The sequence below is a fragment of the Lonchura striata genome, chromosome W (genome assembly GCF_050655825.1).
Source record: "Lonchura striata isolate lonStrDom1 chromosome W, ASM5065582v1, whole genome shotgun sequence".
Taxonomy (NCBI): Eukaryota; Metazoa; Chordata; class Aves; order Passeriformes; family Estrildidae; genus Lonchura; species Lonchura striata.
The window spans coordinates 22,691,602-22,762,144 of NC_140743.1; positions in this window are offsets into that span (position 1 = coordinate 22,691,602).

Sequence of the window (70,543 nt, forward strand, 5' to 3'; positions counted from 1 at the left end):
TGTGTGCACAGCCTTGGGAGTGCTAGAGGACGGTGGCTAAAGCTCCCTGCCTTTTCAATGCACTGTTGGCATGCTTTATTGAAGGTGGTCCGAGACAACTTTTCTGTGTTTTGTCTTCGTCCTGATGCAGCCCCTTTTGGGAAATTCATGTTCGTCCCCTGAGGCTCGAGATGCAGAGTACCCGATGGCACCTGCCAAAATGAAAAACTCCCTTGAGTTGTCGAGAAGGAAGAACATAGACAGCGCCTTGTGATTGGGAGTCAGCCGCTGCTGGACTTTTGCGATTGCTTTCACTGTGCACTGAATGCCAGGACAGCATGTGCACGCTACAACAACGAACTGGGAAGGAGAGGGCAGAAGACAACGGCCGTCAGACTGCAGCTTACATATTACGCAGGAAAGAGCAGTGCTTTTGGAGTGTGCAGCAAATCCGTGTTTCTGGCAAGGGCGGCATAAGTACGCAGCGCTGCTAAGCTTTCTCCCTGCGAGACACACTGGCAAAGCTTTTCGCTATGATGCAGCCTAGTGCAGACGCACACTACGGCTCTCCGCTGCTGTCCGAAGCCAAGCGCCGGTCGCCGGCATCTTTCGGCTGAAGCAGCGCTTCGGAGCTTACGGCTGCCGCTCCGGTGTTGTGTGCGCGAAGCAGCCGCTTCTCCTACTCCCGGAGCCGGACAGAGCGGTAGCTTGTACGTGGGCGAAGAACGAAGCCGCTGGGAGACGAGATTGTGTGCACAGCCTTGGGACTGCTAGAGGACGGTGGCTAAAGCTCCCTGCCTTTTCAATGCACTGCTGGCATACTTTATTGTAGGTGGTCCGAGACAACTTTTCTGGGTTTTGACTTCGTCCTGATGCAGCCCCTTTTGGGAAATTCATGTTCGTCCCCTGAGGCTCGAGATGCAGAGTACCCGATGGCACCTGCCAAAATGAAAAACTCCCTTGAGTTGTCGAGAAGGAAGAACATAGACAGCGCCTTGTGATTGGGAGTCAGCCGCTGCTGGACTTTTGCGATTGCTTTCACTGTGCACTGAATGCCAGGACAGCATGTGCACGCTACAACAACGAACTGGGAAGGAGAGGGCAGAAGACAACGGCCGTCAGACTGCAGCTTACATATTACGCAGGAAAGAGCAGTGCTTTTGGAGTGTGCAGCAAATCCGTGTTTCTGGCAAGGGCGGCATAAGTACGCAGCGCTGCTAAGCTTTCTCCCTGCGAGACACACTGGCAAAGCTTTTTGCTATGATGCAGCCTAGTGCAGACGCACACTACGGCTCTCCGCTGCTGTCCGAAGCCAAGCGCCGGTCGCCGGCATCTTTCGGCTGAAGCAGCGCTTCGGAGCTTACGGCTGCCGCTCCGGTGTTGTGTGCGCGAAGCAGCCGCTTCTCCTGCTCCCGGAGCCGGACAGAGCGGTAGCTTGTACGTGGGCGAAGAACGAAGCCGCTGGGAGACGAGATTGTGTGCACAGCCTTGGGAGTGCTAGAGGACGGTGGCTAAAGCTCCCTGCCTTTTCAATGCACTGTTGGCATGCTTTATTGAAGGTGGTCCGAGACAACTTTTCTGGGTTTTGACTTTGTCCTGATGCAGCCCCTTTTGGGAAATTCATGTTCGTCCCCTGAGGCTCGAGATGCAGAGTACCCAATGCACCTGCCGAAATGAAAAACTCCATTGAGTTGTCGAGAAGCAAGAACATAGACAGCGCCTTGTGATTGGGAGTCAGCCGCTGCTGGACTTTTGCGATTGCTTTCACTGTGCACTGAATGCCAGGACAGCATGTGCACGCTACAACAACGAACTGGGAAGGAGAGGGCAGAAGACAACGGCCATCAGACTGCAGCTTACATATTACGCAGGAAAGAGCAGTGCTTTTGGAGTGTGCAGCAAATCCGTGTTTCTGGCAAGGGCGGCATAAGTACGCAGCGCTGCTAAGCTTTCTCCCTGCGAGACACACTGGCAAAGCTTTTCGCTATGATGCAGCCTACTGCAGACGCACACTACGGCTCTCCGCTGCTGTCCGAAGCCAAGCGCCGGTCGCCGGCATCTTTCGGCTGAAGCAGCGCTTCGGAGCTTACGGCTGCCGCTCCGGTGTTGTGTGCGCGAAGCAGCCGCTTCTCCTGCTCCCGGAGCCGGACAGAGCGGTAGCTTGTACGTGGGCGAAGAACGAAGCCGCTGGGAGACGAGATTGTGTGCACAGCCTTGGGACTGCTAGAGGACGGTGGCTAAAGCTCCCTGCCTTTTCAATGCACTGTTGGCATGCTTTATTGAAGATGTTCCGAGACAACTTTTCTGGGTTTTGACTTTGTCCTGATGCAGCCCCTTTTGGGAAATTCATGTTCGTCCCCTGAGGCTCGAGATGCAGAGTACCCAATGCACCTGCCGAAATGAAAAACTCCATTGAGTTGTCGAGAAGCAAGAACATAGACAGCGCCTTGTGATTGGGAGTCAGCCGCTGCTGGACTTTTGCGATTGCTTTCACTGTGCACTGAATGCCAGGACGGCATGTGCACGCTACAAAAACGAACTGGGAAGGAGAGGGCAGAAAAGAACGGCCGTCAGACAGCAGCTTACATATTACCCAGGAAAGAGCAGTGCTTATGGAGTGTGCAGCAAATCCGTGTTTCTGGCAAGGGCTACATAAGTACGCAGCGCTGCTAAGCTTTCTCCCTGCGAGACACACTGGCAAAGCTTTTCGCTATGATGCAGCCTATTGCAGACGCACACTACGGCTCTCCGCTGCTGTCCGAAGCCAAGCGCCAGTCGCCGGCATCTTTCGGCTGAAGCAGCGCTTCGGGGCTTACGGCTGCCGCTCCGGTGTTGTGTGCGCGAAGCAGCCGCTTCTCCTGCTCCCGGAGCCGGACAGAGCGGTAGCTTGTACGTGGGCGAAGAACGAAGCCGCTGGGAGACGAGATTGTGTGCACAGCCTTGGGACTGCTAGAGGACGGTGGCTAAAGCTCCCTGCCTTTTCAATGCACTGCTGGCATGCTTTATTGAAGGTGGTCCGAGACAACTTTTCTGGGTTTTGACTTCGTCCTGATGCAGCCCCTTTTGGGAAATTCATGTTCGTCCCCTGAGGCTCGAGATGCAGAGTACCCGATGGCACCTGCCGAAATGAAAAACTCCCTTGAGTTGTCGAGAAGGAAGAACATAGACAGCGCCTTGTGATTGGGAGTCAGCCGCTGCTGGACTTTTGCGATTGCTTTCACTGTGCACTGAATGCCAGGACAGCATGTGCACGCTACAACAACGAACTGGGAAGGAGAGGGCAGAAGACAACGGCCGTCAGACTGCAGCTTACATATTACGCAGGAAAGAGCAGTGCTTTTGGAGTGTGCAGCAAATCCGTGTTTCTGGCAAGGGCGGCATAAGTACGCAGCGCTGCTAAGCTTTCTCCCTGCGAGACACACTGGCAAAGCTTTTTGCTATGATGCAGCCTAGTGCAGACGCACACTACGGCTCTCCGCTGCTGTCCGAAGCCAAGCGCCGGTCGCCGGCATCTTTCGGCTGAAGCAGCGCTTCGGAGCTTACGGCTGCCGCTCCGGTGTTGTGTGCGCGAAGCAGCCGCTTCTCCTGCTCCCGGAGCCGGACAGAGCGGTAGCTTGTACGTGGGCGAAGAACGAAGCCGCTGGGAGACGAGATTGTGTGCACAGCCTTGGGACTGCTAGAGGACGGTGGCTAAAGCTCCCTGCCTTTTCAATGCACTGCTGGCATGCTTTATTGAAGGTGTTCCGAGACAACTTTTCTGGGTTTTGACTTTGTCCTGATGCAGCCCCTTTTGGGAAATTCATGTTCGTCCCCTGAGGCTCGAGATGCAGAGTACCCGATGGCACCTGCCGAAATGAAAAACTCCCTTGAGTTGTCGAGAAGGAAGAACATAGACAGCGCCTTGTGATTGGGAGTCAGCCGCTGCTGGACTTTTGCGATTGCTTTCACTGTGCACTGAATGCCAGGACAGCATGTGCACGCTACAACAACGAACTGGGAAGGAGAGGGCAGAAGACAACGGCCGTCAGACTGCAGCTTACATATTACGCAGGAAAGAGCAGTGCTTTTGGAGTGTGCAGCAAATCCGTGTTTCTGGCAAGGGCGGCATAAGTACGCAGCGCTGCTAAGCTTTCTCCCTGCGAGACACACTGGTAAAGCTTTTTGCTATGATGCAGCCTAGTGCAGACGCACACTACGGCTCTCCGCTGCTGTCCGAAGCCAAGCGCCAGTCGCCGGCATCTTTCGGCTGAAGCAGCGCTTAGGGGCTTACGGCTGCCGCTCCGGTGTTGTGTGCGCGAAGCAGCTGCTTCTCCTGCTCCTGGAGCCGGACAGAGCGGTAGCTTGTACGTGGGCGAAGAACGAAGCCGCTGGGAGACGAGATTGTGTGCACAGCCTTGGGACTGCTAGAGGACGGTGGCTAAAGCTCCCTGCCTTTTCAATGCACTGCTGGCATGCTTTATTGAAGGTGTTCCGAGACAACTTTTCTGGGTTTTGACTTCGTCCTGATGCAGCCCCTTTTGGGAAATTCATGTTCGTCCCCTGAGGCTCGAGATGCAGAGTACCCGATGGCACCTGCCGAAATGAAAAACTCCCTTGAGTTGTCGAGAAGGAAGAACATAGACAGCGCCTTGTGATTGGGAGTCAGCCGCTGCTGGACTTTTGCGATTGCTTTCACTGTGCACTGAATGCCAGGACAGCATGTGCACGCTACAACAACGAACTGGGAAGGAGAGGGCAGAAGACAACGGCCGTCAGACTGCAGCTTACATATTACGCAGGAAAGAGCAGTGCTTTTGGAGTGTGCAGCAAATCCGTGTTTCTGGCAAGGGCGGCATAAGTACGCAGCGCTGCTAAGCTTTCTCCCTGCGAGACACACTGGCAAAGCTTTTCGCTATGATGCAGCCTAGTGCAGACGCACACTACGGCTCTCCGCTGCTGTCCGAAGCCAAGCGCCGGTCGCCGGCATCTTTCGGCTGAAGCAGCGCTTCGGAGCTTACGGCTGCCGCTCCGGTGTTGTGTGCGCGAAGCAGCCGCTTCTCCTGCTCCCAGAGCCGGACAGAGCGGTAGCTTGTACGTGGGCGAAGAACGAAGCCGCTGGGAGACGAGATTGTGTGCACAGCCTTGGGACTGCTAGAGGACGGTGGCTAAAGCTCCCTGCCTTTTCAATGCACTGTTGGCATGCTTTATTGTAGACGTTCCGAGACAACTTTTCTGTGTTTTGACTTCGTCCTGATGCAGCCCCTTTTGGGAAATTCATGTTCGTCCCCTGAGGCTCGAGATGCAGAGTACCCGATGGCACCTGCCGAAATGAAAAACTCCATTGAGTTGTCGAGAAGCAAGAACATAGACAGCGCCTTGTGATTGGGAGTCAGCCGCTGCTGGACTTTTGCGATTGCTTTCACTGTGCACTGAATGCCAGGACGGCATGTGCACGCTACAACAACGAACTGGGAAGGAGAGGGCAGAAAAGAACGGCCGTCAGACAGCAGCTTACATATTACCCAGGAAAGAGCAGTGCTTATGGAGTATGCAGCAAATCCGTGTTTCTGGCAAGGGCGGCATAAGTACGCAGCGCTGCTAAGCTTTCTCCCTGCGAGACACACTGGTAAAGCTTTTTGCTATGATGCAGCCTAGTGCAGACGCACACTACGGCTCTCCGCTGCTGTCCGAAGCCAAGCGCCGGTCGCCGGCATCTTTCGGCTGAAGCAGCGCTTCGGAGCTTACGGCTGCCGCTCCGGTGTTGTGTGCGCGAAGCAGCCGCTTCTCCTGCTCCCGGAGCCGGACAGAGCGGTAGCTTGTACGTGGGCGAAGAACGAAGCCGCTGGGAGACGAGATTGTGTGCACAGCCTTGGGACTGCTAGAGGACGGTGGCTAAAGCTCCCTGCCTTTTCAATGCACTGCTGGCATGCTTTATTGAAGGTGTTCCGAGACAACTTTTCTGTGTTTTGTCTTCGTCCTGATGCAGCCCCTTTTGGGAAATTCATGTTCGTCCCCTGAGGCTCGAGATGCAGAGTACCCGATGGCACCTGCCAAAATGAAAAACTCCCTTGAGTTGTCGAGAAGGAAGAACATAGACAGCGCCTTGTGATTGGGAGTCAGCCGCTGCTGGACTTTTGCGATTGCTTTCACTGTGCACTGAATGCCAGGACAGCATGTGCACGCTACAACAACGAACTGGGAAGGAGAGGGCAGAAGAGAACGGCCGTCAGACTGCAGCTTACATATTACGCAGGAAAGAGCAGTGCTTTTGGAGTGTGCAGCAAATCCGTGTTTCTGGCAAGGGCGGCATAAGTACGCAGCGCTGCTAAGCTTTCTCCCTGCGAGATACACTGGCAAAGCTTTTTGCTATGATGCAGCCTAGTGCAGACGCACACTACGGCTCTCCGCTGCTGTCCGAAGCCAAGCGCCGGTCGCCGGCATCTTTCGGCTGAAGCAGCGCTTCGGAGCTTACGGCTGCCGCTCCGGTGTTGTGTGCGCGAAGCAGCCGCTTCTCCTGCTCCCGGAGCCGGACAGAGCGGTAGCTTGTACGTGGGCGAAGAACGAAGCCGCTGGGAGACGAGATTGTGTGCACAGCCTTGGGACTGCTAGAGGACAGTGGCTAAAGCACCCTGCCTTTTCAATGCACTGTTGGCATGCTTTATTGTAGATGTTCCGAGACAACTTTTCTGTGTTTTGACTTCGTCCTGATGCAGCCCCTTTTGGGAAATTCATGTTCGTCCCCTGAGGCTCGAGATGCAGAGTACCCGATGGCACCTGCCGAAATGAAAAACTCCATTGAGTTGTCGAGAAGCAAGAACATAGACAGCGCCTTGTGATTGGGAGTCAGCCGCTGCTGGACTTTTGCGATTGCTTTCACTGTGCACTGAATGCCAGGACGGCATGTGCACGCTACAACAACGAACTGGGAAGGAGAGGGCAGAAAAGAACGGCCGTCAGACAGCAGCTTACATATTACCCAGGAAAGAGCAGTGCTTATGGAGTATGCAGCAAATCCGTGTTTCTGGCAAGGGCGGCATAAGTACGCAGCGCTGCTAAGCTTTCTCCCTGCGAGACACACTGGTAAAGCTTTTTGCTATGATGCAGCCTAGTGCAGACGCACACTACGGCTCTCCACTGCTGTCCGAAGCCAAGCGCCGGTCGCCGGCATCTTTCGGCTGAAGCAGCGCTTCGGAGCTTACGGCTGCCGCTCCGGTGTTGTGTGCGCGAAGCAGCCGCTTCTCCTGCTCCCGGAGCCGGACAGAGCGGTAGCTTGTACGTGGGCGAAGAACGAAGCCGCTGGGAGACGAGATTGTGTGCACAGCCTTGGGACTGCTAGAGGACGGTGGCTAAAGCTCCCTGCCTTTTCAATGCACTGCTGGCATGCTTTATTGAAGGTGTTCCGAGACAACTTTTCTGGGTTTTGACTTCGTCCTGATGCAGCCCCTTTTGGGAAATTCATGTTCGTCCCCTGAGGCTCGAGATGCAGAGTACCCGATGGCACCTGCCGAAATGAAAAACTCCCTTGAGTTGTCGAGAAGGAAGAACATAGACAGCGCCTTGTGATTGGGAGTCAGCCGCTGCTGGACTTTTGCGATTGCTTTCACTGTGCACTGAATGCCAGGACAGCATGTGCACGCTACAACAACGAACTGGGAAGGAGAGGGCAGAAGACAACGGCCATCAGACTGCAGCTTACATATTACGCAGGAAAGAGCAGTGCTCTTGGAGTGTGCAGCAAATCCGTGTTTCTGGCAAGGGCGGCATAAGTACGCAGCGCTGCTAAGCTTTCTCCCTGCGAGACACACTGGCAAAGCTTTTTGCTATGATGCAGCCTAGTGCAGACGCACACTACGGCTCTCCGCTGCTGTCCGAAGCCAAGCGCCGGTCGCCGGCATCTTTCGGCTGAAGCAGCGCTTCGGAGCTTACGGCTGCCGCTCCGGTGTTGTGTGCGCGAAGCAGCCGCTTCTCCTGCTCCCAGAGCCGGACAGAGCGGTAGCTTGTACGTGGGCGAAGAACGAAGCCGCTGGGAGACGAGATTGTGTGCACAGCCTTGGGACTGCTAGAGGACGGTGGCTAAAGCTCCCTGCCTTTTCAATGCACTGTTGGCATGCTTTATTGTAGATGTTCCGAGACAACTTTTCTGTGTTTTGACTTCGTCCTGATGCAGCCCCTTTTGGGAAATTCATGTTCGTCCCCTGAGGCTCGAGATGCAGAGTACCCGATGGCACCTGCCGAAATGAAAAACTCCATTGAGTTGTCAAGAAGCAAGAACATAGACAGCGCCTTGTGATTGGGAGTCAGCCGCTGCTGGACTTTTGCGATTGCTTTCACTGTGCACTGAATGCCAGGACAGCATGTGCACGCTACAACAACGAACTGGGAAGGAGAGGGCAGAAGAGAACGGCCGTCAGACTGCAGCTTACATATTACGCAGGAAAGAGCAGTGCTTTTGGAGTGTGCAGCAAATCCGTGTTTCTGGCAAGGGCGGCATAAGTACGCAGCGCTGCTAAGCTTTCTCCCTGCGAGATACACTGGCAAAGCTTTTTGCTATGATGCAGCCTAGTGCAGACGCACACTACGGCTCTCCGCTGCTGTCCGAAGCCAAGCGCCGGTCGCCGGCATCTTTCGGCTGAAGCAGCGCTTCGGAGCTTACGGCTGCCGCTCCGGTGTTGTGTGCGCGAAGCAGCCGCTTCTCCTGCTCCCGGAGCCGGACAGAGCGGTAGCTTGTACGTGGGCGAAGAACGAAGCCGCTGGGAGACGAGATTGTGTGCACAGCCTTGGGACTGCTAGAGGACAGTGGCTAAAGCACCCTGCCTTTTCAATGCACTGTTGGCATGCTTTATTGTAGATGTTCCGAGACAACTTTTCTGTGTTTTGACTTCGTCCTGATGCAGCCCCTTTTGGGAAATTCATGTTCGTCCCCTGAGGCTCGAGATGCAGAGTACCCGATGGCACCTGCCGAAATGAAAAACTCCATTGAGTTGTCGAGAAGCAAGAACATAGACAGCGCCTTGTGATTGGGAGTCAGCCGCTGCTGGACTTTTGCGATTGCTTTCACTGTGCACTGAATGCCAGGACGGCATGTGCACGCTACAACAACGAACTGGGAAGGAGAGGGCAGAAAAGAACGGCCGTCAGACAGCAGCTTACATATTACCCAGGAAAGAGCAGTGCTTATGGAGTATGCAGCAAATCCGTGTTTCTGGCAAGGGCGGCATAAGTACGCAGCGCTGCTAAGCTTTCTCCCTGCGAGACACACTGGTAAAGCTTTTTGCTATGATGCAGCCTAGTGCAGACGCACACTACGGCTCTCCACTGCTGTCCGAAGCCAAGCGCCGGTCGCCGGCATCTTTCGGCTGAAGCAGCGCTTCGGAGCTTACGGCTGCCGCTCCGGTGTTGTGTGCGCGAAGCAGCCGCTTCTCCTGCTCCCGGAGCCGGACAGAGCGGTAGCTTGTACGTGGGCGAAGAACGAAGCCGCTGGGAGACGAGATTGTGTGCACAGCCTTGGGACTGCTAGAGGACGGTGGCTAAAGCTCCCTGCCTTTTCAATGCACTGCTGGCATGCTTTATTGAAGGTGTTCCGAGACAACTTTTCTGGGTTTTGACTTCGTCCTGATGCAGCCCCTTTTGGGAAATTCATGTTCGTCCCCTGAGGCTCGAGATGCAGAGTACCCGATGGCACCTGCCGAAATGAAAAACTCCCTTGAGTTGTCGAGAAGGAAGAACATAGACAGCGCCTTGTGATTGGGAGTCAGCCGCTGCTGGACTTTTGCGATTGCTTTCACTGTGCACTGAATGCCAGGACAGCATGTGCACGCTACAACAACGAACTGGGAAGGAGAGGGCAGAAGACAACGGCCATCAGACTGCAGCTTACATATTACGCAGGAAAGAGCAGTGCTCTTGGAGTGTGCAGCAAATCCGTGTTTCTGGCAAGGGCGGCATAAGTACGCAGCGCTGCTAAGCTTTCTCCCTGCGAGACACACTGGCAAAGCTTTTTGCTATGATGCAGCCTAGTGCAGACGCACACTACGGCTCTCCGCTGCTGTCCGAAGCCAAGCGCCGGTCGCCGGCATCTTTCGGCTGAAGCAGCGCTTCGGAGCTTACGGCTGCCGCTCCGGTGTTGTGTGCGCGAAGCAGCCGCTTCTCCTGCTCCCAGAGCCGGACAGAGCGGTAGCTTGTACGTGGGCGAAGAACGAAGCCGCTGGGAGACGAGATTGTGTGCACAGCCTTGGGACTGCTAGAGGACGGTGGCTAAAGCTCCCTGCCTTTTCAATGCACTGTTGGCATGCTTTATTGTAGATGTTCCGAGACAACTTTTCTGTGTTTTGACTTCGTCCTGATGCAGCCCCTTTTGGGAAATTCATGTTCGTCCCCTGAGGCTCGAGATGCAGAGTACCCGATGGCACCTGCCGAAATGAAAAACTCCATTGAGTTGTCAAGAAGCAAGAACATAGACAGCGCCTTGTGATTGGGAGTCAGCCGCTGCTGGACTTTTGCGATTGCTTTCACTGTGCACTGAATGCCAGGACGGCATGTGCACGCTACAACAACGAACTGGGAAGGAGAGGGCAGAAAAGAACGGCCGTCAGACAGCAGCTTACATATTACCCAGGAAAGAGCAGTGCTTATGGAGTATGCAGCAAATCCGTGTTTCTGGCAAGGGCGGCATAAGTACGCAGCGCTGCTAAGCTTTCTCCCTGCGAGACACACTGGTAAAGCTTTTTGCTATGATGCAGCCTAGTGCAGACGCACACTACGGCTCTCCGCTGCTGTCCGAAGCCAAGCGCCGGTCGCCGGCATCTTTCGGCTGAAGCAGCGCTTCGGAGCTTACGGCTGCCGCTCCGGTGTTGTGTGCGCGAAGCAGCCGCTTCTCCTGCTCCCGGAGCCGGACAGAGCGGTAGCTTGTACGTGGGCGAAGAACGAAGCCGCTGGGAGACGAGATTGTGTGCACAGCCTTGGGACTGCTAGAGGACGGTGGCTAAAGCTCCCTGCCTTTTCAATGCACTGCTGGCATGCTTTATTGAAGGTGGTCCGAGACAACTTTTCTGTGTTTTGTCTTCGTCCTAATGCAGCCCCTTTTGGGAAATTCATGTTCGTCCCCTGAGGCTCGAGATGCAGAGTACCCGATGGCACCTGCCAAAATGAAAAACTCCCTTGAGTTGTCGAGAAGGAAGAACATAGACAGCGCCTTGTGATTGGGAGTCAGCCGCTGCTGGACTTTTGCGATTGCTTTCACTGTGCACTGAATGCCAGGACAGCATGTGCACGCTACAACAACGAACTGGGAAGGAGAGGGCAGAAGAGAACGGCCGTCAGACTGCAGCTTACATATTACCCAGGAAGGAGCAGTGCTTTTGGAGTGTGCAGCAAATCCGTGTTTCTGGCAAGGGCGGCATAAGTACGCAGTGCTGCTAAGCTTTCTCCCTGCGAGACACACTGGCAAAGCTTTTCGCTATGATGCAGCCTAGTGCAGACGCACACTACGGCTCTCCGCTGCTGTCCGAAGCCAAGCGCCGGTCGCCGGCATCTTTCGGCTGAAGCAGCGCTTCAGAGCTTACGGCTGCCGCTCCGGTGTTGTGTGCGCGAAGCAGCCGCTTCTCCTGCTCCCGGAGCCGGACAGAGCGGTAGCTTGTACGTGGGCGAAGAACGAAGCCGCTGGGAGACGAGATTGTGTGCACAGCCTTGGGACTGCTAGAGGACGGTGGCTAAAGCTCCCTGCCTTTTCAATGCACTGTTGGCATGCTTTATTGAAGATGTTCCGAGACAACTTTTCTGGGTTTTGACTTTGTCCTGATGCAGCCCCTTTTGGGAAATTCATGTTCGTCCCCTGAGGCTCGAGATGCAGAGTACCCAATGCACCTGCCGAAATGAAAAACTCCATTGAGTTGTCGAGAAGCAAGAACATAGACAGCGCCTTGTGATTGGGAGTCAGCCGCTGCTGGACTTTTGCGATTGCTTTCACTGTGCACTGAATGCCAGGACGGCATGTGCACGCTACAACAACGAACTGGGAAGGAGAGGGCAGAAAAGAACGGCCGTCAGACAGCAGCTTACATATTACCCAGGAAAGAGCAGTGCTTATGGAGTGTGCAGCAAATCCGTGTTTCTGGCAAGGGCTACATAAGTACGCAGCGCTGCTAAGCTTTCTCCCTGCGAGACACACTGGCAAAGCTTTTCGCTATGATGCAGCCTATTGCAGACGCACACTACGGCTCTCCGCTGCTGTCCGAAGCCAAGCGCCAGTCGCCGGCATCTTTCGGCTGAAGCAGCGCTTAGGGGCTTACGGCTGCCGCTCCGGTGTTGTGTGCGCGAAGCAGCCGCTTCTCCTGCTCCCGGAGCCGGACAGAGCGGTAGCTTGTACGTGGGCGAAGAACGAAGCCGCTGGGAGACGAGATTGTGTGCACAGCCTTGGGACTGCTAGAGGACGGTGGCTAAAGCTCCCTGCCTTTTCAATGCACTGCTGGCATGCTTTATTGAAGGTGTTCCGAGACAACTTTTCTGTGTTTTGTCTTCGTCCTGATGCAGCCCCTTTTGGGAAATTCATGTTCGTCCCCTGAGGCTCGAGATGCAGAGTACCCGATGGCACCTGCCGAAATGAAAAACTCCCTTGAGTTGTCGAGAAGGAAGAACATAGACAGCGCCTTGTGATTGGGAGTCAGCCGCTGCTGGACTTTTGCGATTGCTTTCACTGTGCACTGAATGCCAGGACGGCATGTGCACGCTACAACAACGAACTGGGAAGGAGAGGGCAGAAAAGAACGGCCGTCAGACAGCAGCTTACATATTACCCAGGAAAGAGCAGTGCTTATGGAGTGTGCAGCAAATCCGTGTTTCTGGCAAGGGCTACATAAGTACGCAGCGCTGCTAAGCTTTCTCCCTGCGAGACACACTGGCAAAGCTTTTCGCTATGATGCAGCCTATTGCAGACGCACACTACGGCTCTCCGCTGCTGTCCGAAGCCAAGCGCCAGTCGCCGGCATCTTTCGGCTGAAGCAGCGCTTAGGGGCTTACGGCTGCCGCTCCGGTGTTGTGTGCGCGAAGCAGCCGCTTCTCCTGCTCCCGGAGCCGGACAGAGCGGTAGCTTGTACGTGGGCGAAGAACGAAGCCGCTGGGAGACGAGATTGTGTGCACAGCCTTGGGACTGCTAGAGGACGGTGGCTAAAGCTCCCTGCCTTTTCAATGCACTGCTGGCATGCTTTATTGAAGGTGTTCCGAGACAACTTTTCTGTGTTTTGTCTTCGTCCTGATGCAGCCCCTTTTGGGAAATTCATGTTCGTCCCCTGAGGCTCGAGATGCAGAGTACCCGATGGCACCTGCCGAAATGAAAAACTCCCTTGAGTTGTCGAGAAGGAAGAACATAGACAGCGCCTTGTGATTGGGAGTCAGCCGCTGCTGGACTTTTGCGATTGCTTTCACTGTGCACTGAATGCCAGGACAGCATGTGCACGCTACAACAACGAATTGGGAAGGAGAGGGCAGAAGAGAACGGCCGTCAGACTGCAGCTTACATATTACCCAGGAAGGAGCAGTGCTTTTGGAGTGTGCAGCAAATCCGTGTTTCTGGCAAGGGCGGCATAAGTACGCAGCGCTGCTAAGCTTTCTCCCTGCGAGACACACTGGCAAAGCTTTTCGCTATGATGCAGCCTAGTGCAGACGCACACTACGGCTCTCCGCTGCTGTCCGAAGCCAAGCGCCGGTCGCCGGCATCTTTCGGCTGAAGCAGCGCTTCGGAGCTTACGGCTGCCGCTCCGGTGTTGTGTGCGCGAAGCAGCCGCTTCTCCTGCTCCCGGAGCCGGACAGAGCGGTAGCTTGTACGTGGGCGAAGAACGAAGCCGCTGGGAGACGAGATTGTGTGCACAGCCTTGGGACTGCTAGAGGACGGTGGCTAAAGCTCCCTGCCTTTTCAATGCACTGTTGGCATGCTTTATTGAAGATGTTCCGAGACAACTTTTCTGGGTTTTGACTTTGTCCTGATGCAGCCCCTTTTGGGAAATTCATGTTCGTCCCCTGAGGCTCGAGATGCAGAGTACCCAATGCACCTGCCGAAATGAAAAACTCCATTGAGTTGTCGAGAAGCAAGAACATAGACAGCGCCTTGTGATTGGGAGTCAGCCGCTGCTGGACTTTTGCGATTGCTTTCACTGTGCACTGAATGCCAGGACGGCATGTGCACGCTACAACAACGAACTGGGAAGGAGAGGGCAGAAAAGAACGGCCGTCAGACAGCAGCTTACATATTACCCAGGAAAGAGCAGTGCTTATGGAGTGTGCAGCAAATCCGTGTTTCTGGCAAGGGCTACATAAGTACGCAGCGCTGCTAAGCTTTCTCCCTGCGAGACACACTGGCAAAGCTTTTCGCTATGATGCAGCCTATTGCAGACGCACACTACGGCTCTCCGCTGCTGTCCGAAGCCAAGCGCCAGTCGCCGGCATCTTTCGGCTGAAGCAGCGCTTAGGGGCTTACGGCTGCCGCTCCGGTGTTGTGTGCGCGAAGCAGCCGCTTCTCCTGCTCCCGGAGCCGGACAGAGCGGTAGCTTGTACGTGGGCGAAGAACGAAGCCGCTGGGAGACGAGATTGTGTGCACAGCCTTGGGACTGCTAGAGGACGGTGGCTAAAGCTCCCTGCCTTTTCAATGCACTGCTGGCATGCTTTATTGAAGGTGTTCCGAGACAACTTTTCTGTGTTTTGTCTTCGTCCTGATGCAGCCCCTTTTGGGAAATTCATGTTCGTCCCCTGAGGCTCGAGATGCAGAGTACCCGATGGCACCTGCCAAAATGAAAAACTCCATTGAGTTGTCGAGAAGCAAGAACATAGACAGCGCCTTGTGATTGGGAGTCAGCCGCTGCTGGACTTTTGCGATTGCTTTCACTGTGCACTGAATGCCAGGACGGCATGTGCACGCTACAACAACGAACTGGGAAGGAGAGGGCAGAAAAGAACGGCCGTCAGACAGCAGCTTACATATTACCCAGGAAAGAGCAGTGCTTATGGAGTATGCAGCAAATCCGTGTTTCTGGCAAGGGCGGCATAAGTACGCAGCGCTGCTAAGCTTTCTCCCTGCGAGACACACTGGTAAAGCTTTTTGCTATGATGCAGCCTAGTGCAGACGCACACTACGGCTCTCCACTGCTGTCCGAAGCCAAGCGCCGGTCGCCGGCATCTTTCGGCTGAAGCAGCGCTTCGGAGCTTACGGCTGCCGCTCCGGTGTTGTGTGCGCGAAGCAGCCGCTTCTCCTGCTCCCGGAGCCGGACAGAGCGGTAGCTTGTACGTGGGCGAAGAACGAAGCCGCTGGGAGACGAGATTGTGTGCACAGCCTTGGGACTGCTAGAGGACGGTGGCTAAAGCTCCCTGCCTTTTCAATGCACTGCTGGCATGCTTTATTGAAGGTGGTCCGAGACAACTTTTCTGGGTTTTGACTTCGTCCTGATGCAGCCCCTTTTGGGAAATTCATGTTCGTCCCCTTAGGCTCGAGATGCAGAGTACCCGATGGCACCTGCCAAAATGAAAAACTCCCTTGAGTTGTCGAGAAGGAAGAACATAGACAGCGCCTTGTGATTGGGAGTCAGCCGCTGCTGGACTTTTGCGATTGCTTTCACTGTGCACTGAATGCCAGGACAGCATGTGCAGGCTACAACAACGAACTGGGAAGGAGAGGGCAGAAGACAACGGCCGTCAGACTGCAGCCTACATATTACGCAGGAAAGAGCAGTGCTTTTGGAGTGTGCAGCAAATCCGTGTTTCTGGCAAGGGCGGCATAAGTACGCAGCGCTGCTAAGCTTTCTCCCTGCGAGACACACTGGCAAAGCTTTTCGCTATGATGCAGCCTATTGCAGACGCACACTACGGCTCTCCGCTGCTGTCCGAAGCCAAGCGCCAGTCGCCGGCATCTTTCGGCTGAAGCAGCGCTTCGGGGCTTACGGCTGCCGCTCCGGTGTTGTGTGCGCGAAGCAGCCGCTTCTCCTGCTCCCGGAGCCGGACAGAGCGGTAGCTTGTACGTGGGCGAAGAACGAAGCCGCTGGGAGACGAGATTGTGTGCACAGCCTTGGGACTGCTAGAGGACGGTGGCTAAAGCTCCCTGCCTTTTCAATGCACTGCTGGCATGCTTTATTGAAGGTGTTCCGAGACAACTTTTCTGGGTTTTGACTTCGTCCTGATGCAGCCCCTTTTGGGAAATTCATGTTCGTCCCCTGAGGCTCGAGATGCAGAGTACCCGATGGCACCTGCCAAAATGAAAAACTCCATTGAGTTGTCGAGAAGCAAGAACATAGACAGCGCCTTGTGATTGGGAGTCAGCCGCTGCTGGACTTTTGCGATTGCTTTCACTGTGCACTGAATGCCAGGACAGCATGTGCACGCTACAACAACGAACTGGGAAGGAGAGGGCAGAAGACAACGGCCGTCAGACTGCAGCTTACATATTACGCAGGAAAGAGCAGTGCTTTTGGAGTGTGCAGCAAATCCGTGTTTCTGGCAAGGGCGGCATAAGTACGCAGCGCTGCTAAGCTTTCTCCCTGCGAGACACACTGGCAAAGCTTTTTGCTATGATGCAGCCTAGTGCAGACGCACACTACGGCTCTCCGCTGCTGTCCGAAGCCAAGCGCCGGTCGCCGGCATCTTTCGGCTGAAGCAGCGCTTCGGAGCTTACGGCTGCCGCTCCGGTGTTGTGTGCGCGAAGCAGCCGCTTCTCCTGCTCCCGGAGCCGGACAGAGCGGTAGCTTGTACGTGGGCGAAGAACGAAGCCGCTGGGAGACGAGATTGTGTGCACAGCCTTGGGAGTGCTAGAGGACGGTGGCTAAAGCTCCCTGCCTTTTCAATGCACTGTTGGCATGCTTTATTGAAGGTGGTCCGAGACAACTTTTCTGGGTTTTGACTTTGTCCTGATGCAGCCCCTTTTGGGAAATTCATGTTCGTCCCCTGAGGCTCGAGATGCAGAGTACCCAATGCACCTGCCGAAATGAAAAACTCCATTGAGTTGTCGAGAAGCAAGAACATAGACAGCGCCTTGTGATTGGGAGTCAGCCGCTGCTGGACTTTTGCGATTGCTTTCACTGTGCACTGAATGCCAGGACAGCATGTGCACGCTACAACAACGAACTGGGAAGGAGAGGGCAGAAGACAACGGCCATCAGACTGCAGCTTACATATTACGCAGGAAAGAGCAGTGCTTTTGGAGTGTGCAGCAAATCCGTGTTTCTGGCAAGGGCGGCATAAGTACGCAGCGCTGCTAAGCTTTCTCCCTGCGAGACACACTGGCAAAGCTTTTCGCTATGATGCAGCCTAGTGCAGACGCACACTACGGCTCTCCGCTGCTGTCCGAAGCCAAGCGCCGGTCGCCGGCATCTTTCGGCTGAAGCAGCGCTTCGGAGCTTACGGCTGCCGCTCCGGTGTTGTGTGCGCGAAGCAGCCGCTTCTCCTGCTCCCGGAGCCGGACAGAGCGGTAGCTTGTACGTGGGCGAAGAACGAAGCCGCTGGGAGACGAGATTGTGTGCACAGCCTTGGGACTGCTAGAGGACGGTGGCTAAAGCTCCCTGCCTTTTCAATGCACTGTTGGCATGCTTTATTGAAGATGTTCCGAGACAACTTTTCTGGGTTTTGACTTTGTCCTGATGCAGCCCCTTTTGGGAAATTCATGTTCGTCCCCTGAGGCTCGAGATGCAGAGTACCCAATGCACCTGCCGAAATGAAAAACTCCATTGAGTTGTCGAGAAGCAAGAACATAGACAGCGCCTTGTGATTGGGAGTCAGCCGCTGCTGGACTTTTGCGATTGCTTTCACTGTGCACTGAATGCCAGGACGGCATGTGCACGCTACAACAACGAACTGGGAAGGAGAGGGCAGAAAAGAACGGCCGTCAGACAGCAGCTTACATATTACCCAGGAAAGAGCAGTGCTTATGGAGTGTGCAGCAAATCCGTGTTTCTGGCAAGGGCTACATAAGTACGCAGCGCTGCTAAGCTTTCTCCCTGCGAGACACACTGGCAAAGCTTTTCGCTATGATGCAGCCTATTGCAGACGCACACTACGGCTCTCCGCTGCTGTCCGAAGCCAAGCGCCAGTCGCCGGCATCTTTCGGCTGAAGCAGCGCTTCGGGGCTTACGGCTGCCGCTCCGGTGTTGTGTGCGCGAAGCAGCCGCTTCTCCTGCTCCCGGAGCCGGACAGAGCGGTAGCTTGTACGTGGGCGAAGAACGAAGCCGCTGGGAGACGAGATTGTGTGCACAGCCTTGGGACTGCTAGAGGACGGTGGCTAAAGCTCCCTGCCTTTTCAATGCACTGCTGGCATGCTTTATTGAAGGTGGTCCGAGACAACTTTTCTGGGTTTTGACTTCGTCCTGATGCAGCCCCTTTTGGGAAATTCATGTTCGTCCCCTGAGGCTCGAGATGCAGAGTACCCGATGGCACCTGCCGAAATGAAAAACTCCCTTGAGTTGTCGAGAAGGAAGAACATAGACAGCGCCTTGTGATTGGGAGTCAGCCGCTGCTGGACTTTTGCGATTGCTTTCACTGTGCACTGAATGCCAGGACAGCATGTGCACGCTACAACAACGAACTGGGAAGGAGAGGGCAGAAGACAACGGCCGTCAGACTGCAGCTTACATATTACGCAGGAAAGAGCAGTGCTTTTGGAGTGTGCAGCAAATCCGTGTTTCTGGCAAGGGCGGCATAAGTACGCAGCGCTGCTAAGCTTTCTCCCTGCGAGACACACTGGCAAAGCTTTTTGCTATGATGCAGCCTAGTGCAGACGCACACTACGGCTCTCCGCTGCTGTCCGAAGCCAAGCGCCGGTCGCCGGCATCTTTCGGCTGAAGCAGCGCTTCGGAGCTTACGGCTGCCGCTCCGGTGTTGTGTGCGCGAAGCAGCCGCTTCTCCTGCTCCCGGAGCCGGACAGAGCGGTAGCTTGTACGTGGGCGAAGAACGAAGCCGCTGGGAGACGAGATTGTGTGCACAGCCTTGGGACTGCTAGAGGACGGTGGCTAAAGCTCCCTGCCTTTTCAATGCACTGCTGGCATGCTTTATTGAAGGTGTTCCGAGACAACTTTTCTGGGTTTTGACTTTGTCCTGATGCAGCCCCTTTTGGGAAATTCATGTTCGTCCCCTGAGGCTCGAGATGCAGAGTACCCGATGGCACCTGCCGAAATGAAAAACTCCCTTGAGTTGTCGAGAAGGAAGAACATAGACAGCGCCTTGTGATTGGGAGTCAGCCGCTGCTGGACTTTTGCGATTGCTTTCACTGTGCACTGAATGCCAGGACAGCATGTGCACGCTACAACAACGAACTGGGAAGGAGAGGGCAGAAGACAACGGCCGTCAGACTGCAGCTTACATATTACGCAGGAAAGAGCAGTGCTTTTGGAGTGTGCAGCAAATCCGTGTTTCTGGCAAGGGCGGCATAAGTACGCAGCGCTGCTAAGCTTTCTCCCTGCGAGACACACTGGTAAAGCTTTTTGCTATGATGCAGCCTAGTGCAGACGCACACTACGGCTCTCCGCTGCTGTCCGAAGCCAAGCGCCAGTCGCCGGCATCTTTCGGCTGAAGCAGCGCTTAGGGGCTTACGGCTGCCGCTCCGGTGTTGTGTGCGCGAAGCAGCTGCTTCTCCTGCTCCTGGAGCCGGACAGAGCGGTAGCTTGTACGTGGGCGAAGAACGAAGCCGCTGGGAGACGAGATTGTGTGCACAGCCTTGGGACTGCTAGAGGACGGTGGCTAAAGCTCCCTGCCTTTTCAATGCACTGCTGGCATGCTTTATTGAAGGTGTTCCGAGACAACTTTTCTGGGTTTTGACTTCGTCCTGATGCAGCCCCTTTTGGGAAATTCATGTTCGTCCCCTGAGGCTCGAGATGCAGAGTACCCGATGGCACCTGCCGAAATGAAAAACTCCCTTGAGTTGTCGAGAAGGAAGAACATAGACAGCGCCTTGTGATTGGGAGTCAGCCGCTGCTGGACTTTTGCGATTGCTTTCACTGTGCACTGAATGCCAGGACAGCATGTGCACGCTACAACAACGAACTGGGAAGGAGAGGGCAGAAGACAACGGCCGTCAGACTGCAGCTTACATATTACGCAGGAAAGAGCAGTGCTTTTGGAGTGTGCAGCAAATCCGTGTTTCTGGCAAGGGCGGCATAAGTACGCAGCGCTGCTAAGCTTTCTCCCTGCGAGACACACTGGCAAAGCTTTTTGCTATGATGCAGCCTAGTGCAGACGCACACTACGGCTCTCCGCTGCTGTCCGAAGCCAAGCGCCGGTCGCCGGCATCTTTCGGCTGAAGCAGCGCTTCGGAGCTTACGGCTGCCGCTCCGGTGTTGTGTGCGCGAAGCAGCCGCTTCTCCTGCTCCCAGAGCCGGACAGAGCGGTAGCTTGTACGTGGGCGAAGAACGAAGCCGCTGGGAGACGAGATTGTGTGCACAGCCTTGGGACTGCTAGAGGACGGTGGCTAAAGCTCCCTGCCTTTTCAATGCACTGCTGGCATGCTTTATTGAAGGTGTTCCGAGACAACTTTTCTGGGTTTTGACTTCGTCCTGATGCAGCCCCTTTTGGGAAATTCATGTTCGTCCCCTGAGGCTCGAGATGCAGAGTACCCGATGGCACCTGCCGAAATGAAAAACTCCCTTGAGTTGTCGAGAAGCAAGAACATAGACAGCGCCTTGTGATTGGGAGTCAGCCGCTGCTGGACTTTTGCGATTGCTTTCACTGTGCACTGAATGCCAGGACGGCATGTGCACGCTACAACAACGAACTGGGAAGGAGAGGGCAGAAAAGAACGGCCGTCAGACAGCAGCTTACATATTACCCAGGAAAGAGCAGTGCTTATGGAGTGTGCAGCAAATCCGTGTTTCTGGCAAGGGCTACATAAGTACGCAGCGCTGCTAAGCTTTCTCCCTGCGAGACACACTGGCAAAGCTTTTCGCTATGATGCAGCCTATTGCAGACGCACACTACGGCTCTCCGCTGCTGTCCGAAGCCAAGCGCCAGTCGCCGGCATCTTTCGGCTGAAGCAGCGCTTCGGGGCTTACGGCTGCCGCTCCGGTGTTGTGTGCGCGAAGCAGCCGCTTCTCCTGCTCCCGGAGCCGGACAGAGCGGTAGCTTGTACGTGGGCGAAGAACGAAGCCGCTGGGAGACGAGATTGTGTGCACAGCCTTGGGACTGCTAGAGGACGGTGGCTAAAGCTCCCTGCCTTTTCAATGCACTGCTGGCATGCTTTATTGAAGGTGGTCCGAGACAACTTTTCTGGGTTTTGACTTCGTCCTGATGCAGCCCCTTTTGGGAAATTCATGTTCGTCCCCTGAGGCTCGAGATGCAGAGTACCCGATGGCACCTGCCAAAATGAAAAACTCCCTTGAGTTGTCGAGAAGGAAGAACATAGACAGCGCCTTGTGATTGGGAGTCAGCCGCTGCTGGACTTTTGCGATTGCTTTCACTGTGCACTGAATGCCAGGACAGCATGTGCACGCTACAACAACGAACTGGGAAGGAGAGGGCAGAAGACAACGGCCGTCAGACTGCAGCTTACATATTACGCAGGAAAGAGCAGTGCTTTTGGAGTGTGCAGCAAATCCGTGTTTCTGGCAAGGGCGGCATAAGTACGCAGCGCTGCTAAGCTTTCTCCCTGCGAGACACACTGGCAAAGCTTTTTGCTATGATGCAGCCTAGTGCAGACGCACACTACGGCTCTCCGCTGCTGTCCGAAGCCAAGCGCCGGTCGCCGGCATCTTTCGGCTGAAGCAGCGCTTCGGAGCTTACGGCTGCCGCTCCGGTGTTGTGTGCGCGAAGCAGCCGCTTCTCCTGCTCCCGGAGCCGGACAGAGCGGTAGCTTGTACGTGGGCGAAGAACGAAGCCGCTGGGAGACGAGATTGTGTGCACAGCCTTGGGACTGCTAGAGGACGGTGGCTAAAGCTCCCTGCCTTTTCAATGCACTGCTGGCATGCTTTATTGAAGGTGGTCCGAGACAACTTTACTGGGTTTTGACTTCGTCCTGATGCAGCCCCTTTTGGGAAATTCATGTTCGTCCCCTGAGGCTCGAGATGCAGAGTACCCGATGGCACCTGCCAAAATGAAAAACTCCCTTGAGTTGTCGAGAAGGAAGAACATAGACAGCGCCTTGTGATTGGGAGTCAGCCGCTGCTGGACTTTTGCGATTGCTTTCACTGTGCACTGAATGCCAGGACAGCATGTGCACGCTACAACAACGAACTGGGAAGGAGAGGGCAGAAGACAACGGCCGTCAGACTGCAGCTTACATATTACGCAGGAAAGAGCAGTGCTTTTGGAGTGTGCAGCAAATCCGTGTTTCTGGCAAGGGCGGCATAAGTACGCAGCGCTGCTAAGCTTTCTCCGTGCGAGACACACTGGCAAAGCTTTTCGCTATGATGCAGCCTAGTGCAGACGCACACTACGGCTCTCCGCTGCTGTCCGAAGCCAAGCACCGGTCGCCGGCATCTTTCGGCTGAAGCAGCGCTTCGGAGCTTACGGCTGCCGCTCCGGTGTTGTGTGCGCGAAGCAGCCGCTTCTCCTGCTCCCGGAGCCGGACAGAGCGGTAGCTTGTACGTGGGCGAAGAACGAAGCCGCTGGGAGACGAGATTGTGTGCACAGCCTTGGGACTGCTAGAGGACAGTGGCTAAAGCTCCCTGCCTTTTCAATGCACTGTTGGCATGCTTTATTGTAGATGTTCCGAGACAACTTTTCTGTGTTTTGACTTCGTCCTGATGCAGCCCCTTTTGGGAAATTCATGTTCGTCCCCTGAGGCTCGAGATGCAGAGTACCCGATGGCACCTGCCGAAATGAAAAACTCCATTGAGTTGTCGAGAAGCAAGAACATAGACAGCGCCTTGTGATTGGGAGTCAGCCGCTGCTGGACTTTTGCGATTGCTTTCACTGTGCACTGAATGCCAGGACGGCATGTGCACGCTACAACAACGAACTGGGAAGTAGAGGGCAGAAAAGAACGGCCGTCAGACAGCAGCTTACATATTACCCAGGAAAGAGCAGTGCTTATGGAGTATGCAGCAAATCCGTGTTTCTGGCAAGGGCGGCATAAGTACGCAGCGCTGCTAAGCTTTCTCCTTGCGAGACACACTGGTAAAGCTTTTTGCTATGATGCAGCCTAGTGCAGACGCACACTACGGCTCTCCGCTGCTGTCCGAAGCCAAGCGCCGGTCGCCGGCATCTTTCGGCTGAAGCAGCGCTTCGGGGCTTACGGCTGCCGCTCCGGTGTTGTGTGCGCGAAGCAGCCGCTTCTCCTGCTCCCGGAGCCGGACAGAGCGGTAGCTTGTACGTGGGCGAAGAACGAAGCCGCTGGGAGACGAGATTGTGTGCACAGCCTTGGGACTGCTAGAGGACGGTGGCTAAAGCTCCCTGCCTTTTCAATGCACTGCTGGCATGCTTTATTGAAGGTGGTCCGAGACAACTTTTCTGGGTTTTGACTTCGTCCTGATGCAGCCCCTTTTGGGAAATTCATGTTCGTCCCCTGAGGCTCGAGATGCAGAGTACCCGATGGCACCTGCCGAAATGAAAAACTCCCTTGAGTTGTCGAGAAGGAAGAACATAGACAGCGCCTTGTGATTGGGAGTCAGCCGCTGCTGGACTTTTGCGATTGCTTTCACTGTGCACTGAATGCCAGGACAGCATGTGCACGCTACAACAACGAACTGGGAAGGAGAGGGCAGAAGACAACGGCCGTCAGACTGCAGCTTACATATTACGCAGGAAAGAGCAGTGCTTTTGGAGTGTGCAGCAAATCCGTGTTTCTGGCAAGGGCGGCATAAGTACGCAGCGCTGCTAAGCTTTCTCCCTGCGAGACACACTGGCAAAGCTTTTTGCTATGATGCAGCCTAGTGCAGACGCACACTACGGCTCTCCGCTGCTGTCCGAAGCCAAGCGCCGGTCGCCGGCATCTTTCGGCTGAAGCAGCGCTTCGGAGCTTACGGCTGCCGCTCCGGTGTTGTGTGCGCGAAGCAGCCGCTTCTCCTGCTCCCGGAGCCGGACAGAGCGGTAGCTTGTACGTGGGCGAAGAACGAAGCCGCTGGGAGACGAGATTGTGTGCACAGCCTTGGGACTGCTAGAGGACGGTGGCTAAAGCTCCCTGCCTTTTCAATGCACTGCTGGCATGCTTTATTGAAGGTGTTCCGAGACAACTTTTCTGGGTTTTGACTTCGTCCTGATGCAGCCCCTTTTGGGAAATTCATGTTCGTCCCCTGAGGCTCGAGATGCAGAGTACCCGATGGCACCTGCCGAAATGAAAAACTCCCTTGAGTTGTCGAGAAGGAAGAACATAGACAGCGCCTTGTGATTGGGAGTCAGCCGCTGCTGGACTTTTGCGATTGCTTTCACTGTGCACTGAATGCCAGGACAGCATGTGCACGCTACAACAACGAACTGGGAAGGAGAGGGCAGAAGACAACGGCCGTCAGACTGCAGCTTACATATTACGCAGGAAAGAGCAGTGCTTTTGGAGTGTGCAGCAAATCCGTGTTTCTGGCAAGGGCGGCATAAGTACGCAGCGCTGCTAAGCTTTCTCCCTGCGAGACACACTGGTAAAGCTTTTTGCTATGATGCAGCCTAGTGCAGACGCACACTACGGCTCTCCGCTGCTGTCCGAAGCCAAGCGCCAGTCGCCGGCATCTTTCGGCTGAAGCAGCGCTTAGGGGCTTACGGCTGCCGCTCCGGTGTTGTGTGCGCGAAGCAGCTGCTTCTCCTGCTCCTGGAGCCGGACAGAGCGGTAGCTTGTACGTGGGCGAAGAACGAAGCCGCTGGGAGACGAGATTGTGTGCACAGCCTTGGGACTGCTAGAGGACGGTGGCTAAAGCTCCCTGCCTTTTCAATGCACTGCTGGCATGCTTTATTGAAGGTGTTCCGAGACAACTTTTCTGGGTTTTGACTTCGTCCTGATGCAGCCCCTTTTGGGAAATTCATGTTCGTCCCCTGAGGCTCGAGATGCAGAGTACCCGATGGCACCTGCCGAAATGAAAAACTCCCTTGAGTTGTCGAGAAGGAAGAACATAGACAGCGCCTTGTGATTGGGAGTCAGCCGCTGCTGGACTTTTGCGATTGCTTTCACTGTGCACTGAATGCCAGGACAGCATGTGCACGCTACAACAACGAACTGGGAAGGAGAGGGCAGAAGACAACGGCCGTCAGACTGCAGCTTACATATTACGCAGGAAAGAGCAGTGCTTTTGGAGTGTGCAGCAAATCCGTGTTTCTGGCAAGGGCGGCATAAGTACGCAGCGCTGCTAAGCTTTCTCCCTGCGAGACACACTGGCAAAGCTTTTTGCTATGATGCAGCCTAGTGCAGACGCACACTACGGCTCTCCGCTGCTGTCCGAAGCCAAGCGCCGGTCGCCGGCATCTTTCGGCTGAAGCAGCGCTTCGGAGCTTACGGCTGCCGCTCCGGTGTTGTGTGCGCGAAGCAGCCGCTTCTCCTGCTCCCAGAGCCGGACAGAGCGGTAGCTTGTACGTGGGCGAAGAACGAAGCCGCTGGGAGACGAGATTGTGTGCACAGCCTTGGGACTGCTAGAGGACGGTGGCTAAAGCTCCCTGCCTTTTCAATGCACTGTTGGCATGCTTTATTGTAGACGTTCCGAGACAACTTTTCTGTGTTTTGACTTCGTCCTGATGCAGCCCCTTTTGGGAAATTCATGTTCGTCCCCTGAGGCTCGAGATGCAGAGTACCCGATGGCACCTGCCGAAATGAAAAACTCCATTGAGTTGTCGAGAAGCAAGAACATAGACAGCGCCTTGTGATTGGGAGTCAGCCGCTGCTGGACTTTTGCGATTGCTTTCACTGTGCACTGAATGCCAGGACGGCATGTGCACGCTACAACAACGAACTGGGAAGGAGAGGGCAGAAAAGAACGGCCGTCAGACAGCAGCTTACATATTACCCAGGAAAGAGCAGTGCTTATGGAGTATGCAGCAAATCCGTGTTTCTGGCAAGGGCGGCATAAGTACGCAGCGCTGCTAAGCTTTCTCCCTGCGAGACACACTGGTAAAGCTTTTTGCTATGATGCAGCCTAGTGCAGACGCACACTACGGCTCTCCGCTGCTGTCCGAAGCCAAGCGCCGGTCGCCGGCATCTTTCGGCTGAAGCAGCGCTTCGGAGCTTACGGCTGCCGCTCCGGTGTTGTGTGCGCGAAGCAGCCGCTTCTCCTGCTCCCGGAGCCGGAGAGAGCGGTAGCTTGTACGTGGGCGAAGAACGAAGCCGCTGGGAGACGAGATTGTGTGCACAGCCTTGGGACTGCTAGAGGACGGTGGCTAAAGCTCCCTGCCTTTTCAATGCACTGCTGGCATGCTTTATTGAAGGTGTTCCGAGACAACTTTTCTGTGTTTTGTCTTCGTCCTGATGCAGCCCCTTTTGGGAAATTCATGTTCGTCCCCTGAGGCTCGAGATGCAGAGTACCCGATGGCACCTGCCAAAATGAAAAACTCCCTTGAGTTGTCGAGAAGGAAGAACATAGACAGCGCCTTGTGATTGGGAGTCAGCCGCTGCTGGACTTTTGCGATTGCTTTCACTGTGCACTGAATGCCAGGACAGCATGTGCACGCTACAACAACGAACTGGGAAGGAGAGGGCAGAAGAGAACGGCCGTCAGACTGCAGCTTACATATTACGCAGGAAAGAGCAGTGCTTTTGGAGTGTGCAGCAAATCCGTGTTTCTGGCAAGGGCGGCATAAGTACGCAGCGCTGCTAAGCTTTCTCCCTGCGAGATACACTGGCAAAGCTTTTTGCTATGATGCAGCCTAGTGCAGACGCACACTACGGCTCTCCGCTGCTGTCCGAAGCCAAGCGCCGGTCGCCGGCATCTTTCGGCTGAAGCAGCGCTTCGGAGCTTACGGCTGCCGCTCCGGTGTTGTGTGCGCGAAGCAGCCGCTTCTCCTGCTCCCGGAGCCGGACAGAGCGGTAGCTTGTACGTGGGCGAAGAACGAAGCCGCTGGGAGACGAGATTGTGTGCACAGCCTTGGGACTGCTAGAGGACAGTGGCTAAAGCACCCTGCCTTTTCAATGCACTGTTGGCATGCTTTATTGTAGATGTTCCGAGACAACTTTTCTGTGTTTTGACTTCGTCCTGATGCAGCCCCTTTTGGGAAATTCATGTTCGTCCCCTGAGGCTCGAGATGCAGAGTACCCGATGGCACCTGCCGAAATGAAAAACTCCATTGAGTTGTCGAGAAGCAAGAACATAGACAGCGCCTTGTGATTGGGAGTCAGCCGCTGCTGGACTTTTGCGATTGCTTTCACTGTGCACTGAATGCCAGGACGGCATGTGCACGCTACAACAACGAACTGGGAAGGAGAGGGCAGAAAAGAACGGCCGTCAGACAGCAGCTTACATATTACCCAGGAAAGAGCAGTGCTTATGGAGTATGCAGCAAATCCGTGTTTCTGGCAAGGGCGGCATAAGTACGCAGCGCTGCTAAGCTTTCTCCCTGCGAGACACACTGGTAAAGCTTTTTGCTATGATGCAGCCTAGTGCAGACGCACACTACGGCTCTCCACTGCTGTCCGAAGCCAAGCGCCGGTCGCCGGCATCTTTCGGCTGAAGCAGCGCTTCGGAGCTTACGGCTGCCGCTCCGGTGTTGTGTGCGCGAAGCAGCCGCTTCTCCTGCTCCCGGAGCCGGACAGAGCGGTAGCTTGTACGTGGGCGAAGAACGAAGCCGCTGGGAGACGAGATTGTGTGCACAGCCTTGGGACTGCTAGAGGACGGTGGCTAAAGCTCCCTGCCTTTTCAATGCACTGCTGGCATGCTTTATTGAAGGTGTTCCGAGACAACTTTTCTGGGTTTTGACTTCGTCCTGATGCAGCCCCTTTTGGGAAATTCATGTTCGTCCCCTGAGGCTCGAGATGCAGAGTACCCGATGGCACCTGCCGAAATGAAAAACTCCCTTGAGTTGTCGAGAAGGAAGAACATAGACAGCGCCTTGTGATTGGGAGTCAGCCGCTGCTGGACTTTTGCGATTGCTTTCACTGTGCACTGAATGCCAGGACAGCATGTGCACGCTACAACAACGAACTGGGAAGGAGAGGGCAGAAGACAACGGCCGTCAGACTGCAGCTTACATATTACGCAGGAAAGAGCAGTGCTCTTGGAGTGTGCAGCAAATCCGTGTTTCTGGCAAGGGCGGTATAAGTACGCAGCGCTGCTAAGCTTTCTCCCTGCGAGACACACTGGCAAAGCTTTTTGCTATGATGCAGCCTAGTGCAGACGCACACTACGGCTCTCCGCTGCTGTCCGAAGCCAAGCGCCGGTCGCCGGCATCTTTCGGCTGAAGCAGCGCTTCGGAGCTTACGGCTGCCGCTCCGGTGTTGTGTGCGCGAAGCAGCCGCTTCTCCTGCTCCCAGAGCCGGACAGAGCGGTAGCTTGTACGTGGGCGAAGAACGAAGCCGCTGGGAGACGAGATTGTGTGCACAGCCTTGGGACTGCTAGAGGACGGTGGCTAAAGCTCCCTGCCTTTTCAATGCACTGTTGGCATGCTTTATTGTAGATGTTCCGAGACAACTTTTCTGTGTTTTGACTTCGTCCTGATGCAGCCCCTTTTGGGAAATTCATGTTCGTCCCCTGAGGCTCGAGATGCAGAGTACCCGATGGCACCTGCCGAAATGAAAAACTCCATTGAGTTGTCGAGAAGCAAGAACATAGACAGCGCCTTGTGATTGGGAGTCAGCCGCTGCTGGACTTTTGCGATTGCTTTCACTGTGCACTGAATGCCAGGACGGCATGTGCACGCTACAACAACGAACTGGGAAGGAGAGGGCAGAAAAGAACGGCCGTCAGACAGCAGCTTACATATTACCCAGGAAAGAGCAGTGCTTATGGAGTATGCAGCAAATCCGTGTTTCTGGCAAGGGCGGCATAAGTACGCAGCGCTGCTAAGCTTTCTCCCTGCGAGACACACTGGTAAAGCTTTTTGCTATGATGCAGCCTAGTGCAGACGCACACTACGGCTCTCCGCTGCTGTCCGAAGCCAAGCGCCGGTCGCCGGCATCTTTCGGCTGAAGCAGCGCTTCGGAGCTTACGGCTGCCGCTCCGGTGTTGTGTGCGCGAAGCAGCCGCTTCTCCTGCTCCCGGAGCCGGAGAGAGCGGTAGCTTGTACGTGGGCGAAGAACGAAGCCGCTGGGAGACGAGATTGTGTGCACAGCCTTGGGACTGCTAGAGGACGGTGGCTAAAGCTCCCTGCCTTTTCAATGCACTGCTGGCATGCTTTATTGAAGGTGGTCCGAGACAACTTTTCTGTGTTTTGTCTTCGTCCTAATGCAGCCCCTTTTGGGAAATTCATGTTCGTCCCCTGAGGCTCGAGATGCAGAGTACCCGATGGCACCTGCCAAAATGAAAAACTCCCTTGAGTTGTCGAGAAGGAAGAACATAGACAGCGCCTTGTGATTGGGAGTCAGCCGCTGCTGGACTTTTGCGATTGCTTTCACTGTGCACTGAATGCCAGGACAGCATGTGCACGCTACAACAACGAACTGGGAAGGAGAGGGCAGAAGAGAACGGCCGTCAGACTGCAGCTTACATATTACCCAGGAAGGAGCAGTGCTTTTGGAGTGTGCAGCAAATCCGTGTTTCTGGCAAGGGCGGCATAAGTACGCAGTGCTGCTAAGCTTTCTCCCTGCGAGACACACTGGCAAAGCTTTTCGCTATGATGCAGCCTAGTGCAGACGCACACTACGGCTCTCCGCTGCTGTCCGAAGCCAAGCGCCGGTCGCCGGCATCTTTCGGCTGAAGCAGCGCTTCAGAGCTTACGGCTGCCGCTCCGGTGTTGTGTGCGCGAAGCAGCCGCTTCTCCTGCTCCCGGAGCCGGACAGAGCGGTAGCTTGTACGTGGGCGAAGAACGAAGCCGCTGGGAGACGAGATTGTGTGCACAGCCTTGGGACTGCTAGAGGACGGTGGCTAAAGCTCCCTGCCTTTTCAATGCACTGTTGGCATGCTTTATTGAAGATGTTCCGAGACAACTTTTCTGGGTTTTGACTTTGTCCTGATGCAGCCCCTTTTGGGAAATTCATGTTCGTCCCCTGAGGCTCGAGATGCAGAGTACCCAATGCACCTGCCGAAATGAAAAACTCCATTGAGTTGTCGAGAAGCAAGAACATAGACAGCGCCTTGTGATTGGGAGTCAGCCGCTGCTGGACTTTTGCGATTGCTTTCACTGTGCACTGAATGCCAGGACGGCATGTGCACGCTACAACAACGAACTGGGAAGGAGAGGGCAGAAAAGAACGGCCGTCAGACAGCAGCTTACATATTACCCAGGAAAGAGCAGTGCTTATGGAGTGTGCAGCAAATCCGTGTTTCTGGCAAGGGCTACATAAGTACGCAGCGCTGCTAAGCTTTCTCCCTGCGAGACACACTGGCAAAGCTTTTCGCTATGATGCAGCCTATTGCAGACGCACACTACGGCTCTCCGCTGCTGTCCGAAGCCAAGCGCCAGTCGCCGGCATCTTTCGGCTGAAGCAGCGCTTAGGGGCTTACGGCTGCCGCTCCGGTGTTGTGTGCGCGAAGCAGCCGCTTCTCCTGCTCCCGGAGCCGGACAGAGCGGTAGCTTGTACGTGGGCGAAGAACGAAGCCGCTGGGAGACGAGATTGTGTGCACAGCCTTGGGACTGCTAGAGGACGGTGGCTAAAGCTCCCTGCCTTTTCAATGCACTGCTGGCATGCTTTATTGAAGGTGTTCCGAGACAACTTTTCTGTGTTTTGTCTTCGTCCTGATGCAGCCCCTTTTGGGAAATTCATGTTCGTCCCCTGAGGCTCGAGATGCAGAGTACCCGATGGCACCTGCCGAAATGAAAAACTCCCTTGAGTTGTCGAGAAGGAAGAACATAGACAGCGCCTTGTGATTGGGAGTCAGCCGCTGCTGGACTTTTGCGATTGCTTTCACTGTGCACTGAATGCCAGGACGGCATGTGCACGCTACAACAACGAACTGGGAAGGAGAGGGCAGAAAAGAACGGCCGTCAGACAGCAGCTTACATATTACCCAGGAAAGAGCAGTGCTTATGGAGTGTGCAGCAAATCCGTGTTTCTGGCAAGGGCTACATAAGTACGCAGCGCTGCTAAGCTTTCTCCCTGCGAGACACACTGGCAAAGCTTTTCGCTATGATGCAGCCTATTGCAGACGCACACTACGGCTCTCCGCTGCTGTCCGAAGCCAAGCGCCAGTCGCCGGCATCTTTCGGCTGAAGCAGCGCTTAGGGGCTTACGGCTGCCGCTCCGGTGTTGTGTGCGCGAAGCAGCCGCTTCTCCTGCTCCCGGAGCCGGACAGAGCGGTAGCTTGTACGTGGGCGAAGAACGAAGCCGCTGGGAGACGAGATTGTGTGCACAGCCTTGGGACTGCTAGAGGACGGTGGCTAAAGCTCCCTGCCTTTTCAATGCACTGCTGGCATGCTTTATTGAAGGTGTTCCGAGACAACTTTTCTGTGTTTTGTCTTCGTCCTGATGCAGCCCCTTTTGGGAAATTCATGTTCGTCCCCTGAGGCTCGAGATGCAGAGTACCCGATGGCACCTGCCGAAATGAAAAACTCCCTTGAGTTGTCGAGAAGGAAGAACATAGACAGCGCCTTGTGATTGGGAGTCAGCCGCTGCTGGACTTTTGCGATTGCTTTCACTGTGCACTGAATGCCAGGACAGCATGTGCACGCTACAACAACGAACTGGGAAGGAGAGGGCAGAAGACAACGGCCGTCAGACTGCAGCTTACATATTACGCAGGAAAGAGCAGTGCTTTTGGAGTGTGCAGCAAATCCGTGTTTCTGGCAAGGGCGGCATAAGTACGCAGCGCTGCTAAGCTTTCTCCCTGCGAGACACACTGGCAAAGCTTTTTGCTATGATGCAGCCTAGTGCAGACGCACACTACGGCTCTCCGCTGCTGTCCGAAGCCAAGCGCCGGTCGCTGGCATCTTTCGGCTGAAGCAGCTCTTCGGAGCTTACGGCTGCCCCTCCGGTGTTGTGTGCGCGAAGCAGCCGCTTCTCCTGCTCCCGGAGCCGGACAGAGCGGTAGCTTGTACGTGGGCGAAGAACGAAGCCGCTGGGAGACGAGATTGTGTGCACAGCCTTGGGACTGCTAGAGGACAGTGGCTAAAGCACCCTGCCTTTTCAATGCACTGTTGGCATGCTTTATTGTAGATGTTCCGAGACAACTTTTCTGTGTTTTGACTTCGTCCTGATGCAGCCCCTTTTGGGAAATTCATGTTCGTCCCCTGAGGCTCGAGATGCAGAGTACCCGATGGCACCTGCCGAAATGAAAAACTCCATTGAGTTGTCGAGAAGCAAGAACATAGACAGCGCCTTGTGATTGGGAGTCAGCCGCTGCTGGACTTTTGCGATTGCTTTCACTGTGCACTGAATGCCAGGACGGCATGTGCACGCTACAACAACGAACTGGGAAGGAGAGGGCAGAAAAGAACGGCCGTCAGACAGCAGCTTACATATTACCCAGGAAAGAGCAGTGCTTATGGAGTATGCAGCAAATCCGTGTTTCTGGCAAGGGCGGCATAAGTACGCAGCGCTGCTAAGCTTTCTCCCTGCGAGACACACTGGTAAAGCTTTTTGCTATGATGCAGCCTAGTGCAGACGCACACTACGGCTCTCCACTGCTGTCCGAAGCCAAGCGCCGGTCGCCGGCATCTTTCGGCTGAAGCAGCGCTTCGGAGCTTACGGCTGCCGCTCCGGTGTTGTGTGCGCGAAGCAGCCGCTTCTCCTGCTCCCGGAGCCGGACAGAGCGGTAGCTTGTACGTGGGCGAAGAACGAAGCCGCGGGGAGACGAGATTGTGTGCACAGCCTTGGGACTGCTAGAGGACGGTGGCTAAAGCTCCCTGCCTTTTCAATGCACTGCTGGCATGCTTTATTGAAGGTGGTCCGAGACAACTTTTCTGGGTTTTGACTTCGTCCTGATGCAGCCCCTTTTGGGAAATTCATGTTCGTCCCCTTAGGCTCGAGATGCAGAGTACCCGATGGCACCTGCCAAAATGAAAAACTCCCTTGAGTTGTCGAGAAGGAAGAACATAGACAGCGCCTTGTGATTGGGAGTCAGCCGCTGCTGGACTTTTGCGATTGCTTTCACTGTGCACTGAATGCCAGGACAGCATGTGCACGCTACAACAACGAACTGGGAAGGAGAGGGCAGAAGACAACGGCCGTCAGATTGCAGCTTACATATTACGCAGGAAAGAGCAGTGCTTTTGGAGTGTGCAGCAAATCCGTGTTTCTGGCAAGGGCGGCATAAGTACGCAGCGCTGCTAAGCTTTCTCCCTGCGAGACACACTGGCAAAGCTTTTCGCTATGATGCAGCCTATTGCAGACGCACACTACGGCTCTCCGCTGCTGTCCGAAGCCAAGCGCCAGTCGCCGGCATCTTTCGGCTGAAGCAGCGCTTCGGGGCTTACGGCTGCCGCTCCGGTGTTGTGTGCGCGAAGCAGCCGCTTCTCCTGCTCCCGGAGCCGGACAGAGCGGTAGCTTGTACGTGGGCGAAGAACGAAGCCGCTGGGAGACGAGATTGTGTGCACAGCCTTGGGACTGCTAGAGGACGGTGGCTAAAGCTCCCTGCCTTTTCAATGCACTGCTGGCATGCTTTATTGAAGGTGTTCCGAGACAACTTTTCTGTGTTTTGACTTCGTCCTGATGCAGCCCCTTTTGGGAAATTCATGTTCGTCCCCTGAGGCTCGAGATGCAGAGTACCCGATGGCACCTGCCGAAATGAAAAACTCCCTTGAGTTGTCGAGAAGCAAGAACATAGACAGCGCCTTGTGATTGGGAGTCAGCCGCTGCTGGACTTTTGCGATTGCTTTCACTGTGCACTGAATGCCAGGACGGCATGTGCACGCTACAACAACGAACTGGGAAGGAGAGGGCAGAAAAGAACGGCCGTCAGACAGCAGCTTACATATTACCCAGGAAAGAGCAGTGCTTATGGAGTATGCAGCAAATCCGTGTTTCTGGCAAGGGCGGCATAAGTACGCAGCGCTGCTAAGCTTTCTCCTTGCGAGACACACTGGTAAAGCTTTTTGCTATGATGCAGCCTAGTGCAGACGCACACTACGGCTCTCCGCTGCTGTCCGAAGCCAAGCGCCGGTCGCCGGCATCTTTCGGCTGAAGCAGCGCTTCGGAGCTTACGGCTGCCGCTCCGGTGTTGTGTGCGCGAAGCAGCCGCTTCTCCTGCTCCCGGAGCCGGAGAGAGCGGTAGCTTGTACGTGGGCGAAGAACGAAGCCGCTGGGAGACGAGATTGTGTGCACAGCCTTGGGACTGCTAGAGGACGGTGGCTAAAGCTCCCTGCCTTTTCAATGCACTGCTGGCATGCTTTATTGAAGGTGTTCCGAGACAACTTTTCTGGGTTTTGTCTTCGTCCTGATGCAGCCCCTTTTGGGAAATTCATGTTCGTCCCCTGAGGCTCGAGATGCAGAGTACCCAATGCACCTGCCGAAATGAAAAACTCCATTGAGTTGTCGAGAAGCAAGAACATAGACAGCGCCTTGTGATTGGGAGTCAGCCGCTGCTGGACTTTTGCGATTGCTTTCACTGTGCACTGAATGCCAGGACGGCATGTGCACGCTACAACAACGAACTGGGAAGGAGAGGGCAGAAAAGAACGGCCGTCAGACAGCAGCTTACATATTACCCAGGAAAGAGCAGTGCTTATGGAGTATGCAGCAAATCCGTGTTTCTGGCAAGGGCGGCATAAGTACGCAGCGCTGCTAAGCTTTCTCCCTGCGAGACACACTGGTAAAGCTTTTTGCTATGATGCAGCCTAGTGCAGACGCACACTACGGCTCTCCGCTGCTGTCCGAAGCCAAGCGCCGGTCGCCGGCATCTTTCAGCTGAAGCAGCGCTTCGGAGCTTACGGCTGCCGCTCCGGTGTTGTGTGCGCGAAGCAGCCGCTTCTCCTGCTCCCGGAGCCGGAGAGAGCGGTAGCTTGTACGTGGGCGAAGAACGAAGCCGCTGGGAGACGAGATTGTGTGCACAGCCTTGGGACTGCTAGAGGACGGTGGCTAAAGCTCCCTGCCTTTTCAATGCACTGCTGGCATGCTTTATTGAAGGTGGTCCGAGACAACTTTTCTGGGTTTTGACTTCGTCCTGATGCAGCCCCTTTTGGGAAATTCATGTTCGTCCCCTGAGGCTCGAGATGCAGAGTACCCGATGGCACCTGCCAAAATGAAAAACTCCCTTGAGTTGTCGAGAAGGAAGAACATAGACAGCGCCTTGTGATTGGGAGTCAGCCGCTGCTGGACTTTTGCGATTGCTTTCACTGTGCACTGAATGCCAGGACAGCATGTGCACGCTACAACAACGAACTGGGAAGGAGAGGGCAGAAGACAACGGCTGTCAGACTGCAGCTTACATATTACGCAGGAAAGAGCAGTGCTTTTGGAGTGTGCAGCAAATCCGTGTTTCTGGCAAGGGCGGCATAAGTACGCAGCGCTGCTAAGCTTTCTCCCTGCGAGACACACTGGCAAAGCTTTTCGCTATGATGCAGCCTAGTGCAGACGCACACTACGGCTCTCCGCTGCTGTCCGAAGCCAAGCGCCGGTCGCCGGCATCTTTCGGCTGAAGCAGCGCTTCGGAGCTTACGGCTGCCGCTCCGGTGTTGTGTGCGCGAAGCAGCCGCTTCTCCTGCTCCCGGAGCCGGACAGAGCGGTAGCTTGTACGTGGGCGAAGAACGAAGCCGCTGGGAGACGAGATTGTGTGCACAGCCTTGGGACTGCTAGAGGACGGTGGCTAAAGCTCCCTGCCTTTTCAATGCACTGTTGGCATGCTTTATTGAAGATGTTCCGAGACAACTTTTCTGGGTTTTGACTTTGTCCTGATGCAGCCCCTTTTGGGAAATTCATGTTCGTCCCCTGAGGCTCGAGATGCAGAGTACCCAATGCACCTGCCGAAATGAAAAACTCCATTGAGTTGTCGAGAAGCAAGAACATAGACAGCGCCTTGTGATTGGGAGTCAGCCGCTGCTGGACTTTTGCGATTGCTTTCACTGTGCACTGAATGCCAGGACGGCATGTGCACGCTACAACAACGAACTGGGAAGGAGAGGGCAGAAAAGAACGGCCGTCAGACAGCAGCTTACATATTACCCAGGAAAGAGCAGTGCTTATGGAGTGTGAAGTAAATCCATGTTTCTGGCAAGGGCTACATAAGTACGCAGCGCTGCTAAGCTTTCTCCCTGCGAGACACACTGGCAAAGCTTTTCGCTATGATGCAGCCTATTGCAGACGCACACTACGGCTCTCCGCTGCTGTCCGAAGCCAAGCGCCGGTCGCCGGCATCTTTCGGCTGAAGCAGCGCTTCGGAGCTTATGGCTGCCGCTCCGGTGTTGTGTGCGCGAAGCAGCCGCTTCTCCTGCTCCCGGAGCCGGAGAGAGCGGTAGCTTGTACGTGGGCGAAGAATGAAGCCGCTGGGAGACGAGATTGTGTGCACAGCCTTGGGACTGCTAGAGGACGGTGGCTAAAGCTCCCTGCCTTTTCAATGCACTGCTGGCATGCTTTATTGAAGGTGGTCCGAGACTACTTTTCTGGGTTTTGACTTCGTCCTGATGCAGCCCCTTTTGGGAAATTCATGTTCGTCCCCTGAGGCTCGAGATGCAGAGTACCCGATGGCACCTGCCAAAATGAAAAACTCCCTTGAGTTGTCGAGAAGGAAGAACATAGACAGCGCCTTGTGATTGGGAGTCAGCCGCTGCTGGACTTTTGCGATTGCTTTCACTGTGCACTGAATGCCAGGACAGCATGTGCACGCTACAACAACGAACTGGGAAGGAGAGGGCAGAAGACAATGGCCGTCAGACTGCAGCTTACATATTACGCAGGAAAGAGCAGTGCTTTTGGAGTGTGCAGCAAATCCGTGTTTCTGGCAAGGGCGGCATAAGTACGCAGCGCTGCTAAGCTTTCTCCCTGCGAGACACACTGGCAAAGCTTTTCGCTATGATGCAGCCTAGTGCAGACGCACACTACGGCTCTCCGCTGCTGTCCGAAGCCAAGCGCCGGTCGCCGGCATCTTTCGGCTGAAGCAGCGCTTCGGAGCTTACGGCTGCCGCTCCGGTGTTGTGTGCGCGAAGCAGCCGCTTCTCCTGCTCCCGGAGCCGGACAGAGCGGTAGCTTGTACGTGGGCGAAGAACGAAGCCGCTGGGAGACGAGATTGTGTGCACAGCCTTGGGACTGCTAGAGGACGGTGGCTAAAGCTCCCTGCCTTTTCAATGCACTGTTGGCATGCTTTATTGAAGATGTTCCGAGACAACTTTTCTGGGTTTTGACTTTGTCCTGATGCAGCCCCTTTTGGGAAATTCATGTTCGTCCCCTGAGGCTCGAGATGCAGAGTACCCAATGCACCTGCCGAAATGAAAAACTCCATTGAGTTGTCGAGAAGCAAGAACATAGACAGCGCCTTGTGATTGGGAGTCAGCCGCTGCTGGACTTTTGCGATTGCTTTCACTGTGCACTGAATGCCAGGACGGCATGTGCACGCTACAACAACGAACTGGGAAGGAGAGGGCAGAAAAGAACGGCCGTCAGACAGCAGCTTACATATTACCCAGGAAAGAGCAGTGCTTATGGAGTGTGCAGCAAATCCGTGTTTCTGGCAAGGGCTACATAAGTACGCAGCGCTGCTAAGCTTTCTCCCTGCGAGACACACTGGCAAAGCTTTTTGCTATGATGCAGCCTATTGCAGACGCACACTACGGCTCTCCGCTGCTGTCCGAAGCCAAGCGCCAGTCGCCGGCATCTTTCGGCTGAAGCAGCGCTTCGGGGCTTACGGCTGCCGCTCCGGTGTTGTGTGCGCGAAGCAGCCGCTTCTCCTGCTCCCGGAGCCGGAGAGAGCGGTAGCTTGTACGTGGGCGAAGAACGAAGCCGCTGGGAGACGAGATTGTGTGCACAGCCTTGGGACTGCTAGAGGACGGTGGCTAAAGCTCCCTGCCTTTTCAATGCACTGCTGGCATGCTTTATTGAAGGTGTTCCGAGACAACTTTTCTGGGTTTTGACTTCGTCCTGATGCAGCCCCTTTTGGGAAATTCATGTTCGTCCCCTGAGGCTCGAGATGCAGAGTACCCGATGGCACCTGCCGAAATGAAAAACTCCCTTGAGTTGTCGAGAAGGAAGAACATAGACAGCGCCTTGTGATTGGGAGTCAGCCGCTGCTGGACTTTTGCGATTGCTTTCACTGTGCACTGAATGCCAGGACAGCATGTGCACGCTACAACAACGAACTGGGAAGGAGAGGGCAGAAGACAACGGCCGTCAGACTGCAGCTTACATATTACGCAGGAAAGAGCAGTGCTTTTGGAGTGTGCAGCAAATCCGTGTTTCTGGCAAGGGCGGCATAAGTACGCAGCGCTGCTAAGCTTTCTCCCTGCGAGACACACTGGCAAAGCTTTTCGCTATGATGCAGCCTAGTGCAGACGCACACTACGGCTCTCCGCTGCTGTCCGAAGCCAAGCGCCGGTCGCCGGCATCTTTCGGCTGAAGCAGCGCTTCGGAGCTTACGGCTGCCGCTCCGGTGTTGTGTGCGCGAAGCAGCCGCTTCTCCTGCTCCCGGAGCCGGACAGAGCGGTAGCTTGTACGTGGGCGAAGAACGAAGCCGCTGGGAGACGAGATTGTGTGCACAGCCTTGGGACTGCTAGAGGACGGTGGCTAAAGCTCCCTGCCTTTTCAATGCACTGTTGGCATGCTTTATTGAAGATGTTCCGAGACAACTTTTCTGGGTTTTGACTTTGTCCTGATGCAGCCCCTTTTGGGAAATTCATGTTCGTCCCCTGAGGCTCGAGATGCAGAGTACCCAATGCACCTGCCGAAATGAAAAACTCCATTGAGTTGTCGAGAAGCAAGAACATAGACAGCGCCTTGTGATTGGGAGTCAGCCGCTGCTGGACTTTTGCGATTGCTTTCACTGTGCACTGAATGCCAGGACGGCATGTGCACGCTACAACAACGAACTGGGAAGGAGAGGGCAGAAAAGAACGGCCGTCAGACAGCAGCTTACATATTACCCAGGAAAGAGCAGTGCTTATGGAGTGTGCAGCAAATCCGTGTTTCTGGCAAGGGCTACATAAGTACGCAGCGCTGCTAAGCTTTCTCCCTGCGAGACACACTGGCAAAGCTTTTTGCTATGATGCAGCCTATTGCAGACGCACACTACGGCTCTCCGCTGCTGTCCGAAGCCAAGCGCCAGTCGCCGGCATCTTTCGGCTGAAGCAGCGCTTCGGGGCTTACGGCTGCCGCTCCGGTGTTGTGTGCGCGAAGCAGCCGCTTCTCCTGCTCCCGGAGCCGGAGAGAGCGGTAGCTTGTACGTGGGCGAAGAACGAAGCCGCTGGGAGACGAGATTGTGTGCACAGCCTTGGGACTGCTAGAGGACGGTGGCTAAAGCTCCCTGCCTTTTCAATGCACTGCTGGCATGCTTTATTGAAGGTGTTCCGAGACAACTTTTCTGGGTTTTGACTTCGTCCTGATGCAGCCCCTTTTGGGAAATTCATGTTCGTCCCCTGAGGCTCGAGATGCAGAGTACCCGATGGCACCTGCCGAAATGAAAAACTCCCTTGAGTTGTCGAGAAGGAAGAACATAGACAGCGCCTTGTGATTGGGAGTCAGCCGCTGCTGGACTTTTGCGATTGCTTTCACTGTGCACTGAATGCCAGGACAGCATGTGCACGCTACAACAACGAACTGGGAAGGAGAGGGCAGAAGACAACGGCCGTCAGACTGCAGCTTACATATTACGCAGGAAAGAGCAGTGCTTTTGGAGTGTGCAGCAAATCCGTGTTTCTGGCAAGGGCGGCATAAGTACGCAGCGCTGCTAAGCTTTCTCCCTGCGAGACACACTGGTAAAGCTTTTTGCTATGATGCAGCCTAGTGCAGACGCACACTACGGCTCTCCGCTGCTGTCCGAAGCCAAGCGCCGGTCGCCGGCATCTTTCGGCTGAAGCAGCGCTTCGGAGCTTACGGCTGCCGCTCCGGTGTTGTGTGCGCGAAGCAGCCGCTTCTCCTGCTCCCGGAGCCGGACAGAGCGGTAGCTTGTACGTGGGCGAAGAACGAAGCCGCTGGGAGACGAGATTGTGTGCACAGCCTTGGGACTGCTAGAGGACGGTGGCTAAAGCTCCCTGCCTTTTCAATGCACTGTTGGCATGCTTTATTGAAGATGTTCCGAGACAACTTTTCTGGGTTTTGACTTTGTCCTGATGCAGCCCCTTTTGGGAAATTCATGTTCGTCCCCTGAGGCTCGAGATGCAGAGTACCCAATGCACCTGCCGAAATGAAAAACTCCATTGAGTTGTCGAGAAGCAAGAACATAGACAGCGCCTTGTGATTGGGAGTCAGCCGTTGCTGGACTTTTGCGATTGCTTTCACTGTGCACTGAATGCCAGGACGGCATGTGCACGCTACAACAACGAACTGGGAAGGAGAGGGCAGAAGAGAATGGCCGTCAGACTGCAGCTTACATATTACCCAGGAAGGAGCAGTGTTTTTGGAGTGTGCAGCAAATCCGTGTTTCTGGCAAGGGCGGCATAAGTACGCAGCGCTGCTAAGCTTTCTCCCTGCGAGACACACTGGTAAAGCTTTTTGCTATGATGCAGCCTAGTGCAGACGCACACTACGGCTCTCCGCTGCTGTCCGAAGCCAAGCGCCGGTCGCCGGCATCTTTCGGCTGAAGCAGCGCTTCGGAGCTTACGGCTGCCGCTCCGGTGTTGTGTGCGCGAAGCAGCCGCTTCTCCTGCTCCCGGAGCTGGAGAGAGCGGTAGCTTGTACGTGGGCGAAGAACGAAGCCGCTGGGAGACGAGATTGTGTGCACAGCCTTGGGACTGCTAGAGGACGGTGGCTAAAGCTCCCTGCCTTTTCAATGCACTGCTGGCATGCTTTATTGAAGGTGGTCCGAGACAACTTTTCTGGGTTTTGACTTCGTCCTGATGCAGCCCCTTTTGGGAAATTCATGTTCGTCCCCTGAGGCTCGAGATGCAGAGTACCCGATGGCACCTGCCAAAATGAAAAACTCCCTTGAGTTGTCGAGAAGGAAGAACATAGACAGCGCCTTGTGATTGGGAGTCAGCCGCTGCTGGACTTTTGCGATTGCTTTCACTGTGCACTGAATGCCAGGACAGCATGTGCACGCTACAACAACGAACTGGGAAGGAGAGGGCAGAAGACAACGGCCGTCAGACTGCAGCTTACATATTACGCAGGAAAGAGCAGTGCTTTTGGAGTGTGCAGCAAATCCGTGTTTCTGGCAAGGGCGGCATAAGTACGCAGCGCTGCTAAGCTTTCTCCCTGCGAGACACACTGGCAAAGCTTTTTGCTATGATGCAGCCTAGTGCAGACGCACACTACGGCTCTCCGCTGCTGTCCGAAGCCAAGCGCCGGTCGCCGGCATCTTTCGGCTGAAGCAGCGCTTCGGAGCTTACGGCTGCCGCTCCGGTGTTGTGTGCGCGAAGCAGCCGCTTCTCCTGCTCCCGGAGCCGGACAGAGCGGTAGCTTGTACGTGGGCGAAGAACGAAGCCGCTGGGAGACGAGATTGTGTGCACAGCCTTGGGACTGCTAGAGGACGGTGGCTAAAGCTCCCTGCCTTTTCAATGCACTGCTGGCATGCTTTATTGAAGGTGGTCCGAGACAACTTTTCTGGGTTTTGACTTTGTCCTGATGCAGCCCCTTTTGGGAAATTCATGTTCGTCCCCTGAGGCTCGAGATGCAGAGTACCCAATGCACCTGCCGAAATGAAAAACTCCATTGAGTTGTCGAGAAGCAAGAACATAGACAGCGCCTTGTGATTGGGAGTCAGCCGCTGCTGGACTTTTGCGATTGCTTTCACTGTGCACTGAATGCCAGGACGGCATGTGCACGCTACAACAACGAACTGGGAAGGAGAGGGCAGAAAAGAACGGCCGTCAGACAGCAGCTTACATATTACCCAGGAAAGAGCAGTGCTTATGGAGTGTGCAGCAAATCCGTGTTTCTGGCAAGGGCTACATAAGTACGCAGCGCTGCTAAGCTTTCTCCCTGCGAGACACACTGGCAAAGCTTTTCGCTATGATGCAGCCTAGTGCAGACGCACACTACGGCTCTCCGCTGCTGTCCGAAGCCAAGCGCCAGTCGCCGGCATCTTTCGGCTGAAGCGGCGCTTCGGGGCTTACGGCTGCCGCTCCGGTGTTGTGTGCGCGAAGCAGCCGCTTCTCCTGCTCCCGGAGCCGGACAGAGCGGTAGCTTGTACGTGGGCGAAGAACGAAGCTGCTGGGAGACGAGATTGTGTGCACAGCCTTGGGACTGCTAGAGGACGGTGGCTAAAGCTCCCCGCCTTTTCAATGCACTGCTGGCATGCTTTATTGAAGGTGGTCCGAGACAACTTTTCTGGGTTTTGACTTCGTCCTGATGCAGCCCCTTTTGGGAAATTCATGTTCGTCCCCTGAGGCTCGAGATGCAGAGTACCCGATGGCACCTGCCGAAATGAAAAACTCCCTTGAGTTGTCGAGAAGGAAGAACATAGACAGCGCCTTGTGATTGGGAGTCAGCCGCTGCTGGACTTTTGCGATTGCTTTCACTGTGCACTGAATGCCAGGACAGCATGTGCACGCTACAACAACGAACTGGGAAGGAGAGGGCAGAAGACAACGGCCGTCAGACTGCAGCTTACATATTACGCAGGAAAGAGCAGTGCTTTTGGAGTGTGCAGCAAATCCGTGCTTCTGGCAAGGGCGGCATAAGTACGCAGCGCTGCTAAGCTTTCTCCCTGCGAGACACACTGGTAAAGCTTTTTGCTATGATGCAGCCTAGTGCAGACGCACACTACGGCTCTCCGCTGCTGTCCGAAGCCAAGCGCCGGTCGCCGGCATCTTTCGGCTGAAGCAGCGCTTCGGAGCTTACGGCTGCCGCTCCGGTGTTGTGTGCGCGAAGCAGGCGCTTCTCCTGCTCCCGGAGCCGGACAGAGCGGTAGCTTGTACGTGGGCGAAGAACGAAGCCGCTGGGAGACGAGATTGTGTGCACAGCCTTGGGACTGCTAGAGGACGGTGGCTAAAGCTCCCTGCCTTTTCAATGCACTGCTGGCATGCTTTATTGAAGGTGGTCCGAGACAACTTTTCTGGGTTTTGACTTCGTCCTGATGCAGCCCCTTTTGGGAAATTCATGTTCGTCCCCTGAGGCTCGAGATGCAGAGTACCCAATGCACCTGCAGAAATGAAAAACTCCATTGAGTTGTCGAGAAGCAAGAACATAGACAGCGCCTTGTGATTGGGAGTCAGCCGCTGCTGGACTTTTGCGATTGCTTTCACTGTGCACTGAATGCCAGGACGGCATGTGCACGCTACAACAACGAACTGGGAAGGAGAGGGCAGAAAAGAACGGCCGTCAGACAGCAGTTTACATATTACCCAGGAAAGAGCAGTGCTTATGGAGTGTGCAGCAAATCCGTGTTTCTGGCAAGGGCTACATAAGTACGCAGCGCTGCTAAGCTTTCTCCCTGCGAGACACACTGGCAAAGCTTTTCGCTATGATGCAGCCTATTGCAGACGCACACTACGGCTCTCCGCTGCTGTCCGAAGCCAAGCGCCAGTCGCCGGCATCTTTCGGCTGAAGCAGCGCTTAGGGGCTTACGGCTGCCGCTCCGGTGTTGTGTGCGCGAAGCAGCTGCTTCTCCTGCTCCCGGAGCCGGACAGAGCGGTAGCTTGTACGTGGGCGAAGAACGAAGCCGCTGGGAGACGAGATTGTGTGCACAGCCTTGGGACTGCTAGAGGACGGTGGCTAAAGCTCCCTGCCTTTTCAATGCACTGCTGGCATGCTTTATTGAAGGTGTTCCGAGACAACTTTTCTGGGTTTTGACTTCGTCCTGATGCAGCCCCTTTTGGGAAATTCATGTTCGTCCCCTGAGGCTCGAGATGCAGAGTACCCGATGGCACCTGCCGAAATGAAAAACTCCCTTGAGTTGTCGAGAAGGAAGAACATAGACAGCGCCTTGTGATTGGGAGTCAGCCGCTGCTGGACTTTTGCGATTGCTTTCACTGTGCACTGAATGCCAGGACAGCATGTGCACGCTACAACAACGAACTGGGAAGGAGAGGGCAGAAGACAACGGCCGTCAGACTGCAGCTTACATATTACGCAGGAAAGAGCAGTGCTTTTGGAGTGTGCAGCAAATCCGTGTTTCTGGCAAGGGCGGCATAAGTACGCAGCGCTGCTAAGCTTTCTCCCTGCGAGACACACTGGCAAAGCTTTTTGCTATGATGCAGCCTAGTGCAGACGCACACTACGGCTCTCCGCTGCTGTCCGAAGCCAAGCGCCGGTCGCCGGCATCTTTCGGCTGAAGCAGCGCTTCGGAGCTTACGGCTGCCGCTCCGGTGTTGTGTGCGCGAAGCAGCCGCTTCTCCTGCTCCCGGAGCCGGACAGAGCGGTAGCTTGTACGTGGGCGAAGAACGAAGCCGCTGGGAGACGAGATTGTGTGCACAGCCTTGGGACTGCTAGAGGACGGTGGCTAAAGCTCCCTGCCTTTTCAATGCACTGTTGGCATGCTTTATTGTAGATGTTCCGAGACAACTTTTCTGTGTTTTGACTTCGTCCTGATGCAGCCCCTTTTGGGAAATTCATGTTCGTCCCCTGAGGCTCGAGATGCAGAGTACCCGATGGCACCTGCCGAAATGAAAAACTCCATTGAGTTGTCGAGAAGCAAGAACATAGACAGCGCCTTGTGATTGGGAGTCAGCCGCTGCTGGACTTTTGCGATTGCTTTCACTGTGCACTGAATGCCAGGACGGCATGTGCACGCTACAACAACGAACTGGGAAGGAGAGGGCAGAAAAGAACGGCCGTCAGACAGCAGCTTACATATTACCCAGGAAGGAGCAGTGCTTATGGAGTATGCAGCAAATCCGTGTTTCTGGCAAGGGCGGCATAAGTACGCAGCGCTGCTAAGCTTTCTCCCTGCGAGACACACTGGTAAAGCTTTTTGCTATGATGCAGCCTAGTGCAGACGCACACTACGGCTCTCCGCTGCTGTCCGAAGCCAAGCGCCGGTCGCCGGCATCTTTCGGCTGAAGCAGCGCTTCGGAGCTTACGGCTGCCGCTCCAATGTTGTGTGCGCGAAGCAGCCGCTTCTCCTGCTCCCGGAGCCGGACAGAGCGGTAGCTTGTACGTGGGCGAAGAACGAAGCCGCTGGGAGACGAGATTGTGTGCACAGCCTTGGGACTGCTAGAGGACGGTGGCTAAAGCTCCCTGCCTTTTCAATGCACTGTTGGCATGCTTTATTGAAGATGTTCCGAGACAACTTTTCTGGGTTTTGACTTTGTCCTGATGCAGCCCCTTTTGGGAAATTCATGTTCGTCCCCTGAGGCTCGAGATGCAGAGTACCCAATGCACCTGCCGAAATGAAAAACTCCATTGAGTTGTCGAGAAGCAAGAACATAGACAGCGCCTTGTGATTGGGAGTCAGCCGCTGCTGGACTTTTGCGATTGCTTTCACTGTGCACTGAATGCCAGGACGGCATGTGCACGCTACAACAACGAACTGGGAAGGAGAGGGCAAAAGAGAATGGCCGTCAGACTGCAGCTTACATATTACCCAGGAAGGAGCAGTGTTTTTGGAGTGTGCAGCAAATCCGTGTTTCTGGCAAGGGCGGCATAAGTACGCAGCGCTGCTAAGCTTTCTCCCTGCGAGACACACTGGTAAAGCTTTTTGCTATGATGCAGCCTAGTGCAGACGCACACTACGGCTCTCCGCTGCTGTCCGAAGCCAAGCGCCGGTCGCCGGCATCTTTCGGCTGAAGCAGCGCTTCGGAGCTTACGGCTGCCGCTCTGGTGTTGTGTGCGCGAAGCAGCCGCTTCTCCTGCTCCCGGAGCCGGAGAGAGCGGTAGCTTGTACGTGGGCGAAGAACGAAGCCGCTGGGAGACGAGATTGTGTGCACAGCCTTGGGACTGCTAGAGGACGGTGGCTAAAGCTCCCTGCCTTTTCAATGCACTGCTGGCATGCTTTATTGAAGGTGGTCCGAGACAACTTTTCTGGGTTTTGACTTCGTCCTGATGCAGCCCCTTTTGGGAAATTCATGTTCGTCCCCTGAGGCTCGAGATGCAGAGTACCCGATGGCACCTGCCAAAATGAAAAACTCCCTTGAGTTGTCGAGAAGGAAGAACATAGACAGCGCCTTGTGATTGGGAGTCAGCCGCTGCTGGACTTTTGCGATTGCTTTCACTGTGGAATGAATGCCAGGACAGCATGTGCACGTTACAACAACGAACTGGGAAGGAGAGGGCAGAAGACAACGGCCGTCAGACTGCAGCTTACATATTACGCAGGAAAGAGCAGTGCTTTTGGAGTGTGCAGCAAATCCGTGTTTCTGGCAAGGGCGGCATAAGTACGCAGCGCTGCTAAGCTTTCTCCCTGCGAGACACACTGGCAAAGCTTTTTGCTATGATGGAGCCTAGTGCAGACGCACACTACGGCTCTCCGCTGCTGTCCGAAGCCAAGCGCCGGTCGCCGGCATCTTTCGGCTGAAGCAGCGCTTCGGAGCTTACGGCTGCCGCTCCAATGTTGTGTGCGCGAAGCAGCCGCTTCTCCTGCTCCCGGAGCCGGACAGAGCGGTAGCTTGTACGTGGGCGAAGAACGAAGCCGCTGGGAGACGAGATTGTGTGCACAGCCTTGGGACTGCTAGAGGACGGTGGCTAAAGCTCCCTGCCTTTTCAATGCACTGTTGGCATGCTTTATTGAAGATGTTCTGAGACAACTTTTCTGGGTTTTGACTTTGTCCTGATGCAGCCCCTTTTGGGAAATTCATGTTCGTCCCCTGAGGCTCGAGATGCAGAGTACCCAATGCACCTGCCGAAATGAAAAACTCCATTGAGTTGTCGAGAAGCAAGAACATAGACAGCGCCTTGTGATTGGGAATCAGCCGCTGCTGGACTTTTGCGATTGCTTTCACTGTGCACTGAATGCCAGGACGGCATGTGCACGTTACAACAACGAACTGGGAAGGAGAGGGCAGAAGACAACGGCCGTCAGACTGCAGCTTACATATTACGCAGGAAAGAGCAGTGCTTTTGGAGTGTGCAGCAAATCCGTGTTTCTGGCAAGGGCGGCATAAGTACGCAGCGCTGCTAAGCTTTCTCCCTGCGAGACACACTGGCAAAGCTTTTTGCTATGATGGAGCCTAGTGCAGACGCACACTACGGCTCTCCGCTGCTGTCCGAAGCCAAGCGCCGGTCGCCGGCATCTTTCGGCTGAAGCAGCGCTTCGGAGCTTACGGCTGCCGCTCCAATGTTGTGTGCGCGAAGCAGCCGCTTCTCCTGCTCCCGGAGCCGGACAGAGCGGTAGCTTGTACGTGGGCGAAGAACGAAGCCGCTGGGAGACGAGATTGTGTGCACAGCCTTGGGACTGCTAGAGGACGGTGGCTAAAGCTCCCTGCCTTTTCAATGCACTGTTGGCATGCTTTATTGAAGATGTTCTGAGACAACTTTTCTGGGTTTTGACTTTGTCCTGATGCAGCCCCTTTTGGGAAATTCATGTTCGTCCCCTGAGGCTCGAGATGCAGAGTACCCAATGCACCTGCCGAAATGAAAAACTCCATTGAGTTGTCGAGAAGCAAGAACATAGACAGCGCCTTGTGATTGGGAATCAGCCGCTGCTGGACTTTTGCGATTGCTTTCACTGTGCACTGAATGCCAGGACGGCATGTGCACGCTACAACAACGAACTGGGAAGGAGAGGGCAGAAAAGAACGGCCGTCAGACAGCAGCTTACATATTACCCAGGAAAGAGCAGTGCTTATGGAGTGTGCAGCAAATCCGTGTTTCTGGCAAGGGCTACATAAGTACGCAGCGCTGCTAAGCTTTATCCCTGCGAGACACACTGGCAAAGCTTTTCGCTATGATGCAGCCTATTGCAGACGCACACTACGGCTCTCCGCTGCTGTCCGAAGCCAAGCGCCAGTCGCCGGCATCTTTCGGCTGAAGCAGCGCTTAGGGGCTTACGGCTGCCGCTCCGGTGTTGTGTGCGCGAAGCAGCCGCTTCTCCTGCTCCCGGAGCCGGAGAGAGCGGTAGCTTGTACGTGGGCGAAGAACGAAGCCGCTGGGAGACGAGATTGTGTGCACAGCCTTGGGACTGCTAGAGGACGGTGGCTAAAGCTCCCTGCCTTTTCAATGCACTGCTGGCATGCTTTATTGAAGGTGGTCCGAGACAACTTTTCTGGGTTTTGACTTCGTCCTGATGCAGCCCCTTTTGGGAAATTCATGTTCGTCCCCTGAGGCTCGAGATGCAGAGTACCCGATGGCACCTGCCAAAATGAAAAACTCCCTTGAGTTGTCGAGAAGGAAGAACATAGACAGCGCCTTGTGATTGGGAGTCAGCCGCTGCTGGACTTTTGCGATTGCTTTCACTGTGGAATGAATGCCAGGACAGCATGTGCACGCTACAACAACGAACTGGGAAGGAGAGGGCAGAAGACAACGGCCGTCAGACTGCAGCTTACATATTACGCAGGAAAGAGCAGTGCTTTTGGAGTGTGCAGCAAATCCGTGTTTCTGGCAAGGGCGGCATAAGTACGCAGCGCTGCTAAGCTTTCTCCCTGCGAGACACACTGGCAAAGCTTTTTGCTATGATGCAGCCTAGTGCAGACGCACACTACGGCTCTCCGCTGCTGTCCGAAGCCAAGCGCCGGTCGCCGGCATCTTTCGGCTGAAGCAGCGCTTCGGAGCTTACGGCTGCCGCTCCAATGTTGTGTGCGCGAAGCAGCCGCTTCTCCTGCTCCCGGAGCCGGACAGAGCGGTAGCTTGTACGTGGGCGAAGAACGAAGCCGCTGGGAGACGAGATTGTGTGCACAGCCTTGGGACTGCTAGAGGACGGTGGCTAAAGCTCCCTGCCTTTTCAATGCACTGTTGGCATGCTTTATTGAAGATGTTCCGAGACAACTTTTCTGGGTTTTGACTTTGTCCTGATGCAGCCCCTTTTGGGAAATTCATGTTCGTCCCCTGAGGCTCGAGATGCAGAGTACCCAATGCACCTGCCGAAATGAAAAACTCCATTGAGTTGTCGAGAAGCAAGAACATAGACAGCGCCTTGTGATTGGGAATCAGCCGCTGCTGGACTTTTGCGATTGCTTTCACTGTGCACTGAATGCCAGGACGGCATGTGCACGCTACAACAACGAACTGGGAAGGAGAGGGCAGAAAAGAACGGCCGTCAGACAGCAGCTTACATATTACCCAGGAAAGAGCAGTGCTTATGGAGTATGCAGCAAATCCGTGTTTCTGGCAAGGGCGGCATAAGTACGCAGCGCTGCTAAGCTTTCTCCCTGCGAGACACACTGGTAAAGCTTTTTGCTATGATGCAGCCTAGTGCAGACGCACACTACGGCTCTCCACTGCTGTCCGAAGCCAAGCGCCGGTCGCCGGCATCTTTCGGCTGAAGCAGCGCTTCGGAGCTTACGGCTGCCGCTCCGGTGTTGTGTGCGCGAAGCAGCCGCTTCTCCTGCTCCCGGAGCCGGACAGAGCGGTAGCTTGTACGTGGGCGAAGAACGAAGCCGCTGGGAGACGAGATTGTGTGCACAGCCTTGGGACTGCTAGAGGACGGTGGCTAAAGCTCCCTGCCTTTTCAATGCACTGCTGGCATGCTTTATTGAAGGTGTTCCGAGACAACTTTTCTGGGTTTTGACTTCGTCCTGATGCAGCCCCTTTTGGGAAATTCATGTTCGTCCCCTGAGGCTCGAGATGCAGAGTACCCGATGGCACCTGCCGAAATGAAAAACTCCCTTGAGTTGTCGAGAAGGAAGAACATAGACAGCGCCTTGTGATTGGGAGTCAGCCGCTGCTGGACTTTTGCGATTGCTTTCACTGTGCACTGAATGCCAGGACAGCATGTGCACGCTACAACAACGAACTGGGAAGGAGAGGGCAGAAGACAACGGCCGTCAGACTGCAGCTTACATATTACGCAGGAAAGAGCAGTGCTCTTGGAGTGTGCAGCAAATCCGTGTTTCTGGCAAGGGCGGTATAAGTACGCAGCGCTGCTAAGCTTTCTCCCTGCGAGACACACTGGCAAAGCTTTTTGCTATGATGCAGCCTAGTGCAGACGCACACTACGGCTCTCCGCTGCTGTCCGAAGCCAAGCGCCGGTCGCCGGCATCTTTCGGCTGAAGCAGCGCTTCGGAGCTTACGGCTGCCGCTCCGGTGTTGTGTGCGCGAAGCAGCCGCTTCTCCTGCTCCCGGAGCCGGACAGAGCGGTAGCTTGTACGTGGGCGAAGAACGAAGCCGCTGGGAGACGAGATTGTGTGCACAGCCTTGGGACTGCTAGAGGACGGTGGCTAAAGCTCCCTGCCTTTTCAATGCACTGTTGGCATGCTTTATTGAAGATGTTCCGAGACAACTTTTCTGGGTTTTGACTTTGTCCTGATGCAGCCCCTTTTGGGAAATTCATGTTCGTCCCCTGAGGCTCGAGATGCAGAGTACCCAATGCACCTGCCGAAATGAAAAACTCCATTGAGTTGTCGAGAAGCAAGAACATAGACAGCGCCTTGTGATTGGGAGTCAGCCGTTGCTGGACTTTTGCGATTGCTTTCACTGTGCACTGAATGCCAGGACGGCATGTGCACGCTACAACAACGAACTGGGAAGGAGAGGGCAGAAGAGAATGGCCGTCAGACTGCAGCTTACATATTACCCAGGAAGGAGCAGTGTTTTTGGAGTGTGCAGCAAATCCGTGTTTCTGGCAAGGGCGGCATAAGTACGCAGCGCTGCTAAGCTTTCTCCCTGCGAGACACACTGGTAAAGCTTTTTGCTATGATGCAGCCTAGTGCAGACGCACACTACGGCTCTCCGCTGCTGTCCGAAGCCAAGCGCCGGTCGCCGGCATCTTTCGGCTGAAGCAGCGCTTCGGAGCTTACGGCTGCCGCTCCGGTGTTGTGTGCGCGAAGCAGCCGCTTCTCCTGCTCCCGGAGCTGGAGAGAGCGGTAGCTTGTACGTGGGCGAAGAACGAAGCCGCTGGGAGACGAGATTGTGTGCACAGCCTTGGGACTGCTAGAGGACGGTGGCTAAAGCTCCCTGCCTTTTCAATGCACTGCTGGCATGCTTTATTGAAGGTGGTCCGAGACAACTTTTCTGGGTTTTGACTTCGTCCTGATGCAGCCCCTTTTGGGAAATTCATGTTCGTCCCCTGAGGCTCGAGATGCAGAGTACCCGATGGCACCTGCCAAAATGAAAAACTCCCTTGAGTTGTCGAGAAGGAAGAACATAGACAGCGCCTTGTGATTGGGAGTCAGCCGCTGCTGGACTTTTGCGATTGCTTTCACTGTGCACTGAATGCCAGGACAGCATGTGCACGCTACAACAACGAACTGGGAAGGAGAGGGCAGAAGACAACGGCCGTCAGACTGCAGCTTACATATTACGCAGGAAAGAGCAGTGCTTTTGGAGTGTGCAGCAAATCCGTGTTTCTGGCAAGGGCGGCATAAGTACGCAGCGCTGCTAAGCTTTCTCCCTGCGAGACACACTGGCAAAGCTTTTCGCTATGATGCAGCCTAGTGCAGACGCACACTACGGCTCTCCGCTGCTGTCCGAAGCCAAGCGCCGGTCGCCGGCATCTTTCGGCTGAAGCAGCGCTTCGGAGCTTACGGCTGCCGCTCCGGTGTTGTGTGCGCGAAGCAGCCGCTTCTCCTGCTCCCGGAGCCGGACAGAGCGGTAGCTTGTACGTGGGCGAAGAACGAAGCCGCTGGGAGACGAGATTGTGTGCACAGCCTTGGGACTGCTAGAGGACGGTGGCTAAAGCTCCCTGCCTTTTCAATGCACTGCTGGCATGCTTTATTGAAGGTGGTCCGAGACAACTTTTCTGGGTTTTGACTTTGTCCTGATGCAGCCCCTTTTGGGAAATTCATGTTCGTCCCCTGAGGCTCGAGATGCAGAGTACCCAATGCACCTGCCGAAATGAAAAACTCCATTGAGTTGTCGAGAAGCAAGAACATAGACAGCGCCTTGTGATTGGGAGTCAGCCGCTGCTGGACTTTTGCGATTGCTTTCACTGTGCACTGAATGCCAGGACGGCATGTGCACGCTACAACAACGAACTGGGAAGGAGAGGGCAGAAAAGAACGGCCGTCAGACAGCAGCTTACATATTACCCAGGAAAGAGCAGTGCTTATGGAGTGTGCAGCAAATCCGTGTTTCTGGCAAGGGCTACATAAGTACGCAGCGCTGCTAAGCTTTCTCCCTGCGAGACACACTGGCAAAGCTTTTCGCTATGATGCAGCCTAGTGCAGACGCACACTACGGCTCTCCGCTGCTGTCCGAAGCCAAGCGCCAGTCGCCGGCATCTTTCGGCTGAAGCGGCGCTTCGGGGCTTACGGCTGCCGCTCCGGTGTTGTGTGCGCGAAGCAGCCGCTTCTCCTGCTCCCGGAGCCGGACAGAGCGGTAGCTTGTACGTGGGCGAAGAACGAAGCTGCTGGGAGACGAGATTGTGTGCACAGCCTTGGGACTGCTAGAGGACGGTGGCTAAAGCTCCCCGCCTTTTCAATGCACTGCTGGCATGCTTTATTGAAGGTGGTCCGAGACAACTTTTCTGGGTTTTGACTTCGTCCTGATGCAGCCCCTTTTGGGAAATTCATGTTCGTCCCCTGAGGCTCGAGATGCAGAGTACCCGATGGCACCTGCCGAAATGAAAAACTCCCTTGAGTTGTCGAGAAGGAAGAACATAGACAGCGCCTTGTGATTGGGAGTCAGCCGCTGCTGGACTTTTGCGATTGCTTTCACTGTGCACTGAATGCCAGGACAGCATGTGCACGCTACAACAACGAACTGGGAAGGAGAGGGCAGAAGACAACGGCCGTCAGACTGCAGCTTACATATTACGCAGGAAAGAGCAGTGCTTTTGGAGTGTGCAGCAAATCCGTGCTTCTGGCAAGGGCGGCATAAGTACGCAGCGCTGCTAAGCTTTCTCCCTGCGAGACACACTGGTAAAGCTTTTTGCTATGATGCAGCCTAGTGCAGACGCACACTACGGCTCTCCGCTGCTGTCCGAAGCCAAGCGCCGGTCGCCGGCATCTTTCGGCTGAAGCAGCGCTTCGGAGCTTACGGCTGCCGCTCCGGTGTTGTGTGCGCGAAGCAGGCGCTTCTCCTGCTCCCGGAGCCGGACAGAGCGGTAGCTTGTACGTGGGCGAAGAACGAAGCCGCTGGGAGACGAGATTGTGTGCACAGCCTTGGGACTGCTAGAGGACGGTGGCTAAAGCTCCCTGCCTTTTCAATGCACTGCTGGCATGCTTTATTGAAGGTGGTCCGAGACAACTTTTCTGGGTTTTGACTTCGTCCTGATGCAGCCCCTTTTGGGAAATTCATGTTCGTCCCCTGAGGCTCGAGATGCAGAGTACCCAATGCACCTGCAGAAATGAAAAACTCCATTGAGTTGTCGAGAAGCAAGAACATAGACAGCGCCTTGTGATTGGGAGTCAGCCGCTGCTGGACTTTTGCGATTGCTTTCACTGTGCACTGAATGCCAGGACGGCATGTGCACGCTACAACAACGAACTGGGAAGGAGAGGGCAGAAAAGAACGGCCGTCAGACAGCAGTTTACATATTACCCAGGAAAGAGCAGTGCTTATGGAGTGTGCAGCAAATCCGTGTTTCTGGCAAGGGCTACATAAGTACGCAGCGCTGCTAAGCTTTCTCCCTGCGAGACACACTGGCAAAGCTTTTCGCTATGATGCAGCCTATTGCAGACGCACACTACGGCTCTCCGCTGCTGTCCGAAGCCAAGCGCCAGTCGCCGGCATCTTTCGGCTGAAGCAGCGCTTAGGGGCTTACGGCTGCCGCTCCGGTGTTGTGTGCGCGAAGCAGCTGCTTCTCCTGCTCCCGGAGCCGGACAGAGCGGTAGCTTGTACGTGGGCGAAGAACGAAGCCGCTGGGAGACGAGATTGTGTGCACAGCCTTGGGACTGCTAGAGGACGGTGGCTAAAGCTCCCTGCCTTTTCAATGCACTGCTGGCATGCTTTATTGAAGGTGTTCCGAGACAACTTTTCTGGGTTTTGACTTCGTCCTGATGCAGCCCCTTTTGGGAAATTCATGTTCGTCCCCTGAGGCTCGAGATGCAGAGTACCCGATGGCACCTGCCGAAATGAAAAACTCCCTTGAGTTGTCGAGAAGGAAGAACATAGACAGCGCCTTGTGATTGGGAGTCAGCCGCTGCTGGACTTTTGCGATTGCTTTCACTGTGCACTGAATGCCAGGACAGCATGTGCACGCTACAACAACGAACTGGGAAGGAGAGGGCAGAAGACAACGGCCGTCAGACTGCAGCTTACATATTACGCAGGAAAGAGCAGTGCTTTTGGAGTGTGCAGCAAATCCGTGTTTCTGGCAAGGGCGGCATAAGTACGCAGCGCTGCTAAGCTTTCTCCCTGCGAGACACACTGGCAAAGCTTTTTGCTATGATGCAGCCTAGTGCAGACGCACACTACGGCTCTCCGCTGCTGTCCGAAGCCAAGCGCCGGTCGCCGGCATCTTTCGGCTGAAGCAGCGCTTCGGAGCTTACGGCTGCCGCTCCGGTGTTGTGTGCGCGAAGCAGCCGCTTCTCCTGCTCCCGGAGCCGGACAGAGCGGTAGCTTGTACGTGGGCGAAGAACGAAGCCGCTGGGAGACGAGATTGTGTGCACAGCCTTGGGACTGCTAGAGGACGGTGGCTAAAGCTCCCTGCCTTTTCAATGCACTGTTGGCATGCTTTATTGTAGATGTTCCGAGACAACTTTTCTGTGTTTTGACTTCGTCCTGATGCAGCCCCTTTTGGGAAATTCATGTTCGTCCCCTGAGGCTCGAGATGCAGAGTACCCGATGGCACCTGCCGAAATGAAAAACTCCATTGAGTTGTCGAGAAGCAAGAACATAGACAGCGCCTTGTGATTGGGAGTCAGCCGCTGCTGGACTTTTGCGATTGCTTTCACTGTGCACTGAATGCCAGGACGGCATGTGCACGCTACAACAACGAACTGGGAAGGAGAGGGCAGAAAAGAACGGCCGTCAGACAGCAGCTTACATATTACCCAGGAAGGAGCAGTGCTTATGGAGTATGCAGCAAATCCGTGTTTCTGGCAAGGGCGGCATAAGTACGCAGCGCTGCTAAGCTTTCTCCCTGCGAGACACACTGGTAAAGCTTTTTGCTATGATGCAGCCTAGTGCAGACGCACACTACGGCTCTCCGCTGCTGTCCGAAGCCAAGCGCCGGTCGCCGGCATCTTTCGGCTGAAGCAGCGCTTCGGAGCTTACGGCTGCCGCTCCAATGTTGTGTGCGCGAAGCAGCCGCTTCTCCTGCTCCCGGAGCCGGACAGAGCGGTAGCTTGTACGTGGGCGAAGAACGAAGCCGCTGGGAGACGAGATTGTGTGCACAGCCTTGGGACTGCTAGAGGACGGTGGCTAAAGCTCCCTGCCTTTTCAATGCACTGTTGGCATGCTTTATTGAAGATGTTCCGAGACAACTTTTCTGGGTTTTGACTTTGTCCTGATGCAGCCCCTTTTGGGAAATTCATGTTCGTCCCCTGAGGCTCGAGATGCAGAGTACCCAATGCACCTGCCGAAATGAAAAACTCCATTGAGTTGTCGAGAAGCAAGAACATAGACAGCGCCTTGTGATTGGGAGTCAGCCGCTGCTGGACTTTTGCGATTGCTTTCACTGTGCACTGAATGCCAGGACGGCATGTGCACGCTACAACAACGAACTGGGAAGGAGAGGGCAAAAGAGAATGGCCGTCAGACTGCAGCTTACATATTACCCAGGAAGGAGCAGTGCTTTTGGAGTGTGCAGCAAATCCGTGTTTCTGGCAAGGGCGGCATAAGTACGCAGCGCTGCTAAGCTTTCTCCCTGCGAGACACACTGGTAAAGCTTTTTGCTATGATGCAGCCTAGTGCAGACGCACACTACGGCTCTCCGCTGCTGTCCGAAGCCAAGCGCCGGTCGCCGGCATCTTTCGGCTGAAGCAGCGCTTCGGAGCTTACGGCTGCCGCTCTGGTGTTGTGTGCGCGAAGCAGCCGCTTCTCCTGCTCCCGGAGCCGGAGAGAGCGGTAGCTTGTACGTGGGCGAAGAACGAAGCCGCTGGGAGACGAGATTGTGTGCACAGCCTTGGGACTGCTAGAGGACGGTGGCTAAAGCTCCCTGCCTTTTCAATGCACTGCTGGCATGCTTTATTGAAGGTGGTCCGAGACAACTTTTCTGGGTTTTGACTTCGTCCTGATGCAGCCCCTTTTGGGAAATTCATGTTCGTCCCCTGAGGCTCGAGATGCAGAGTACCCGATGGCACCTGCCAAAATGAAAAACTCCCTTGAGTTGTCGAGAAGGAAGAACATAGACAGCGCCTTGTGATTGGGAGTCAGCCGCTGCTGGACTTTTGCGATTGCTTTCACTGTGGAATGAATGCCAGGACAGCATGTGCACGTTACAACAACGAACTGGGAAGGAGAGGGCAGAAGACAACGGCCGTCAGACTGCAGCTTACATATTACGCAGGAAAGAGCAGTGCTTTTGGAGTGTGCAGCAAATCCGTGTTTCTGGCAAGGGCGGCATAAGTACGCAGCGCTGCTAAGCTTTCTCCCTGCGAGACACACTGGCAAAGCTTTTTGCTATGATGCAGCCTAGTGCAGACGCACACTACGGCTCTCCGCTGCTGTCCGAAGCCAAGCGCCGGTCGCCGGCATCTTTCGGCTGAAGCAGCGCTTCGGAGCTTACGGCTGCCGCTCCAATGTTGTGTGCGCGAAGCAGCCGCTTCTCCTGCTCCCGGAGCCGGACAGAGCGGTAGCTTGTACGTGGGCGAAGAACGAAGCCGCTGGGAGACGAGATTGTGTGCACAGCCTTGGGACTGCTAGAGGACGGTGGCTAAAGCTCCCTGCCTTTTCAATGCACTGTTGGCATGCTTTATTGAAGATGTTCCGAGACAACTTTTCTGGGTTTTGACTTTGTCCTGATGCAGCCCCTTTTGGGAAATTCATGTTCGTCCCCTGAGGCTCGAGATGCAGAGTACCCAATGCACCTGCCGAAATGAAAAACTCCATTGAGTTGTCGAGAAGCAAGAACATAGACAGCGCCTTGTGATTGGGAATCAGCCGCTGCTGGACTTTTGCGATTGCTTTCACTGTGCACTGAATGCCAGGACGGCATGTGCACGCTACAACAACGAACTGGGAAGGAGAGGGCAGAAAAGAACGGCCGTCAGACAGCAGCTTACATATTACCCAGGAAAGAGCAGTGCTTATGGAGTGTGCAGCAAATCCGTGTTTCTGGCAAGGGCTACATAAGTACGCAGCGCTGCTAAGCTTTATCCCTGCGAGACACACTGGCAAAGCTTTTCGCTATGATGCAGCCTATTGCAGACGCACACTACGGCTCTCCGCTGCTGTCCGAAGCCAAGCGCCAGTCGCCGGCATCTTTCGGCTGAAGCAGCGCTTAGGGGCTTACGGCTGCCGCTCCGGTGTTGTGTGCGCGAAGCAGCCGCTTCTCCTGCTCCCGGAGCCGGAGAGAGCGGTAGCTTGTACGTGGGCGAAGAACGAAGCCGCTGGGAGACGAGATTGTGTGCACAGCCTTGGGACTGCTAGAGGACGGTGGCTAAAGCTCCCTGCCTTTTCAATGCACTGCTGGCATGCTTTATTGAAGGTGGTCCGAGACAACTTTTCTGGGTTTTGACTTCGTCCTGATGCAGCCCCTTTTGGGAAATTCATGTTCGTCCCCTGAGGCTCGAGATGCAGAGTACCCGATGGCACCTGCCAAAATGAAAAACTCCCTTGAGTTGTCGAGAAGGAAGAACATAGACAGCGCCTTGTGATTGGGAGTCAGCCGCTGCTGGACTTTTGCGATTGCTTTCACTGTGGAATGAATGCCAGGACAGCATGTGCACGCTACAACAACGAACTGGGAAGGAGAGGGCAGAAGACAACGGCCGTCAGACTGCAGCTTACATATTACGCAGGAAAGAGCAGTGCTTTTGGAGTGTGCAGCAAATCCGTGTTTCTGGCAAGGGCGGCATAAGTACGCAGCGCTGCTAAGCTTTCTCCCTGCGAGACACACTGGCAAAGCTTTTTGCTATGATGCAGCCTAGTGCAGACGCACACTACGGCTCTCCGCTGCTGTCCGAAGCCAAGCGCCGGTCGCCGGCATCTTTCGGCTGAAGCAGCGCTTCGGAGCTTACGGCTGCCGCTCCAATGTTGTGTGCGCGAAGCAGCCGCTTCTCCTGCTCCCGGAGCCGGACAGAGCGGTAGCTTGTACGTGGGCGAAGAACGAAGCCGCTGGGAGACGAGATTGTGTGCACAGCCTTGGGACTGCTAGAGGACGGTGGCTAAAGCTCCCTGCCTTTTCAATGCACTGTTGGCATGCTTTATTGAAGATGTTCCGAGACAACTTTTCTGGGTTTTGACTTTGTCCTGATGCAGCCCCTTTTGGGAAATTCATGTTCGTCCCCTGAGGCTCGAGATGCAGAGTACCCAATGCACCTGCCGAAATGAAAAACTCCATTGAGTTGTCGAGAAGCAAGAACATAGACAGCGCCTTGTGATTGGGAATCAGCCGCTGCTGGACTTTTGCGATTGCTTTCACTGTGCACTGAATGCCAGGACGGCATGTGCACGCTACAACAACGAACTGGGAAGGAGAGGGCAGAAAAGAACGGCCGTCAGACAGCAGCTTACATATTACCCAGGAAAGAGCAGTGCTTATGGAGTGTGCAGCAAATCCGTGTTTCTGGCAAGGGCTACATAAGTACGCAGCGCTGCTAAGCTTTATCCCTGCGAGACACACTGGCAAAGCTTTTCGCTATGATGCAGCCTATTGCAGACGCACACTACGGCTCTCCGCTGCTGTCCGAAGCCAAGCGCCAGTCGCCGGCATCTTTCGGCTGAAGCAGCGCTTAGGGGCTTACGGCTGCCGCTCCGGTGTTGTGTGCGCGAAGCAGCCGCTTCTCCTGCTCCCGGAGCCGGACAGAGCGGTAGCTTGTACGTGGGCGAAGACCGAAGCCGCTGGGAGACGAGATTGTGTGCACAGCCTTGGGACTGCTAGAGGACGGTGGGTAAAGCTCCCTGCCTTTTCAATGCACTGCTGGCATGCTTTATTGAAGGTGTTCCGAGACAACTTTTCTGTGTTTTGACTTCGTCCTGATGCAGCCCCTTTTGGGAAATTCATGTTCGTCCCCTGAGGCTCGAGATGCAGAGTACCCGATGGCACCTGCCGAAATGAAAAACTCCCTTGAGTTGTCGAGAAGGAAGAACATAGACAGCGCCTTGTGATTGGGAGTCAGCCGCTGCTGGACTTTTGCGATTGCTTTCACTGTGCACTGAATGCCAGGACAGCATGTGCACGCTACAACAACGAACTGGGAAGGAGAGGGCAGAAGACAACGGCCGTCAGACAGCAGCTTACATATTACCCAGGAAAGAGCAGTGCTTATGGAGTGTGCAGCAAATCCGTGTTTCTGGCAAGGGCGGCATAAGTACGCAGCGCTGCTAAGCTTTCTCCCTGCGAGACACACTGGCAAAGCTTTTCGCTATGATGCAGCCTAGTGCAGACGCACACTACGGCTCTCCGCTGCTGTCCGAAGCCAAGCGCCGGTCGCCGGCATCTTTCGGCTGAAGCAGCGCTTCGGAGCTTACAGCTGTCGCTCCGGTGTTGTGTGCGCGAAGCAGCCGCTTCTCCTGCTCCCGGAGCCGGACAGAGCGGTAGCTTGTACGTGGGCGAAGAACGAAGCCGCTGGGAGACGAGATTGTGTGCACAGCCTTGGGACTGCTAGAGGACGGTGGCTAAAGCTCCCTGCCTTTTCAATGCACTGCTGGCATGCTTTATTGAAGGTGTTCCGAGACAACTTTTCTGGGTTTTGACTTCGTCCTGATGCAGCCCCTTTTGGGAAATTCATGTTCGTCCCCTGAGGCTCGAGATGCAGAGTACCCGATGGCACCTGCCGAAATGAAAAACTCCCTTGAGTTGTCGAGAAGGAAGAACATAGACAGCGCCTTGTGATTGGGAGTCAGCCGTTGCTGGACTTTTGCGATTGCTTTCACTGTGCACTGAATGCCAGGACGGCATGTGCACGCTACAACAACGAACTGGGAAGGAGAGGGCAGAAGAGAATGGCCGTCAGACTGCAGCTTACATATTACCCAGGAAGGAGCAGTGTTTTTGGAGTGTGCAGCAAATCCGTGTTTCTGGCAAGGGCGGCATAAGTACGCAGCGCTGCTAAGCTTTCTCCCTGCGAGACACACTGGCAAAGCTTTTCGCTATGATGCAGCCTAGTGCAGACGCACACTACGGCTGTCCGCTGCTGTCCGAAGCCAAGCGCCGGTCGCCATCATCTTTCGGCTGAAGCAGCGCTTCGGAGCTTACGGCTGCCGCTCCGGTGTTGTGTGCGCGAAGCAGCCGCTTCTCCTGCTCCCGGAGCCGGACAGAGCGGTAGCTTGTACGTGGGCGAAGAACGAAGCCGCTGGGAGACGAGATTGTGTGCACAGCCTTGGGACTGCTAGAGGACGGTGGCTAAAGCTCCCTGCCTTTTCAATGCACTGTTGGCATGCTTTATTGAAGATGTTCCGAGACAACTTTTCTGTGTTTTGTCTTCGTCCTGATGCAGCCCCTTTTGGGAAATTCATGTTCGTCCCCTGAGGCTCGAGATGCCGAGTACCCGATGCACCTGCCGAAATGAAAAACTCCCTTGAGTTGTCGAGAAGGAAGAACATAGACAGCGCCTTGTGATTGGGAGTCAGCCGCTGCTGGACTTTTGCGATTGCTTTCACTGTGCACTGAATGCCAGAACAGCATGTGCACGCTACAACAACGAACTGGGAAGGAGAGGGCAGAAGACAACGGCCGTCAGACTGCAGCTTACATATTACGCAGGAAAGAGCAGTGCTTTTGGAGTGTGCAGCAAATCTGTGTTTCTGGGAAGGGCGGCAAAAGTACGCAGCGCTGCTAAGCTTTCTCCCTGCGAGACACACTGGCAAAGCTTTTCGCTATGATGCAGCCTAGTGCAGACGCAAACTACGGCTCTCCGCTGCTGTCCGAAGCCAAGCGTCGGTCGCCGGCATCTTTCGGCTGAAGCAGCGCTTCGGAGCTTACGGCTGCCGCTCCGGTGTTGTGTGCGCGAAGCAGCCGCTTCTCCTGCTCCCGGAGCCGGACAGAGCGGTAGCTTGTACGTGGGCGAAGAACGAAGCCGCTGGGAGACGAGATTGTGTGCACAGCCTTGGGACTGCTAGAGGACGGTGGCTAAAGCTCCCTGCCTTTTCAATGCACTGTTGGCATGCTTTATTGAAGATGTTCCGAGACAACTTTTCTGTGTTTTGTCTTCGTCCTGATGCAGCCCCTTTTGGGAAATTAATTTTCGTCCCCTGAGGCTCGAGATGCAGAGTACCCGATGGCACCTGCCGAAATGAAAAACTCCATTGAGTTGTCGAGAAGCAAGAACATAGACAGCGCCTTGTGATTGGGAGTCAGCCGCTGCTGGACTTTTGCGATTGCTTTCACTGTGCACTGAATGCCAGGACGGCATGTGCCCGCTACAACAACGAACTGGGAAGGAGAGGGCAGAAGAGAATGGCCGTCAGACTGCAGCTTACATAGTACCCAGGAAGGAGCAGTGTTTTTGGAGTGTGCAGCAAATCCGTGTTTCTGGCAAGGGCGGCATAAGTACGCAGCGCTGCTAAGCTTTCTCCCTGCGAGACACACTGGCAAAGCTTTTCGCTATGATGCAGCCTAGTGCAGACGCACACTACGGCTCTCCGCTGCTGTCCGAAGCCAAGCGCCGGTCGCCGGCATCTTTTGGCTGAAGCAGCGCTTCGGAGCTTACAGCTGTCGCTCCGGTGTTGTGTGCGCGAAGCAGCCGCTTCTCCTGCTCCCGGAGCCGGACAGAGCGGTAGCTTGTACGTGGGCGAAGAACGAAGCCGCTGGGAGACGAGATTGTGTGCACAGCCTTGGGACTGCTAGAGGACGGTGGCTAAAGCTCCCTGCCTTTTCAATGCACTGCTGGCATGCTTTATTGAAGGTGTTCCGAGACAACTTTTCTGGGTTTTGAGTTCGTCCTGATGCAGCCCCTTTTGGGAAATTCATGTTCGTCCCCTGAGGCTCGAGATGCAGAGTACCCGATGGCACCTGCCGAAATGAAAAACTCCCTTGAGTTGTCGAGAAGGAAGAACATAGACAGCGCCTTGTGATTGGGAGTCAGCCGTTGCTGGACTTTTGCGATTGCTTTCACTGTGCACTGAATGCCAGGACGGCATGTGCACGCTACAACAACGAACTGGGAAGGAGAGGGCAGAAGAGAACGGCCGTCAGACAGCAGCTTACATATTACCCAGGAAAGAGCAGTGCTTTTGGAGTGTGCAGCAAATCCGTGTTTCTGGGCAAGGGCGGCATAAGTACGCAGCGCTGCTAAGCTTTCTCCCTGCGAGACACACTGGCAAAGCTTTTCGCTATGATGCAGCCTAGTGCAGACGCACACTACGGCTCTCCGCTGCTGTCCGAAGCCAAGCGCCGGTCGCTGGCATCTTTCGGCTGAAGCAGCGCTTCGGAGCTTACGGCTGCCGCTCCGGTGTTGTGTGCGCGAAGCAGCCGCTTCTCCTGCTCCCGGAGCCGGACAGAGCGGTAGCTTGTACGTGGGCGAAGAACGAAGCCGCTGGGAGACGAGATTGTGTGCACAGCCTTGGGACTGCTAGAGGACGGTGGCTAAAGCTCCCTGCCTTTTCAATGCACTGTTGGCATGCTTTATTGAAGATGTTCCGAGACAACTTTTCTGTGTTTTGTCTTCGTCCTGATGCAGCCCCTTTTGGGAAATTAATTTTCGTCCCCTGAGGCTCGAGATGCAGAGTACCCGATGGCACCTGCCGAAATGAAAAACTCCGTTGAGTTGTCGAGAAGCAAGAACATAGACAGCGCCTTGTGATTGGGAGTCAGCCGCTGCTGGACTTTTGCGATTGCTTTCACTGTGCACTGAATGCCAGGACGGCATGTGCCCGCTACAACAACGAACTGGGAAGGAGAGGGCAGAAGAGAATGGCCGTCAGACTGCAGCTTACATATTACCCAGGAAGGAGCAGTGTTTTTGGAGTGTGCAGCAAATCCGTGTTTCTGGCAAGGGCGGCATAAGTACGCAGCGCTGCTAAGCTTTCTCCCTGCGAGACACACTGGCAAAGCTTTTCGCTATGATGCAGCCTAGTGCAGACGCACACTACGGCTTTCCGCTGCTGTCCGAAGCCAAGCGCCGGTCGCTGGCATCTTTTGGCTGTAGCAGCGCTTCGGAGCTTACAGCTGTCGCTCCGGTGTTGTGTGCGCGAAGCAGCCGCTTCTCCTGCTCCCGGAGCCGGACAGAGCGGTAGCTTGTACGTGGGCGAAGAACGAAGCCGCTGGGAGACGAGATTGTGTGCACAGCCTTGGGACTGCTAGAGGACGGTGGCTAAAGCTCCCTGCCTTTTCAATGCACTGCTGGCATGCTTTATTGAAGGTGTTCCGAGACAACTTTTCTGGGTTTTGACTTCGTCCTGATGCAGCCCCTTTTGGGAAATTCATGTTCGTCCCCTGAGGCTCGAGATGCAGAGTACCCGATGGCACCTGCCGAAATGAAAAACTCCTTTGAGTTGTCGAGAAGGAAGAACATAGACAGCGCCTTGTGATTGGGAGTCAGCCGTTGCTGGACTTTTGCGATTGCTTTCACTGTGCACTGAATGCCAGGACGGCATGTGCACGCTACAACAACGAACTGGGAAGGAGAGGGCAGAAGAGAACGGCCGTCAGACAGCAGCTTACATATTACCCAGGAAGGAGCAGTGCTTTTGGAGTGTGCAGCAAATCCGTGTTTCTGGGCAAGGGCGGCATAAGTACGCAGCGCTGCTAAGCTTTCTCCCTGCGAGACACACTGGCAAAGCTTTTCGCTATGATGCAGCCTAGTGCTGATGCACACTACGGCTCTCCGCTGCTGTCCGAAGCCAAGCGCCGGTCGCTGGCATCTTTCGGCTGAAGCAGCGCTTCGGAGCTTACGGCTGCCGCTCCGGTGTTGTGTGCGCGAAGCAGCCGCTTCTCCTGCTCCCGGAGCCGGACAGAGCGGTAGCTTGTACGTGGGCGAAGAACGAAGCCGCTGGGAGACGAGATTGTGTGCACAGCCTTGGGACTGCTAGAGGACGGTGGCTAAAGCTCCCTGCCTTTTCAATGCACTGCTGGCATGCTTTATTGAAGGTGTTCCGAGACAACTTTTCTGTGTTTTGTCTTCGTCCTGATGCAGCCCCTTTTGGGAAATTCATGTTCGTCCCCTGAGGCTCGAGATGCAGAGTACCCGATGGCACCTGCCGAAATGAAAAACTCCTTTGAGTTGTCGAGAAGGAAGAACATAGACAGCGCCTTGTGATTGGGAGTCAGCCGCTGCTGGACTTTTGCGATTGCTTTCACTGTGCACTGAATGCCAGGACAGCATGTGCACGCTACAACAACGAACTGGGAAGGAGAGGGCAGAAGACAACGGCCGTCAGACTGCAGCTTACATATTACCCAGGAAGGAGCAGTGTTTTTGGAGTGTGCAGCAAATCCGTGTTTCTGGAAAGGGCGGCATAAGTACGCAGCGCTGCTAAGCTTTCTCCCTGCGAGACACACTGGCAAAGCTTTTCGCTATGATGCAGCCTAGTGCAGACGCACACTACGGCTCTCCGCTGCTGTCCGAAGCCAAGCGCCGGTCGCTGGCATCTTTTGGCTGAAGCAGCGCTTCGGAGCTTACAGCTGTCGCTCCGGTGTTGTGTGCGCGAAGCAGCCGCTTCTCCTGCTCCCGGAGCCGGACAGAGCGGTAGCTTGTACGTGGGCGAAGAACGAAGCCGCTGGGAGACGAGATTGTGTGCACAGCCTTGGGACTGCTAGAGGACGGTGGCTAAAGCTCCCTGCCTTTTCAATGCACTGCTGGCATGCTTTATTGAAGGTGTTCCGAGACAACTTTTCTGGGTTTTGACTTCGTCCTGATGCAGCCCCTTTTGGGAAATGCATGTTCGTCCCCTGAGGCTCGAGATGCAGAGTACCCGATGGCACCTGCCGAAATGAAAAACTCCCTTGAGTTGTCGAGACGGAAGAACATAGACAGCGCCTTGTGATTGGGAGTCAGCCGTTGCTGGACTTTTGCAATTGCTTTCACTGTGCACTGAATGCCAGGACGGCATGTGCACGCTACAACAACGAACTGGGAAGGAGAGGGCAGAAGACAACGGCCGTCAGACTGCAGCTTACATATTACCCAGGAAAGAGCAGTGCTTATGGAGTATGCAGCAAATCCGTGTTTCTGGCAAGGGCGGCATAAGTTCGCAGCGCTGCTAAGCTTTCTCCCTGCGAGACACACTGGCAAAGCCTTTTGTTATGATGCAGCCTAGTGCAGACGCACACTACGGCTCTCCGCTGCTGTCCGAAGCCAAGCGCCGGTCGCCGGCATCTTTCGGCTGAAGCAGCGCTTCGGAGCTTACGGCTGCCGCTCCGGTGTTGTGTGCGTGAAGCAGCCGCTTCTCCTGCTCCCGGAGCCGGACAGAGCGGTAGCTTGTACGTGGGCGAAGAACGAAGCCGCTGGGAGACGAGATTGTGTGCACAGCCTTGGGACTGCTAGAGGACAGTGGCTAAAGCTCCCTGCCTTTTCAATGCACTGTTGGCATGCTTTATTGAAGATGTTCCGAGACAACTTTTCTGGGTTTTGACTTCGTCCTAATGCAGCCCCTTTTGGGAAATTCATGTTCGTCCCCTGAGCCTCGAGATGCAGAGTACCCGATGCACCTGCTGAAATGAAAAACTCCATTGAGTTGTCGAGAAGCAAGAACATAGACAGCGCCTTGTGATTGGGAGTCAGCCGCTGCTGGACTTTTGCGATTGCTTTCACTGTGCACTGAATGCCAGGACGGCATGTGCACGCTACAACAACGAACTGGGAAGGAGAGGGCAGAAAAGAACGGCCGTCAGACAGCAGCTTACATATTACCCAGGAAAGAGCAGTGCTTATGGAGTGTGCAGCAAATCCGTGTTTCTGGCAAGGGCGGCATAAGTACGCAGCGCTGCTAAGCTTTCTCCCTGCGAGACACACTGGCAAAGCTTTTCGCTATAATGCAGCCTAGTGCTGATGCACACTACGGCTCTCCGCTGCTGTCCGAAGCCAAGCGCCGGTCGCTGGCATCTTTCGGCTGAAGCAGCGCTTCGGAGCTTACGGCTGCCGCTCCGGTGTTGTGTGCGCGAAGCAGCCGCTTCTCCTGCTCCCGGAGCCGGACAGAGCGGTAGCTTGTACGTGGGCGAAGAACGAAGCCGCTGGGAGACGAGATTGTGTGCACAGCCTTGGGACTGCTAGAGGACGGTGGCTAAAGCTCCCTGCCTTTTCAATGCACTGCTGGCATGCTTTATTGAAGGTGTTCCGAGACAACTTTTCTGTGTTTTGTCTTCGTCCTGATGCAGCCCCTTTTGGGAAATTCATGTTCGTCCCCTGAGGCTCGAGATGCAGAGTACCCGATGGCACCTGCCGAAATGAAAAACTCCTTTGAGTTGTCGAGAAGGAAGAACATAGACAGCGCCTTGTGATTGGGAGTCAGCCGCTGCTGGACTTTTGCGATTGCTTTCACTGTGCACTGAATGCCAGGACAGCATGTGCACGCTACAACAACGAACTGGGAAGGAGAGGGCAGAAGACAACGGCCGTCAGACTGCAGCTTACATATTACCCAGGAAGGAGCAGTGTTTTTGGAGTGTGCAGCAAATCCGTGTTTCTGGAAAGGGCGGCATAAGTACGCAGCGCTGCTAAGCTTTCTCCCTGCGAGACACACTGGCAAAGCTTTTCGCTATGATGCAGCCTAGTGCAGACGCACACTACGACTCTCCGCTGCTGTCCGAAGCCAAGCGCCGGTCGCTGGCATCTTTTGGCTGAAGCAGCGCTTCGGAGCTTACAGCTGTCGCTCCGGTGTTGTGTGCGCGAAGCAGCCGCTTCTCCTGCTCCCGGAGCCGGACAGAGCGGTAGCTTGTACGTGGGCGAAGAACGAAGCCGCTGGGAGACGAGATTGTGTGCACAGCCTTGGGACTGCTAGAGGACGGTGGCTAAAGCTCCCTGCCTTTTCAATGCACTGCTGGCATGCTTTATTGAAGGTGTTCCGAGACAACTTTTCTGGGTTTTGACTTCGTCCTGATGCAGCCCCTTTTGGGAAATTCATGTTCGTCCCCTGAGGCTCGAGATGCAGAGTACCCGATGGCACCTGCCGAAATGAAATACTCCCTTGAGTTGTCGAGACGGAAGAACATAGACAGCGCCTTGTGATTGGGAGTCAGCCGTTGCTGGACTTTTGCAATTGCTTTCACTGTGCACTGAATGCCAGGACGGCATGTGCACGCTACAACAACGAACTGGGAAGGAGAGGGCAGAAGACAACGGCCGTCAGACTGCAGCTTACATATTACCCAGGAAAGAGCAGTGCTTATGGAGTATGCAGCAAATCCGTGTTTCTGGCAAGGGCGGCATAAGTTCGCAGCGCTGCTAAGCTTTCTCCCTGCGAGACACACTGGCAAAGCTTTTTGCTATGATGCAGCCTAGTGCAGACGCACACTACGGCCCTCCGCTGCTGTCCGAAGCCAAGCGCCGGTCGCCGGCATCTTTCGGCTGAAGCAGCGCTTCGGAGCTTACGGCTGCCGCTCCGGTGTTGTGTGCGTGAAGCAGCCGCTTCTCCTGCTCCCGGAGCCGGACAGAGCGGTAGCTTGTACGTGGGCGAAGAACGAAGCCGCTGGGAGACGAGATTGTGTGCACAGCCTTGGGACTGCTAGAGGACGGTGGCTAAAGCTCCCTGCCTTTTCAATGCACTGTTGGCATGCTTTATTGAAGGTGTTCTCAGACAACTTTTCTGGGTTTTGACTTCGTCCTGATGCAGCCCCTTTTGGGAAATTCATGTTCGTCCCCTGAGCCTCGAGATGCAGAGTACCCGATGCACCTGCTGAAATGAAAAACTCCATTGAGTTGTCGAGAAGCAAGAACATAGACAGCGCCTTGTGATTGGGAGTCAGCCGCTGCTGGACTTTTGCGATTGCTTTCACTGTGCACTGAATGCCAGGACGGCATGTGCACGCTACAACAACGAACTGGGAAGGAGAGGGCAGAAAAGAACGGCCGTCAGACAGCAGCTTACATATTACCCAGGAAAGAGCAGTGCTTATGGAGTGTGCAGCAAATCCGTGTTTCTGGCAAGGGCGGCATAAGTACGCAGCGCTGCTAAGCTTTCTCCCTGCGAGACACACTGGCAAAGCTTTTCGCTATAATGCAGCCTAGTGCAGACGCACACTACGGCTCTCCGCTGCTGTCCGAAGCCAAGCGCCAGTCGCCGGCATCTTTCGGCTGAAGAAGCGCTTCGGGGCTTAAGACTGCCGCTCCGGTGTTGTGTGCGCGAAGCAGCCGCTTCTCCTGCTCCCGGAGCCGGACAGAGCGGTAGCTTGTACGTGGGCGAAGAACGAAGCCGCTGGGAGACGAGATTGTGTGCACAGCCTTGGGACTGCTAGAGGACGGTGGCTAAAGCTCCCTGCCTTTTCAATGCACTGTTGGCATGCTTTATTGAAGATGTTCCGAGACAACTTTTCTGGGTTTTGACTTTGTCCTGATGCAGCCCCTTTTGGGAAATTCATGTTCGTCCCCTGAGGCTCGAGATGCAGAGTACCCGATGCACCTGCCGAAATGAAAAACTCCATTGAGTTGTCGAGAAGCAAGAACATAGACAGCGCCTTGTGATTGGGAGTCAGCCGCTGCTGGACTTTTGCGATTGCTTTCACTGTGCACTGGATGCCAGGACGGCATGTGCACGCTACAACAACGAACTGGGAAGGAGAGGGCAGAAAAGAACGGCCGTCAGACAGCAGCTTACATATTACCCAGGAAAGAGCAGTGCTTATGGAGTGTGCAGCAAATCCGTGTTTCTGGCAAGGGCGGCATAAGTACGCAGCGCTGCTAAGCTTTCTCCCTGCGAGACACACTGGCAAAGCTTTTCGCTATGATGCAGCCTAGTGCAGACGCACACTACGGCTTTCCGCTGCTGTCCGAAGCCAAGCGCCGGTCGCTGGCATCTTTTGGCTGTAGCAGCGCTTCGGAGCTTACAGCTGTCGCTCCGGTGTTGTGTGCGCGAAGCAGCCGCTTCTCCTGCTCCCGGAGCTGGACAGAGCGGTAGCTTGTACGTGGGCGAAGAACGAAGCCGCTGGGAGACGAGATTGTGTGCACAGCCTTGGGACTGCTAGAGGACGGTGGCTAAAGCTCCCTGCCTTTTCAATGCACTGCTGGCATGCTTTATTGAAGGTGTTCCGAGACAACTTTTCTGTGTTTTGTCTTCGTCCTGATGCAGCCCCTTTTGGGAAATTCATGTTCGTCCCCTGAGGCTCGAGATGCAGAGTACCCGATGGCACCTGCCGAAATGAAAAACTCCTTTGAGTTGTCGAGAAGGAAGAACATAGACAGCGCCTTGTGATTGGGAGTCAGCCGCTGCTGGACTTTTGCGATTGCTTTCACTGTGCACTGAATGCCAGGACAGCATGTGCACGCTACAACAACGAACTGGGAAGGAGAGGGCAGAAGACAACGGCCGTCAGACTGCAGCTTACATATTACCCAGGAAGGAGCAGTGTTTTTGGAGTGTGCAGCAAATCCGTGTTTCTGGAAAGGGCGGCATAAGTACGCAGCGCTGCTAAGCTTTCTCCCTGCGAGACACACTGGCAAAGCTTTTCGCTATGATGCAGCCTAGTGCAGACGCACACTACGGCTCTCCGCTGCTGTCCGAAGCCAAGCGCCGGTCGCTGGCATCTTTTGGCTGAAGCAGCGCTTCGGAGCTTACAGCTGTCGCTCCGGTGTTGTGTGCGCGAAGCAGCCGCTTCTCCTGCTCCCGGAGCCGGACAGAGCGGTAGCTTGTACGTGGGCGAAGAACGAAGCCGCTGGGAGACGAGATTGTGTGCACAGCCTTGGGACTGCTAGAGGACGGTGGCTAAAGCTCCCTGCCTTTTCAATGCACTGCTGGCATGCTTTATTGAAGGTGTTCCGAGACAACTTTTCTGGGTTTTGACTTCGTCCTGATGCAGCCCCTTTTGGGAAATTCATGTTCGTCCCCTGAGGCTCGAGATGCAGAGTACCCGATGGCACCTGCCGAAATGAAAAACTCCCTTGAGTTGTCGAGACGGAAGAACATAGACAGCGCCTTGTGATTGGGAGTCAGCCGTTGCTGGACTTTTGCAATTGCTTTCACTGTGCACTGAATGCCAGGACGGCATGTGCACGCTACAACAACGAACTGGGAAGGAGAGGGCAGAAGACAACGGCCGTCAGACTGCAGCTTACATATTACCCAGGAAAGAGCAGTGCTTATGGAGTATGCAGCAAATCCGTGTTTCTGGCAAGGGCGGCATAAGTTCGCAGCGCTGCTAAGCTTTCTCCCTGCGAGACACACTGGCAAAGCTTTTTGCTATGATGCAGCCTAGTGCAGACGCACACTACGGCCCTCCGCTGCTGTCCGAAGCCAAGCGCCGGTCGCCGGCATCTTTCGGCTGAAGCAGCGCTTCGGAGCTTACGGCTGCCGCTCCGGTGTTGTGTGCGTGAAGCAGCCGCTTCTCCTGCTCCCGGAGCCGGACAGAGCGGTAGCTTGTACGTGGGCGAAGAACGAAGCCGCTGGGAGACGAGATTGTGTGCACAGCCTTGGGACTGCTAGAGGACAGTGGCTAAAGCTCCCTGC